At 48.3% G+C, this 61,893-nt stretch overlaps 1 pseudogene across 1 annotated transcript; it reads left to right on the top strand.

Annotated features, from left to right (window-relative positions):
* Positions 1–27,675: 27,675 nt before the first annotated feature.
* LOC116653006 (uncharacterized) lies at positions 27,676–34,506 on the top strand (annotated as a pseudogene). Its single transcript, XR_014938334.1, has 3 exons — positions 27,676–30,095; positions 30,182–32,565; positions 33,152–34,506. The product of XR_014938334.1 is annotated as an uncharacterized LOC116653006 (transcript).
* The last annotated feature ends 27,387 nt before the right edge of the window (positions 34,507–61,893 follow it).

Raw genomic sequence — 61,893 nt, 5'->3', positions numbered from 1 at the left:
CAAAGGCTAATAACCTTGGGCTTCCTTTGGCCAAACCAGGCAGAAGAGACATCCCTCAAATCCAGAAGGTAAACTCCATCTTTTCGTTCCTTAACTTGGTTAATAAAGTGCATGGATTTGCCACCACTGCGTGTATCCATTCAACTATTCTAGTACTTGCCCTCAAGTCTTGTACCAAACTACAGCACTTGCTATCAAAATTGGAATCCAAACTCCAAAAAGTTACCTATTATTTCTTTTATCCTTCTACAGTCCCATAGCCTCAAAGGGCACCGCTTTACCCTAACTAGGCAAACTCTTGCTTTTAACTTCTATTTAGGGCTTCATTTTTGGCCCTGATGCCCACACCACTAAGTGTATCATATTTGAGACTGCTGTAACTCCTGGGGGTACAACATTGTTTTGCCCAGTTTGTGTTAAAGCCAGAGTTACAGTTTTTAATCAGTCAATATTGTTGCACTCTTAGCTCCAGTTTTATTCAATTTCTTGCCAGAGTAACCCAGCAGGTACAAGAATTTCTGTATTCCTACTTGTTTTCTTAGCTTATGTTTAATTAATCCAAAAAAGGAAACCTTTTCCTGTTGGGCAGTAGCATCTACTACTGTTATAAAACCATCTATGGGTAGTAAGAAGCACCCATATCCACCAGAAAACGAACCTCAATATCCTGCTTTCCTAAATGCAATTTCCCATTGCAGTTTGCACACTGCTTTCCTTCCAGTGAGGTCACCCCCAAGTACATTGCCCGGTGCAACTCAAGGGTAGGTATGGCCAGCCATACGGACCACAAACCCACACAGAACCACAAGGTATCGCTGCACAGAAGACTTATTAGGACCCTTAGACAAGGATCTGGGGAAAGTCGTATTCTTACAGCAACTTCTGGGTAAAGCTCCTACCCACAGCTCGGTTCCATTGCAAGAGTTCTGTTCAACACAGAATGTCCTCTGGTGCTGTACCGGAGATTGCCTCTTGCTGGGACATACTCGTGGGGGAGAGGAGTGAAAGGAACGCCAGGACAGCAAGGTAGAGATGCCTGAGCACAGGGGTGTGCGAATGTCCCCACCAAAGGAAGCAAAGAGAGCCGGCAGAAAGCGATGCTTCATTAGCGTAACACAAACACCCATCCCTTTCCCCCCTTCTCCCCCCCCCCCGGGTGCAGATGTGCCATGAGAACGAGCTGTGAAACTGCCGAGCGCCTGGCAGCCAGCTCGGGGCGTGCTCGCTGCGGGAATTCCTGCCTTCCTGAGCCTGTGCGGAAGAGGCGAGAGCCTGTCTGGAAGCCATCCGGGCAGCACCGCGGTGGCAGGAGGTGCACCAAGGCCGTCCTGCGGCCAGCTCCGGGCTGAGGGCACTCGGCGTCCTCTGCTCTACGCGACTCCGAGGAGCCCGGCTACCTGCACCAGAGCTGGGAGCAGCCTGCTCCGCACCCAAGGTAGGTGCCCTTCGTGGCTCGTGCAGAGGAGCGCACGCTTCCTGCCCCCTGCCAGCAGCACCGGGAGAGGAGCGGGGAGCGGCCCCGGACGGGGCGGAACCCGCACTGCCGTACCCCAGGCGGGACCCTGGTCCCGGCTCCAGCTCCCGCTCAGCGCAGCAGGTTTGCTGGCCCAGATGGGCTGCAACCAGGGCAGCAGTTCATGCAGCCCGGGCTGGGTTCCGAGGGGCACGGGAACGGGCTGGGAGCTGGGACAGTGAGGAAGGGAGCAGAGGAGGTCAGCGTGCTCTGCTGCCCGGTTGGATCTCTGTAACACAGCACAGCTGGGGCTGCAGTTCTTCCTCTGGGCCACGGGAGACACGAGACGGCCTCGCTCTGCAGCTCTGCACGCGTGGATTGATGGAAGCTTTAACCCCCCCGATGCCTCCTTTGGAGTGTCTTAATGTGAAGCCTCCAAGTGGAAATTTGCACTCGCCCTGCTCCTCCTCCCCGGCAGCCCCCAGCTTCCCTTCGGGGACCCTGCGGGCAACACGTGCCTCTGGCGACCCTTGAAATGGTGTTACCTTTTGTTTGCTGAGCGCTTGCCTGATGGCTCAGCTGGGGTTGTGCAAACCCCTGGCAAGGCTTTTGTTCAGGCTGTCCCGGCAGCTGCAGATGCCTTGAGCACACAGCTGCGGGCCCTGAGCACGTTCAGCATCTGCAGCAGCTCCGGCACTGGGCTCTGGAACAGACGATGAGAAGCTGGCAGCCTGTGGGCTGACTGCATCGGCTGGTGGTGGCTGTGACCGTCACAGGCTGGTTTGGCTGCAGTGCTGTCAGATACTCTCTCTTCTCAGGAGATGGAAAAATAATCTCCATGTGGTTGGATGTTTTGTTTATTTATTGTTGTGTTTAAGTAAGCCATCCTATTTATTTGAGAAGTGTGAACCATCCAGTTGACTCCTCGCCGTTTTGCACTTCCTTACCCGAGGAATGTGAGCCATCACCACTTTTAGGTAACATCAGCAGTAGGTGGTTTTGAGAACTACATCAGTCACCTTTACAGAGTACTTTTCCCAACCCTTTTCTGAGGGCTTGCTTGATTTCAGCAAGCCCAGGGCTACTTCCACTCCTGAGAGGATGTACGGACATCTGCCAGAGGATTTAATCCATTTGCCACCAGGTGTTCCCTCATGGATCTGTGGAGGTGGTGCTCCAGCAGGCTGCTCTGCTGGCAGCTGCCATCTGCGCTGAGGCTTGCTGTGATTGTGTGTTGGGGGCTGCATTCACGGTGTTCTTCCATGAACCAGGTGCTTTTCTGCACCTCCTGCTGGATGGTTGGATGGCCATACCATTTTCTAACAGTATTTCTGCATCTCTTTCCTGGGTAGCCGTCCCCTTTAGGCGTGCTTGCAGTCAATCAAAAGATCCCCCAGTTGGCACAGGCTGTCCTTGTTGTATGTCCTCAACTTCCTTCACCACTCAGACCTCCAATGAAACTCCCCTTTCCCATTCCTCCTGTATCACTCTTCAGTTTCCTTAACTGCAGCTAGGGCAGGCAATAAGCCGTCATTCTGCTGCCTCTGTTTGCCTTAACTGTATAGAGGCAGTGCCTTTAATTAGTGCTATGGGTGCAGTTTTGCATCTGTTTGGAGCCAAACCCTACAGGTGGAGGATGTGTGGCCTAAAGGATTGTAGGCGACTCGGGGAGGTCTTCGTTTATTGTGTGAATAAGCATTACCTGCACAACTTGCACCACGTAGTGCAGCAGAAATATTGTGGTATATCAGTCGCTTTTGATTCTGGGAGGACCGGTGCAGTTCTCCTTTGCTTCATATGTCACTTCCAAACCCGACACGATGCTGATAACACCTTTCCCATTTTGCATCCTATTACTGCCCCCAGTGACCTCTGCTTGCCGCTCAACTACAGCAGTTGCCACGAGAACATTCACAGAAGAATTTGGGATGCGCTTCATGTCTCTTGTCATCGGTTTGTTTCCCTTCTTGCCATCCTGCAGACTTTGCCCATTGGTCACAAGTGGATCCAAACACAGCATAGACTCCTAAGGGAGAAGCAGGACTATATTTGTTGATATAATAGGGATATGCTGTAGTGATTTAACAGTGACACAACAGGATCGGAAGTAGCTGGATACACTTGGTTATTTACTACATGGAGGGTAGGGTTACGCACACACCTACAGGAGACCCTCCCATTGAGTCACGAGGCTCAGAGTAGTTCCCCTTTTTTTCTCATGTCTTCAGACCACAGAGGTAAGGAGCTAGGATGTGGCTGGATCCTTTCCTAGTCCCAAGCTTGGTCAAGGCTTTGTGTGGAAGGAATCATACGTGCACAGTCCCTCTAAGACAGAACCTTAGAGAATACATGAAAGCTCCAAAGTAACCACGGGTGTCTTACAGAAGATCTGTATTGAGAAGGAGTCTTGATGTCAAACTGCAAGGGATCTCTGTGCAGGTGTGAGCTGCAGAAACAGCCCTGCTCGAGGGCAGGTCCTGTGGTGCAGCCTGCTGCTGTGCAGCAGAGCTGGAGGGGCACTTGGGCTGCTCCCTCTTTTGGGGTAAGATGACTGCCTCCTTGCTGTGCTTTGTCTTAAGTCCCCTCTCAGTCTCAGCTGTTGACCTAAGTGTCAGCTACCAGTTGTTTCAGCCTCCCAGTCTGAGACAGCTTTGTGACGGTTCATCTCTTTGAGCCAGATTGTTTCCTGTGCTGCAGCTCATTGTCTTCCTCTGCAAGGCCAGGCAGTGCCCTGCAGAAGGGCTGAGCTGGGACTGGGACTGCTGCATTCCCTCACAGCTCCCCTGCCATTTCTCTTCTCTCTGCAGGCTCCAGTTCAACTTCTGCCTTCCAGCTGTGATCATCCCAGCCTGCAGGAGAGCAGCAAATGGCCGCAGCACATCCAGTTGAGGTAGGGGTTGGGGAAGCAGGCAGGAGAGGCCAAGGGGCCAGGGATGTGAATGCAGGGGAAGAGGGAGGTGCCCTCAGCCAGCGTGTGTGTGCTGGGGACAGAAAAGCAGCTGGGGTGTGAGGTTCTGTCCTGTGCGAGCTGCTTGCCTGGGCCTCGGCTGTTCCCAGCAAGGAGCCTCTTTGCTTGCAGGAGCCCGTGAGCTTTGAGGAGGTGGCAGTGTATTTCAGCAGGGAGGAGTGGGCGCTGCTGGACCCTGTGCAACGAGAGCTCTACCGGGACGTGATGTTGGAGACATACCAGTGTGTGGCCTCGCTGGGTGAGAACTTGTTTGCCTTTCCTCCTCGTTAGGGCACCTTTGGCTGTGGAGAATGAGCCTCTGCAAGCCGGGCCTTGAATAAACACCATGCAGCTACATATTGACTAACACCACAGTGCCAGCAAGAAAGGAGATACTGAAAAGCATGAGTTTCAGAAGGGATTAGTATGCACGGCACTCTGATCAAAGCCACAGAGTCAGTGCTGGCAAGCAGGTATCAGCCAGGAGGGAGAAAACCAGCCCTTGTGTTGTGTGTTGCTTGGTGCCACCAGCTCCAGCTCACAGATGAATCCCTGGTTACTGCTATGGAATTGAGGATTTTCCATGCAATTGCCATCAACATTTTGATGCCTTGACCACTAGTAGACTGTAAGAAAACAAATAAGCTGTTGTAAAGTTAATTTGAAAGAAAAAATATCCCTTCACAATGTTCAGAGATGTCAAAACATTCTTTGCTCCAAGGGAAGCTGTAGGCACAGTGTCATTTAGACCTAAATGGTGGTTTCCCCTTGGGGAGGGGCACAGAGTGGAACTGTTGAACAGACACTGTGCCAGCATGAGGGAAATGCTCTCTTGTTCCCTGTTTCTCTCCCTGAAGCTCCACTTCCAGCCCCCAAGCCCGTGGTGATCTCCCTGCTTGAAAGAGGGGAAGACCCCTGGATCCCAGATGTGCATAGCCCTGAGGCCATGCCAGGAGACCTCAGCCCAGGTGAGGTGGTGGAGGGAAGGGGAATGTTGGGGCTGTAAGAGCCTTCTCTGCCTGTGTTTTATTTTGGGCACCGTGTGCTATTGCTGCATTTCTTCTGTCATCCAGCAGCTGATGGGATCAGAAATACAAAGGAGGTTCCGCAGAGAAATTGTGTAGCAGAAATGCAGCGGAATTGCATCTCTGAGGAAGAAATCAGAAGGGATGCCCAGGAAGTCCTGCAGCAAGGTCAGGGTGAGCACATCAAGAAGCCCCTGGGAAAGCATCTGGGAATGACACTGAGGAACCCAGTGGACTTCAACATAGGTCCAAAGCAGCCTGAGGAAACCAGGAGCAAGGATGTGTGCCAGATGAAAAAGCAGAATCCATGCACTGAGTGTGAGAAAAGCTTTAAACTGGATTCCAGCATCACTAGCCACCAGTGCACGCACTCAGCAAAGAGGCATTACGAGTTCTGTGATTCTGCAGAGAGCATGAAATGGAGACTCCACCCCACTGGCCAGCAGTGCATGTACACAGGAGAGAGAGCCTTTGAGTGCTCTGACTGTGGAAAGACTTTTACGGACAGTGGGAGCCTCACTTCCCACCAGTGTATCCACAGAAGAGAGAGACTGTACAAGTGCCTTGAGTGTGGGAAGAGCTTGAAAGGTATTTCTAAACTCAAAATACACCAACGTGTCCACACAGGAGAGCAACCATGTAAGTGCCCTGAGTGTGGGAAGAGCTTTAAGGATAGTTCTACACTCAAAATACACCAACGTGTCCACACAGGAGAGCGACCGTATAAGTGCCTTGAGTGTGGGAAGAGCTTCAAAACCAGTTCCAGCCTCACCATCCACCATCGCATCCACACAGGAGAGAGACCATATAAGTGCACTGAGTGTGGGAAGAGCTTCAAAAAGAGTTCCAGCCTCACCATCCACCATCACATTCACACAGGAGAGAGACCCTGCAAGTGCTCTGAGTGTGGGAAGAGCTTCAAAATCAGATCTGAACTGAAGGTGCACCAGCGTGTCCACACAGGAGAGAGACCATATAAGTGCTCTGAGTGTGAGAAGACCTTCATAAGCAGTTCTGATTTGAAGCTCCACCAGCGTATCCACACAAGAGAGAGACCATATAAGTGCTCTGAGTGTGGGAAGAGCTTCATAAGCAGTTTTGCTTTGAAGCGCCACCAGCGCATCCACACAGGAGAGAAACCCTATAAGTGTCCTGAGTGTGGGAAGAGCTTTAAAAGGCGTTCTGAGCTGACGCTGCATCAGAGCATCCACAGGAAAAAGAGACCCTGTGAGTGTCCTGAGTGTGGTAAGAGCTTCAAAGGGAGTTCTGAATTGAAGCTGCACCAGCATATGCACACAGGAGAGTGACCATAGCTTCTGTTGGACATTTTAGAACATTTTGGCCAGGCCTGCATGCAGGGAGATGCCTGGGAACTTGTCTTTTCTCTCCCTCAGAGAATCCCATCTGCTGTGTTACCAGAATGTCTGCACCAGTGAGCTGAAATGGCAGGAAGCCTTGAGTGTGAGAAGGGCTTTGTGCCGAGCAGAGAGCTCCTCACACTCCCAGAAGAACTTCATGCAAAGCTCAGTCCTCATTAAACATTGCAGTCCACAGGACAGGTAGCTACTAGGAGTGCATCTCCTGCAGGAAGAGTTTCTCTCAGGGCTGGTGCCTCATTTCTCATGGGAAAACCCCCAGCAGGAGAGACTCTCAGGATGCTGGATAGCCCAGGGATGAGGGAGACCAATGCTTCTCCCCATGCAGGAAGAGTTTGCAAAGGAGACGGCATCACCGACACCCTCTGCAGAAGGGACTTAACCCAGGAGCTTCAGATGGCCTTTCCTTGCTGCCCAAAGCACTTCTCTCACCATGCCCGCTTTCCACTTCTACTCTTCCCACCAGCTGCTTTTTGATGCTGTTTCCTAGTGGAGAAGTGGTTGTGTAGGGATCTGCTGTGTGTCTGTGTGCATGTGTTGCTCTCAGTCATTTCTGAGCGCACTCATGCATCCCAGAGAAGGGTCAGCAGAGCAGTAAGGTGGCTCTTGGAGGTTTTCTGAGAATCTTCTGTAGTGGAAAGAGAAGGGGGTAAATAAAGTAGCTGAGTTGTTCTGGAGCTTTCTTCACTGTAGTCTTGTTTTTGCTCTTAAAATAAATGTCAGCATGTGGAATGAGGAGAGGGAAAGGTGCAAGCAGGGTTTCGTTTTGGTGCCCTCTCCAGCCCACTGCTTGCTTCTGGACAAGGCATTTCCTTTCTTAATAGGGGAGATGCTCCAGGCCCTTCACCATCTTCATGGCCCTCCGCTGGACTCTCTCCAAGAGATCCCTGTCTTTTTTGTACTGGGGAGCCCAGAACTGGACACAGTATTCCAGATGAGGCATTAATAGGGCAGAGTAGAGGGGGAGGATCACCTCCTTCGACCTGCTGGACACGCTCTTTTTAATGCACCCCAGGATGCCATTGGCCTTCTTGGCTACAAGGGCACACTGCCGGCTCATGGTCAATCTGTTGTCCACCAGGACGCCCAGGTCCCTCTCAGCAGAGCTCCTCTCCAGCAGGTCTTCCCCCAGCCTGTACCGGTGCATGTAATTATTCCTCCCTAGGTGCAAGACTCTACACTTGCTTTTGCTAAACCTCATCCGGTTTCTTACTGCCCAGCTCTCCAGCCTGTCCAGGTCTCTCTGAATGGCAGCACAGCCTTCAGGCGTGTCAGCCAATCCTCCCAACTTCGTGTCATCACAAATTTGCTGACTATCCCCTCATCAAGGTCGCTGATGATGTTTAACAAGACCAGACCCAGTACAGACCCCAGGGGGACGCTGCTAGTTACACGCCTCCAGCCAGACACCGCACCGGCAATGACAACCCTCTGCACTCTGCCAGTCAGCCAATTCTCAACCCACTTCACCATCCACTCATCTATCCCATACTTCCTCAGCTTTATAAGGATGTCATGGGGGACAGTATCAAAAGCCTTACTGAAATCAAGGTAGACTACATCTACCGCTCTCCCCCTGTCCACCCAGCTAGTGACATCTTCATAAAAGGCGACCAGGTTGGTCGAGCACGACCTCCCCTTGGTGAACCCATGCTGAGTACTCCTGATAGCCTCCATATCACCCAGTTGTCTGGAGATGGCATCTAGAACAAGCTGTTCCATCACCTTCCCTGGGACAGAGGTGAGGCTGACCGGCCTATAATTACCCGGGTCTTCTTCTTGCCCTTTTTGAAGACTGAAGTGACATTGGCCATCCTCCAGTCTTCAGGCACCTCCCCAGTTCTCCAAGATCTCTGATAGATTACAGAGAGCAGCTCAGCAAACACCTCTGCCAGCTCTCTCAGCACCCGCGGATGCACCCCATCAGGTCCCATGGATTTATCGACCTTAATGTTTCCTAGGCACTCACGGACCACCTCCTCCCCGACTAAAGAGAAATCTCCCATTTTCCGGACTCTCTCATTAACCTCCAGGGTCTGGGATTCCTGAGGGAGAGCCCTTTCACTAAAGACAGAAGCAAATGATCCTGCGGGGTTAGGAAAGGGCACAGCAGAGCAGTCAGTGAGGAGCACAAGGCAGTGAAGCGCAGCACGAGCCATTGATTGCCTGCACTGATGATGTTCTGCAGCCACCTCCATTGAGATCTGCGTCCTAAGTGCAGATGGAAAGTGAAGGGAAAGGAGGAGCGGGGGATGGAGGGGCAGGAAGCGCTTGGTGCCGGCGGGAGCAGTTCCGGGCCATGGCGGCATGGGAAGGTGATCGTGGCTGGGAGGAGCGGGCTGTGTGCTGCCAACGGGGTCGGGCCGCGGTGCGGGGCATGGAGGGATGTCAGGGGAGGAGCTGGCGGTGCTGCGGCACGCAGAGGCGATGCGTGCAGTGCCAGCGAGTGCGTGGAGCTGAAGGAAGGTGTGTAACATGTCCTTGCTCTGGCTGTCAGTGAGCGGGACGAGTCGGGGCTGCAGTTCTGTGCTGGTGTTTGTTGCTGGGACCGGCTGCCTGAGCAGAATGGGGGCAGCGAGAGGGAGGTTGGACAAGCGGCAGCATCCGGAGCACGGCCCGGTTCTGCTGTGCTGATGGTGCTGTACGGCTGTGGGTCCCCACTGAGGGTCGGTGAGGCAGCGTGGCCCCGTGTGTGTTCCAACATGATGTGTGGACATGGAACGTAATCAGAGTGAGTGGATGCAAATGGAGTCGGAGGTGTTACAAGGAGAGGCTCTGGATTGGAACACGGAGAGCAGAGCTGGTGTGTCCCAGCAGGCAGGCGTAGTCAGGTGCCCTTTGGAGCCTGCTGTTGTTGGCGCTGAGCTCAGGAGCCCCATCAGATCAATGTGGTGCTGCGTGCTGCGTATGGCAGCGCCAAGAGATTCCCTTGTGGGAGAAGGGGGGGGATGAAGGAGGCCGAGGGCCCTTTGCTCAGGGCCAGCTCGTCTGTAGCCTCTTGCTGCCGGAGAGAAGGGCTGCCCGCTGGGCACAGGCAGTGCCTTCTGGCTCCCATGCCGTGCCCTGTCCTCCAGCCCCCTCCTCATGCCATGTGGAATGCCAGTGGCAGCAGTGCCAGCAGTTAGAACCCTGTTGGGCCATGTTAGAACCCTGGCCACAGCTGTTACCTTGGTCACCGCTGCCCCACGCAACACACTCGCCTCTTAGAGCTCCGGCCATTAACAGCCATGTGGGGACCTAAAAGAGCGAGGCTGGAGGAAACCCAACATTTAGTTGGGAAGATGGCGGCTTCATTTAACATCATCTCCTCCTCTGAGACCTCTGCAGGCCCCCGGTTCCATCTAAACCCTGTTTTTATTGGTGTTTTTCATGTTAAGTTTAGTTGTAGTGTTAGGATTAGGTTATTGTTAGTGTTTTCTAGTTAGGAGTAGGTTATTGTTCGTGTTAGTGTTCGGAGTAGATGATTGTTCCTGTTTTAGAGTTAGGTATAGGTTTCTGTTCGTACTTAGAGTTAGGTGGGGTCCTACCAGCTGCTGGCAGCAAACAGCGTTCACTCGGTAAGCACACGTCTGCTTTCTCACCCAATGCCATGAGTGCTGCTCCATGAGTGCAGTGGTCTGCTGACATCTCCAAGGGATGGGATTTGCATCTTTTGACTTTTCTGTTGCAGATTGTCGAGGAGCAGAGCGTGAGTGGCTGTGAAATGCAATTGGGAAATGCTTCATGGAAACAGTCTGGAGCTGTGTCTGGAGCTTCCTGCATGGCCGTTGTAAGGTAGGTGTGCCTTACTGTAAGCATGCTCTGAAGCAGTGTTGGTTAAGCACAGCTCACTCCTCTGTCTTCAACAGATCAGCTTTCTGCACTCTTTATTTCTGTGGCTGGCGTTGTAGAGCACAGCAGCAGCAAGGCCACGAACACGTCTACAACCAGGTACGTGAACATGGGTAACTTTAATGGCTAGAATAACGTTCCTGTTAGTATCAAGGCAGTGGTCACGCGTGTGTGCTGGAGCTCATGGATAGGTTTATTCTTGCCTGTTAAGCTTTTCCCTTATTGACACCCACCCATCCTCTCTTGTTGCTCTTCCCTTTCAGTTGTTTGAAAGCTCCCTGACTGTTTCCCAATTGATTCTTGCAGGACTCGGAGGGTTCTGAGTATCAGACTTGGGAGACAGTGAAGAAACCCAAGGCAAGTGCTGCTCAGCTGAGCAAGAAAGCCAAGAAGGAAAGCAAAAAGAAACGATAAGGGCTTGAGCAGGAAGGCACAAAGGACAGCAGAATCGCCTGGATTGCGTCCTCACAGGTGCACCAAAGGACACACACTGCGTGGTGCGTTTTTCAGGCCTGGACATGCTTTCCCTTTCATGGACTCCAGAGGGGAACTAAGGAAGCTGTGTCTTTAATCATTACCAGTATCCCGCCTTTTTGATTTCATATTGAAATGTATTTTGGATGCATTTAGCTTCTCTATGTTGTAAATAAAAGTGAAACAAATATTTGAATAATAAATATTTGTTTATATTTATAATATTTGTTATATAATAACAAATATTTGTTGCTGCCTCTTTCAGTAGCTGCTCAATACAGTGCCTGGCTCGGGCTGGCAATTGCAGGGCCATGAAGTGGTCGGCTTCACATCCCTCCTGGAATCACAGAATCACAGAATTGTAGGGGCTAGAAGGGACCTCTAGAGATCATCGAGTCCAACCCCTCTGCCAAAGCAGGCTCCATATACCACAGCTCCAAACCAATTACATGATCCTGAAGCAGTCCGCGTTCCACGACAAAAGCAGCTCCATTTTGTTTAATCTTTCCACTATTTTGACAATGGCTGAAGTATACAGATTAACTTCTGTAGCGCTTATAAATAATTCAAGTTCCTGAAGCCTGCCAATTAGTTCATTCACAAAGGGTTTCCTGTCCCCTTTGCCATATACTAATGCAAGTGCACTGGCATGCTTTTCTGGAGCTGCCTTTGTAAAGTCACGCCACATTTGTCGTGGAACGCGGACTGCTTCAGGATCATGTAATTGGTTTGGATCGTTACGATTGAACTGGGGGCTGTATATCATTTCCATCAGAGCATTTTCTCTCAAAAATTGGATACCTTTCTCTATATCAGTCCATTTCTTTCTCTCAGGCTCCAAGTCCCATTTAAAGGGGAATCTATCTCTTACCGCTATCAACATCCGCTTCCAGAGGGTGTAGGACTGATTTTGGCATGTGCCAATACCTCTGTCCACACGTGAGTCCCTGGAAATGCTACCCAGTTGGCGAGCTTCACTGCCATCGAGCCACGCACTATTGGCACCATTGTCCCAGCAGCGAAGTAACCAAGTGACCATATTTTCTTTTGGCTGACGTGTGAAATCCTTCCTTAGATCTCGAATTTCACTCAGTTTAAAAGATCAATCAATAATGGTCGTTATACTTTGCTCACCTTTTGCTCTATCAAGAGTCCCAGGTGTTGATGGTGGCAACTGTGTTGATGAGGCTGCCCCATCTCTAAGTTTGGACTCAAGAAATTCTCGTAAAGAAAATCTGGCTTTTGGCTCCTCTTCTGACTCTGACCCTGACCCTGACGCTTGTGTTATTTCCTCCAGGTAACCCTCCTTCTTTTTCCTCTCTCCAAACTTCCTCTGCTCCTCTAACTTCTTCTGCTCCTCTAACATCTTCTTGTACCCCTCTAACATCCTCTGCTCCTCCAACTTCCTCTGGTCTTCTGAGTCCCCCTGCTCTCCTGAGTCCCCTGCTCTCCTGAGTCCTGCTCTACTAACTCCCTCCGCTCTTCCAACACCTTCTGCATTTTCTCTAACTGAGTTGAAACTCGTTTTGTCTTTCGCCCTCTTACAGGGGCAACTAACATTGTATCTGGTGTCCCTGATAGTTGGTCCAATTGGACTACATGTGTCCCCGGTGGCTGGTCAGATTGAACTACATGCGCCCCCAGTGGCTGGCCAAATTGGACTACATGTGCCCCCAATGGCTGGTCAAATTGGACTACATGTGCCCCCAATGGCTGGTCAAATTGGACTACATGTGCCCCTGGTAGTTGGTTACATACATTCAGCTCACCCCGGAGGGCACATAGCTGGTCTCGGAGAGCGTTCCGCTCGAACTGGACGTAACCGAGCTCAGTCTGGAGGCTGTTGTAGTTGGACTGGAGAGTGTTGTACCCGAACCGGAGGACGTTATGCTCGGCCTGGAGGGCAGTGTGCTCAGTCTGGAGAGTGTTGAGCTCGGTCCGGAGGGCATTGTGGTCAGTCTGGAGAGTGTTGTGCTCGGACTGGACGGCATTATGCTCGGACTGAAGAGTGTTGTGCTCGGTCTGGAGGGTGTCACAGTTGGGTTGGAAGGCATCGTGCTTGGCCTGGAGGGTGCCGCTCTCAGACTGGAGGGCATCATACTTGGACTGGAGAGTGTTGTGCTCGGTCTGGAGGGCATCGCGCTCAGTCTGGAGAGTGTTGTACTCGGACCGGAGGGCGCTGTGCTCGGACTGGAGAGTGTTGAGTTGGGATTGCAGGGAGCTTTTCTCATTTCGGAGAGCCTCTCCCTCATACCACAAGGTGACTCTTTGATATAGGAGATCTTTTCTCTCAGCTTCAATAGCTTTTTCTCTCTCTACCTTCTCATCCCAAAGTTTTTCTGCGTCAGCTCTAAGATTCTCTTTCTCGTACCAGATTGAGTCTCATTGGTACAGGAGATCTTTCTCTCAGCTTCAAAAGCTTTTTCTCTCTCTACCTTCTCAGTCCAAAGTTTTTCTGCCTCAGCTCTAAGACTCTCCTTCTCGGCCCTGAGACTCTCTCTCTCAGCTTCAAAAACTTCCCTCTCAGGAATGGTATTGAATAAGGCCCAATAAGCATTAGCTAGGCCCAAAATCATTTGTGCCTCCTGAGATCTGCCTGAGCCACAACATTCCTGCCTCAAATATGCAATCAAACTCTCAGGATTCTTCAAGTGTTCAGGAGTGAAGCTCCATAACACTGAAGATGTCTGTCCTTTGAGAATCTCTTCAAAGCCTCTCCACACTCCCTGCCACTCAGTATTCTCTGGTTCTAGGGAAGACTTCCTCCAGATGTTATAAATCCAGATACTGAGTGAGATTATTACAATAATCAACAGTAAGATCAGGGAGATTAAGAGTGTGGCCCACTGATCATTCAAAAACTGCATAAAGGATTCATAGAAAGAAAGAGGAGCACGCTTAAAAATCACCATTTCTGTATAATTAGTTGCATTAGTTGCTCCCTCTGGAGCTGTACACAGATACGAAGTGAGCATTGCTAACCATGCTTTCAATCCATTATACAATTGTATAGCTCCATAAGAAAAAGTGGCTAGCTTAAACATGACCCAATATGTTCGGAGCATCTCAAAAAAGGAAACAATGGCACACAGTCCCTGGTAAAACAAATTTAGTAGAGAAAACATTTTTTTTTTTCCTTTTTTTTCTTCAATAGAGAGAAAAAAGTAAAAGAAAACAAAGCTCAACAATGTTTATAAAATATACCGGAGTATTGGCAGTCCGCCTGGACTTTTCAAGGTCAAGCTCGCAGGTGCAGAATCGCAAACCTAAGATAGCTCCTTAACAGGGAAAAAAACTTGTAGCTCTGTTAAAAGCTAAAAGAGCAACAGAAGAAAACACAGAAAAACAGCAACTCAATATGCCCGCATTCTCCACCAAAATCTGTCACGGTTTGAACTAAAAATCCACCTGCGTCCATGACAGGGGGCCGTGGGCCCCGGAGGGGCCCTAGGCAGAAATGAAAAAGTTAATTAGGAAAAGAAAACAGCGGCAACAATCTAAGGAGGCACACTTATTTACTAAATACTATATCGAAATACCGGATAACACAATATAATACAATATAATTGAAAATTGAAAATTGAGCTAACAAATCAAGCAAAATAGGAGAGAGAATGAGTCCCGTAACCGAGAGGCCTACTGTGAATCTAGGCGAACGGCTGAAGGCTCCCACACACTCCCCTGAACGCCAGAACTCGAAAGACGTCAGTCTGTTCTGCGACTGAGTTAATATAGAGTCCAGGTCCCGTGACCTATCGTGTTGCTCTCTGGGAGATGTAGTCTTCTTCTGTAAGTTGCAGATTCAGTAAAATTATTCATGCTTTATATGATGTTATGATGTGGAATACTGATAGCAAAATTACAAAATTATTAAACCATGACACTGATTGAACAAATGAACTGAACTGCTTGTTAAATATGATTAATCGGTCATTAAATCAAACCCTTTTTCAGCCTAAAAGAAAACGGGGGAAATGTAGAGAGTGTTTTTTACAGCTAGTTAGCTGAGAAGGGTCGTAAACATGGTGCAGCTAAGCAAGCAGCCGTAACACCTGCAAGGACAGCAAGAACAACAGGATGCCCTGGGATGGTGAGAAACTAGCCATGGTTCTGGGAACTCAGCAAGGGAGTAGGTTTCAGTTGATAACAACAAGCTGTTAAGATACTTGGGGATGGTATGTAATTGGGAACCAATGATGAGCTCCACTTTTGCAATATGTATGAGCTAATTATCTGTATTATAAAGGTACACGCAGCCAAGGAATAAACGAGATTAGCTGATCATATGTCAATGACAGGTGTGGTTGTTTGCTTTTCTCCCATTGTTTTGCAACAATATACAACATATGCAGTTGCTAACATATATGCACAGATACTAATATTTTGCATATCTGCAAAGTCCAGGAATTGTTGCAGGGGTTTTAAAAGCCACAGGGTTTACTGTAGGAACTGAAGCAGCTGTCGGGCTGTTACAGGTGTTGGAGCAACTGCAGAGCTCATTGCCAGAGCTGGAATCAACACGGGACCTGTGGCTGAAGTTGGAGCAGCCACTGGACTCATTGGAGGGGTTGGAGCGACCGCAGGGCTGTACTTCCTGGCACAGTGCACCTTCCCTGGGAAAAATTTGTTTCATTTCCTTATCACAATACTTGGAACAGCTACAAAACCTGTAGCAGGAGTGACTGCAGAGCTCATTATGAGGGGTGGAGTGACAGTGGGAACTGTTCAGAGCTTGGAGCATCTGCAGGACATGTAGCAGAAACTTGTAGCTCCTTCCTATGAATATGTAGATGAGTTCATATAGATTTGTTGAATATGTATGAGATTGACTTTGAATTATGTAACAATTCTGCATGCTAGTGTGCAAGACAGGAAGAGTGATTCCCCTTTGCACCCTGCTCTGAGTAAACACATCTCTGCTTTATAACCTAACCCTGGGTTATAGAGTTTGATTCCAGAAGTCAGCTTGGTGATCCAGATGGGACAAGCCTGTTCAAAGACAGGAAAGCAATCCAGCCAATAACTGATCATTTTCAGAAACTCAGGTTTTTGATGGAGTGTTTAATCAAAAATATAACGCAGCCATCCTCCTGGTTAGAAAACTGTACAGGAACTACTAGATACTACAAGATTCAAGGACTATCAACAGAACAGTGGAGAACTTATATCCATTGGTACCATATCCGTATACACTGCTTACAAAATTATCAGTGGAATTGGCATGGTCCCTCTTGTGCCATCCCATGGCACCCAGACTGTGTTGCTGCAAGGGTTGGACTGAGGCATCAGCTCTGTCAGCCTCATCTCAAGTTTGTTGTATGACAGCAGCGTCTCCCGGTGGTGGGTGATGAGGTCGTAGAGGCTGTCAAATTCTCAGCTGTCAGTCAGAAAGAAACTGTGGATGCTGGTGTCCTGCTGCCTGTGGATGTGACAAAGCTGCACTTTCCTATTACGCCAGATGGACAGAATGCATTCCCCAATGAGTTTTTAGTTCTTCCTGACAAGAAAGGAGACATCAGGTGCCCCCATCTCAGTGCAGTACTCTGTCAGCAGCCACTCAGCAATGTGCCGCCCACCACACCCTGCTCCCAGCCTGCCATGGAACCATTCCCATGGGAGATGCAGCTCTATGTTCAAGCTCACCTCCTTTTGCACAGCTCATCTCCCCCAGACATCTCCCCCTGTTGTCCTGACCAGTACAATATAGAGTGGGTTCCATGCACAAGTGATGGGGTCTTAAACCATTTGGCAATCCACCTTCTGCTCATCTGCCACCATTTGGCACTCTGCCGTCTGCTCCTCTGGATTTGCCATCTGCTCCTTTGTCAGACATGAACCCATGGCTCCTTACTGCTCACTTCAAGCCACCTCAGCTTTGCTGGCGCTTGCCTATGGTCTTTACAGCATCTGCTAACACCCATGCTAGGTGTCTGGTTATTATTTTGAGAGGGTCTGTCTGGCATGGATAGTTACAGTCTTTCAGTTTTCTCCCTCCATATCTGTTGAAATTAATTTATGGGGGTGGGGTGGGGAAGAGATAGGTGGTTTGGAGAGCATACAGAAATGGAGGACATGGAAATGCAGGCTTTGTTTCCAGACAGTAAAAATTTAAAATGAGATTAAAAAACAAGATACCAAAAATTGATAGAGGTCTTAGGAGGGCAGGTAGGAGAAGGAGGGTGGGTAAGGGTTCAAAACAAAATAATAGTCCCTATTATGCGCAATATTCATGGCTGAGCACAGGAAAACATACAGGGGAACAGAGGCTCTTTATAAATAGCTGAGCCATCAGATTATGGCTTGGAAGTTATACACCACCACTGAATAGGTACCACAGCAATGTGAGGTTTGTTTGCAGAATAATCCTAGAACCAGCCCCAAGGTTTCTGTAGTACAAATAGGAAAGGGAATTTACGCTGGGCAACAATAGCAAATGGATTTCTCTGAACTCCCAAGGAAAAGGATGGTTTCATTATATGCTAGCTCTGACCAATACATTTCAGCATAGCCGTATGGGATTCATTCCCTGACCATACTCAGAATGTCCAGGATAGGGAAAAGAGAGTGGATAATCTTCCTAAAAACCCTGCAGTTGTAATAGTTGCAGAAATAAAGGATCTCAGTCAAATGTTTGAAGCTGAGACAGAGTATGGGGATATGAATGCCTGGGTAGAACTGATTAAATATACCATCCAGAATACCAACCATAGCGATTGCTATGCTTCATCATTCATCAGGATGACCTGTAGCTCAGGTAGTACCCCTTCCACTAGAGTGGACTCAGGAACCCCAAGGGATGTGGTGCATGATTGCCCTGTATCAGGAGAAAGCCGCTTAGGGAAACAGAGCCTGTAAATCGCTATCTTTACTGCTCTCTCCAATGCCTGAGGTGGATGCCAAAACCCCTCCTGCATTCCCCATGGCCACGGGTAACCATACAGTTTGCCTCTCAAGACAGGGTGTAAGAGCTACCAGGACTACAGGGAATATCTCCCTATGCAGTGAGACCTTGAATGTCATGGAAGATTCAGCAGGAAACTATTTGAGATTGGGAATCTGTGGAGCAGATCTCTGGTGCTGTTGCAGTGTGTGGGAAGATCTTACAGTCCACTCTCCCATCTTACTGGGGAGGTACCTGTGTGCTTGCTCAACGAGCTCTACCATTCACCCTGGCATTCACGAAGGGGATGTCACACACCCCCAGAAGGAACAAAAGGAGCTTAGGGTTCTCATTTGATAATGCTGTATATAGATATAGATTTGATGGGAATGCTCAGAGGTTTCTGTGATAAATTTAAGGCAAGAAATCCAATTGCTGCAGGGTTTGAATCACTGTCCTGGTGGGTGACAATTAACAACAATGTGGACTGGATTAACTACATCTCTTAAAACAACAAAAGAGAGAATCTGGTCTCCAGGCAATATGGGAACATACTAAACTACTTCATCAAGTATCGATAGATGATACTTTATTTGGATTTACCAAATTGTGTGAAAAACTTACTGCTTGGCTACCACAGTTTGCATGGCTGAAGCAGCTCTTTGTTGCTTTGTATTACTGCAGTCATCTTGCTTGTTTTAATGTACGTTGAAATGAGGTGTGCATTACGGCAGTGTAAAACCAGTGGGAATAGCTGTGAAGAATAGAAAAAGCACAAGCTAAGACAGAAAGTGGAGAGCAGAAGTTATTTGAAATCTTCCCTTTCCCAGAATGTAGCAATCTAGCAAAAGTATTTGCAAAGTCTAAGAAAAGGGGGATAGAGTTTGAACAAGGGGACAATCTAAGGCTCAACTATTGCAGAGGGGCTTGGGTAAGCAGGATGTCAGATCAGATAAGAAAAGAATATTTTGAAACTCCATTGTCAGCGTTATGGGGAACACTGGGCAAGGGACCAGCTGGAAACTGTTGCAGGCTGAAGTCAACACACAATTTGATGAACAGCTGTGTGCTTCCTGCTGGATTGTGGGTTTCTGAGAACATCCGACCCCAACAGCTCCAGAAATGTCTCACAAGAAGGAGGACAGACAGAGTAACTGCACGTCCTTTATTATTTTAAGGTTCACAGAGAGCCTGGTTCATTATGCATAGTGTATTTGGGCTACAATACAAAGGTAAAGGCTGAATAAGAATTGGTTTTAATAATGAGGTTTTAGTGAAAAACATTACAGTATTTAAAACCATAATAATAAGCAGAATAAATTACACATACTAAGTGGCATGAAACAAACAAACAATGAGAGAGAGAGCGACTCTGTAAAAAGCTGCATTACAAGTCATAAATTCCAAAAGACAGGCAATTCACTGCATTTGAAAAACATCTGGTAATCACTTTCCTCACAGCATCCTTGACCTCCCTGTTCCTCATGCTGTAGATGAGGGGGTTTACTGCTGGTGGCACAGCTGAGTACAGAACTGCCACCATCAGGACCACGGATGGAGAGGAGACAGAGGGTGGCTTCAGGTAGGCATAAAACCCAGTGATGGTAAGTAGGGAGACCACAGCCAGGTGAGGGAGGCACGTGGAGAAGGCTTTGTGCCTTCCCTGCTCAGAGGGCATCTGCAGCACGGCCATGAAGATTTGAACATAGGACACTAATATGAAAACAAAGCACCCAAAAACTAAACCGATACTAAAATTGAGGAACACAACTTCCCTGAGATTTGATTCTGAGCAGGAGAGCTTGAGGATCTGGGGGATTTCACAGAAAAACTGGTTGACAACATTCCCTTGGCAGAGAGGCAGTGAAAACGCACTGGCAGTGTGCAGAAGGGAACAGAGTACCCCAGTGCCCCAGGCAGCTGCTGCCATGGTGGCACAAGCTCTGCTGTCCATCAAGGTCCCGTAGTGCAGGGGCTTGCAGATGGCAACGTAGCGGTCATAGGACATGATGGTGAGAAAGGAACACTCTGCTGAGATGAAGAAGAGAAGGAAAAAGAGCTGTGCAGCACATCCTGTGTAGGAGATGGCCCTGGTGTCCCAGAGGGCGTTGGCCATGGCTTTAGGGAGAGTGGTGGAGATGCAGCCCAGGTCGAGGAGGGCCAGGTTGAGGAGGAAGAAGTACATGGGGGTGTGCAGGCGGCGGTCGCAGGCTACGGCTGTGCTGATGAGGCCGTTGCCCAGGAGGGCAGCCAGGTAGATGCCCAGGAAGAGCCAGAAGTGCAGGAGCTGCAGCTGCCGCGTGTCTGCCAACGGCAGCAGGAGGAATTCGCTGATGGAGCTGCTGTTGGGCATCTGCTGTTGTTGGGCTTTGAGTCCTGCTCAGAGTGCAGAAGATAATGACAAGTCCATACCATTCTCAGACACACTCCTCCTGCTGTACTGTGAAATGTTTTCATTTACCTTTGGGTAATTTTCATTTAACTCCATAACTTGAATTTATATTCATGAGCTTCACCATCCCTAAAGAAATAGAAGATTAAGGAGCTCTTACTTTTTCTCATTTCATAATCATATCCCAGACTCCTGAATATTTTCCTCTTGGTAACTGTTTACATGTCTCATATCTTCACTCCAACTGTTCTTAGTGCCCCCAACCCCAGCCTCTTTGCACTTCAATATGTTTTAGTCAAATATGCCTGTTTGCAGGATAAGTGCACTATTGAAGTCTGCAGAAAACAAGAAAAACATGAACTGATTCTTTCCTTTTAGAAACGAGAGGCTGAAAGCACAACCTGTGTGGCTGTTCACAAAACAAGCAATTGATTAAAGAAATATTTGGGAGTAACATAGCTGTGTTTTAAATTTTACAGCCTCTATTAGATTTCTACCTCCAGTCCTTTCTGCCTTCGCTCAGATCAAGATATGGAAAATCCCTTCCTTGGCTCTCCTCTTGCAAAGGGCCTTCACAAACATTCAGTAGTGCAGTGGAGCTGTGATCCCCTGCGCCGGGCAGCAGCTGTGGCAGCACAAGCCCTGCCGGGGAGCTCCTTCCCCCCACACAACTCCAATCAGTGCCCTGGGCAGCTCTGCAGACAGGCTGAGTGCAAACACTCAGGGCTGTGCTCTGACACTGCAGCATGAAAGCCCTCGGGTGGAGCAGAAGGCTTTTTCCACAGTAAAGAAACATGCAGTGCCTGCAGCCATATCTTCTACGGGATGTCCCTGGTTTGGTTAACCCTCTATGAAAAGCAGCTGCATGGTCAGCAGTGAGACTTACCTTTTCATGGTCTGTGAGCAATGTTCCTGCTGTGTGCACATAGCCTGCTCACACCGTACACATCCTGTAAGCTCTCTCCCCTTTCTCTCCTCTCCTTCTGTCAGCTGCAGGCTGTGCTGTGCACCAGAGCTGCTCCTGGGCACAACTGTCTGTCTGCAGCACTGCCCACTTGTATGAGCTCCATGTGTCCCAGGAGCCCGGCCCAGCTCAGCAGCAGAGGATGTCATACTTTATCCTTCCCACTCGTCTCCCCTGAGATGTCCCTGTGTCCTCTTTGCCATCAGATCCTGGAAAACAGCCACATCATGATTGTATTTTGAAATCTGATGAATTAAACACCAAATGTACAGTGGTCAGTGACTGATTCCAGACCTGATACCTGAGATCCTGTGATGAAACAAAATGGGCATACAGGCAAGGACAGAGAGAGGTGGACTGCCACTTTGCAGGGCAGTGATTTAACTGAGGCAGTGCAGGAGTCTCATCCCTAATGGGAAACCCTGGGGCTGAAATGGGATTCAACTCCCCATGGACACACAGTATCATTGGGATTACTCAGGTTCAGCTCCGATGTACACAAGGAGTTGCCTTCATGTGAGCTCCTGCTCTGAGTCCTCGGTCCTTCAGCAGGGAGGCAGTTGCTCGCACACAGACACTGGGTGATGCCCAAGGTGCCTGGGCTGCTCCTGGATGTGTTCCAGTGCTGATAAACTGTGTGGGAAGTCCCTGAGATAGATACCTCTTTCCTGAACATCAGCTGCGGGGCAGAGAGGGAACAGAGGTATTATCGACCATCCTGAATGACAACAGACCCCAGCATTTAGGGCACTTCATTCTGCCTTTGTCTCCAGCTGTACTGAGAATGCAGCGTTACACAGCTGACTAAATGGATGAGCTCACAAAAGAAGAGCCAGATCTTTCTCTGTTCTCCATCTGAGACATATTCTGAAGGTCAAGGCAATACAAAGATAACATACGTCCTTATTCTTCAACAGACATAACCTTAGTTTTCGGTGCGCTCTCAAGTGAATGGCTTCAGAAGCAGCCTAGTGTCTCTGGGCTCTCCCACACACTCACATGCAGCTGTAAATGCAGCACAGCGCCTTCAGGAAAGCCATGCCCATGGTGTATCTGTGCTGCTATGTCAACTGCAAGACCCACAATGGATCTAATGTCTGTGTGCCACCTTCTTCACAGTAATGCCATTAATGAGCTATCCAATCAGGCTCTGTCCAGTGATGCTTTCCAATGAGGATGTTTACTTCTGTATTTTTGCACTAATGAGAACAACAAAACTTGAGGAGCTAGAAATCTTTGTAGAGTTACATGCCTGAGCTCTTGTTTGGACCACAGTGGCAGTGTGAAATGGCTTCTACAACTGCACTGTAGCACAAGGGGTATACAGATTCTTTATCATGGATTGGCGAGGAGACAAGGAAAGGAGAGTGCACTGAGCTCTGCCTCGGGACTACAGAGCAGCCATGTCAGAGCTAATGGAAATGGCCAACAGAGGAGGCCAACAGTGCCTGTTCCTGTCTTCCTGATCAGGGAGAGCAAGTGGAAGGTGCCCTCTGCAGACAGCTGGGAGTCTCATGTTGTCAGGCACTTTTTCCCTTTGGGAGCCTTTTTCACTCCAGTATGTGCTGCAGGGACAGCACAGCAGGGCATGTGCCATCCAGCAGATCCTTGGAGAGCACAGATGGCAGCTTCTTGACCAAGCTATGGGGGAACCAAGGAGTAGAGGTGCTCTGCTAGATCTCATACTCTCCAGCATGGAAGGTCTGGTGGGAATTATGACGGTCAAAGTGGCATCAGACCACGTGTAAAAGACAAATGGATCTCATGTTATTATTTATTTATTTATGTATTTATTTATTTATTTTGAGGCTGTAAGTTTAAAAGATGATCATAGATGTCAATAAAACTGAAACAAAGAATGGAAGACAAAGATAGAAATCAGTGAAAATGTGTTAACCCTTCTCAACATGAGAAATCGTCATGAATCTTGTTCTATTTTTAGTTGTAAATATGAGAATTTGTAGGGATTTTGTGTCTTTTTTTTTTTTTTTTTTTTTTTTTTTCCCTATAATTCAGATGCCTTCAGGTACAGAGACACAGACAGCGGTGCCATTGCCCTGTGACTAAAGCCTGGCGTCCGCCGCTGCTCTTCCCTGCTGCCTTGTTGATGTCCCTCACTTTCCAGGTGTCTTCAGCTCTCCTAAATAAATGGCCTTAGTTAAGGGCATGTTTTCAACAGTTCATTTGGAAACACGCTCCTGCCAATCCCCTCCAGATTTCCCCATCCTCTGCTCTTTGTTCAGTCAGATACCTCCCAATTATCTGTCTGATTTCTTACTTACAGGGACATTATTGGAATTTGCTCCATTCCTCAAAATGCTGATGGACTCTGTTGTCAAATCCTTCACTGTGATTCTATCTATCCAATCCTATCTGCGTCTAAATATTTTCTTGAACAAATATTCCCTGTAAAATATAAAACTCAATAGACACAGCTTGGACATGCCATGCAGTTGATCACTGAGTTTTACTGTTCATTCAATTGCATCACCTTTCCTTCAGCTTGCTGGTCAAAAAAAAAGGGGGGGGGAAATTTTTCCTTTTCCATGTGCAGCTGGTTCTCTGAGGAAAGCCACTGGGAGTTGGTGCAAAGGAGGATTAACGCTGAGCAGGTGTTGGCAGAGGAGAAGAGTGATGTGAGAAAAAGTGATGCAAGTCCCATAGGTCCAATGTGAGTAGAAATGGGGTGGGGATGCTGAGGAGCTTTGTCAACAAAGTAACAGAATAGAAGTCATTGGGACATCCTGGATCACGATCAGTTGCACAGTGCTGTTTTAATGTCTTGTTTTAACCCAACTATAAATAAATAGAAAATAAATGTCTGCTAGATTCTTCCTCTTTAAGCTCTATCTAGATATCTCTCAATTTTGCTGAACAAGTTCTGATAAACTGAAGAAGAGAACAGGAAGGCAGAAGGCACAGGAGGCTCTTTAGGTTATAATGGGCCCCAGGGCACATTCGCTGCTGAGTCCATCAACCTCCAGTGCAGAGAGAAGTTTGCACAGAGTACTCAGCAAGACATAGTCAGAAGCAACAGTGAAGTTTCTTGGAGTATGAATGGGCCCACTGAGGGCCATTAGCAAGCAAGCTTCCCAAGGCACTAATTAGAGCAGATAATTGGAAGCCATGACTCCAGTCAGGCAAAGGCACTGGCATGGTGGCTCTGATGCTAAGAAAATCCTCCTTTGTCTTAAGAAGCAAACAGGACAAGCCCTGATTCCCAGACCCTTGGCAGTGAGATCCTGTCTCTCATGTTGGCTCAGGGCCCTTCCTGGGGCAGTGGGATGGAGGTCTGTAGGATGTTAAATGAAAGACATGGGGACAGAAGATCCCAGGCTCTGCATTGGGGTCAATGATACTGTCAAGTTCATGTCCCATGTGTGCCCTGTGTCTCATCACAGGATGTGGGATGTGAGAAGGGCTCTGTCTAAACAAGCAGTCAATCACAGTGAAATTCTGAACTTCAGATCTCCCAGTTCCAGTGCCCTCCTGTGCACACCCTCCCATTGTTTGATGTCCTTTATGTTCTGCATTGCCCGGAAGTGCACCTAGTGCTCCAGGTGATGCTGGAGCTGCACAGAGCAGAGAGGGACAATCCTTTCCCTCACCCAGATGGCAATAAAATGCCTGATGTGCTCCAGGGTACTGTTAGCTTTCCTGGCTGTCTGGGCACACTGCTGACTCACATTCAATTAGATTTTGACCAGAACCCCCAGTCCTTTTCAGTCAGAACTCTCTCCAGTGTCCCTTATACATTCTGTGTTTATGTCCAGGGTTGCCCCTACCCAGTTGCACAATCAGGCACTTGTTCTTGTTAGACGTTATTCACTTGGTGCTTAGTACCAACTGGTACCCACTTCTCTGACTTGCCCACATCTCTCTGCAAGTCCTCTCCACCCTCAGTGGAGGCAGCAGCACCTCCTCATCTGCTATCATCGGCGAACATAAGCAAAAATTCCTGCATGCAAGTCATCCACAAAAACATAGAAGAGAAGTGGCCCTATAATGGAGCCCTGGGGAACCATGATAGTGACCATCTACCAGGCTGATGGAACCCATTGACTGTAATCCTTTGGGGCTGACCTACTGGCCAACAGCTCACCCACCACATTCTGTTTCTGTCTAGCCGTATGCAGGACATTCTGTCCAGAAGGGTTCTGTGAGAAATAGTCTTAAAATCTCTACTAAAATTCTCAAGGATAACATCAACTGTCAACCCTTGGTCAACCAATTCACTAACATTGTCATAAAAAGACCTATAGTTAAACAGGAACTTTCCCTCGGGATCTTGTGTTGACTGTGACCAATGAAACAATTGTCCATCAGGTGATTTTCAATCACTCTCACAATCACTTTCTCCATAATTTTACCAGGCACTGGAGTTAGACTGACTGGTTCATCATTGCCCCTGTCATCTTTCTTGCTCTTCCTTACAATGAGACAACATTTGCCAGCTTCTCTTCAACTTGTATGACCATGGATTTATTTAGATGCCATTGAAATGAGAGCCCAGAGAATACTAAGGTGTCATCATTGCAAGAACATACACGTGCTATAGCTTTGCAGTGTATTGAACTCTGGAGTATGCCACAGATGAAGCATAGAGGAAGACTGGCCTCTTCTGTTGGTAAGCAGAGTAACACTGCGTGATACATGGGGACTGTGTCTCTGCTCTGCTATGCTCTGCTCGCAGGGGAAAGGTGCAGGGGGCTGCTCTCATGTCAGTGCTCATATCTGAGGTGTGGGGTCAAAGTGGAGAGACCAGGCTTTTTTCAGCAGTGTGTGGAGACAAGACAAGGGGAAATGGTCAGAAAGGGGAGCATAGGAAGCTCTGCACAAATGTGTGCAAGAACATCTTTACAGTGAGGGTGACAGAGCCCTGGAACAGGCTGCACAAGGGGTTGGGGAGTCTCCTTCTCTGGAGATATTCAAGACCAGCCTGGACGCCCACCTGTGTGCCTACCTGGTGTTCCCCAGGGGTCTGTGCTGGGGCCTGTCCTCTTCAGTATCTTTACTGATGACCTGGATGAGGGCACTGAGTGCATCCTATGTAGGTTTGCAAATTACACCAAATAGGCTGGGAGTGTGGATGTGCCTGAAGTTAGCAAGGCCCTACTGAGGGATCTGGACAGGCTGGAGAGCTGGGCTGAAGCCAATGGGATGAGGTTCACCAAGACCAAATGCCACATCCTGAACTTTGGGACCTGGAATGGACTGCCCAGGCGGGTGGTGGATTCAGTGACCATGGAGGCGTTCAAGGAATAAATGGATGTTGTGTTGAGGGCCATGGATTTGTGGGAGCTATTGGTGATAGGTGACCAGCTGGACTGGATGATCTTTTACGTTTTTTCCTACCTTGGTGATTCTATTATTCTCTGATATCCCGTCTTTGTATGAGTGCCCTCTTTGAGCAAACACTCTCTGGGATGACTCAGAACATGTCTGGAATTAGTCACTGACCACTTGAAATCTGGTGTTTAATTCAACAGATTTTAATGTACTGTCATGATGCTGTTGTCTTTCAGGAGCTGTTGGCCATGAATACCCCGGGGCACCACAGGGTAGATGAGTGGGAAGGATAAAAAATGACATAATCTGTTACTGAATTGGGCTGGGCTTCTGGGATACAGGGAGCTCATAAAAGTGGGAAGTGTTGTAGAGAGAATGCTGTGCCCAGGAGCATCTCTTGTGCGCAGCACAGCAGGGCTGGGGCTTGAGCAGCAATTCACATGAGGATAGAAGAAAGGGAGAGAGAGCTTACAGTGTTAGTACAGTGTGAACCAGCTGTGAACGGACTGCAGTGTTGTATTAGGCGAAATACGGGGATGTTATCGGGCTGTGACGTGACAGGCCCTTCCCCATATTCTGGAAGAATCTTGCTACGTGTAATACAGTAGGCGTAGACGAAGTGGACAAAGGTTATATAAGGTCGTGTGTGCTTCAATAAATCGCCATTTTACCACGCTACCACCTTGGTGTCACTTGGTAATTGGTCTAACTACTGCTTCAGTTGGAGGCGAGAGATCGTAAAGCCATTAACGATCATAAAGCCTTCAAATGGTGACCGCCGACGTGATTCGTCACGATTAGGCGTGATTAGGGACTTTTGGAGCAAGGTAGTTGTCTGCTAAACGGCAGCAGGATCCCACTGCGGTAGCGAATCCTCTCGTCGCGGAGTAGTGGAAGCCCAGGGTCGAAGAGGAGTGGCCATCACTCTTCGACAGGTGGGAGAGCGAGCTCGGAATCCCGGAATCTCGGAATCTCGGGGACCCCCAGGAACCTTCGGGGAAGCGCCAGGGAGCGGCCAGGAGAACTACGTTCGGCCGGGGCGACATGGAAGCCGTTATCAAGGTAATTCTTCACGCTTGCAAACTTCACTGTGGGAAACAGGCTCCTTCCAAAAAGGAGGTAACAGCAGTTCTTTCGCTGCTGGAAAAGGAAGGGCTTTTAACAAACCCGTCTGATTTATACAATCCTGGCAGATGGGATGGAATTACGGCCGCACTATCTCAAAGGTCGCTGGCCACTCGAAAAGTATCAGAATTCAAAGTATGGGGACTTATCTTGGAGGCGCTGAAAGCAGCACGGGAGGAGAAGCTAGCAAACCAACGTGCTAGAGACATTCTGGGTTTGGAGACGGGGGGAGGCCGGGGGGGGAGTCTTGACTCTCTTACAGATTCAGTGCAAGGCGAGATGGCGCCGGCTCCCCCGAACACACCTGTTCCTTCGCCTGAGACGGACATTCCAGAAGGCAGCCCTGAACAGGAGGACACCCCGCCTCCGCCCCCCTATCCTAACTCCTTGTATCCTTCATTGGACGCCTACAGGGATGAAGGGGGAGGGAAGCCCCTCGAGGAATGCGATGTTGCTACTGTACCTGATAAGAACAAGGACAAGGGAGAGAGAAAGGGGGGAGGCATGGTGGTGCCACCAGAGCTGAAAGGAGGAGGTGTGGTCCCACCAGAGCTGAAAGGGGGAGGTGTGGTGTCACCAAGGAAAAGTGTAAGGAGGGGTGGTACTTCTTCGTTGTCAGGTCCCGCCTGTTGCTGTGCGTATGCCGAGAAAGGGGGGGATTGTGCCAACCCATGTGATAGTGAAGGTGAATGTGGGTGTGATGATTTCATGTGGCCCGCCCAAGGGGCTGGCCAAGCCGCCCAAGGTGCCACCCAAGGGGGATGTGGTCCTGCGTGGGCCGCCCAGGGGGCCGCCCAAGGGGGATGTGGCCCCACGGCACCCGTACCGTGGAGCCCACCCACTTTCACTGATTGGGCCCAGACAAGGGAGGACCTCCAGACAGCCGACCCGGAAACAACAGCTTTTGCCCTCCCGATAATAGTGAAACAGGATGGTCCGGCTTGGACCCCTCTGGATTCCAAGGCGATTACTCGCCTTGCAGAGTTAGTTAAGAACAAGGGCTTGAGTTCTCCGGTAACTATGTCAGCAATTGAGGCTCTCATGGCCTCGAGTCTCCTGCCGTACGATGTGGTCAGTCTCATGAGGGTGATTCTTGAGCCCGTGCAGTACACGCTGTGGTATGATGAATGGAATAGATTGCTTCAGGCTGTTGTCGCTGAGGCAGCTCGTAATAACAATCATCCGGCTAATGCGCATACAGGTCAGGGCCGTGGAGCTAGGGTTGAAAGAACTACTCTCTTGCGCCTTCAGGGACTAGCAGATGGTATGGTGGGGTCCCCGGAGGATCAAGCAAGAGGGCTGAGAGAGGGGGAGTTAGCTGCGCTTACAAAGGCAGCCTTTCAGGCTCTGCTGACAGTGGCTAAAGTTGCGGAGCCTGTGCTCCCGTGGTCCGACATCAAACAGGAGCCTTCTGAGTCATTTTCTGATTTTGCAAATCGCTTGATTCGTGCCATTGAAGGGTCTGACCTCCCGAAGGGAGTCCAGCCTTTGGTTGTGATAGACTGTCTCAAGCAAAAGTCGCTCCCGGACGTTCAGCAGATAATTAGGGCAGCTCCTGGAACTTTGAACACCCCAGGGGAGATTATCAAATATGTGCTAGATCATCAGAAAAATACTCCCTCCAATAATGATGGCTTGGCAACTGCCGTGCAGGGAATGGCTGCCGAAGTCAGCTCTGCGATTAAATCTGCAGTGATGATGGCAGCTCGCACCGGGGATGAGAAGGGAAAAGGTCCGTGTTTCAAGTGTGGGCAGCATGGTCATTTTAAAGCACAATGCCCCAAGAAAGCTGGGCAGAGCAAGCCGCAAGGAAAACGTTGTCAGTTGTGCAATGGGGATGGACATGTTGCGCGTCACTGTCGAAAATTTGAGGTTTTGCCGCAGGGAAACTGGAACGGGAGGGTGCCAGCGGCCCAGGGCCCCTTCCCGCTTCATTAAAATGGGCCAAGCGTGTTGACCACACGGTGGCGCTGACCATGGATCTAGGTGATAGGCCATTGGTGAGGGTCATGATGACGTTGGACCCTGGAGTGCCTACACTAGGTCCTAGGACGGTGTACCTTACAGCTTTGTTGGACTCTGGTGCAGATGTTACTGTTATTGCAGAGCGCGATTGGCCATTCCAGTGGCCAAAGGTTGCAACATCAAAGGTCCTGATAGGGGTGGGGGGTGAAATGACCACCTCTGTGTCGGATGCGGAAGTGGGAATTTCAATCATCAATCGAGATGGCTCAATAGAAAAAACTGTTTTCATCACCCCCAATATAGCTCCGATCAGGGGATCTCTGCTAGGCAGAGATCTTCTTCTTCTCATTGGGTTACGGCTGACAAATTTATCCTAAGGGCCACTGTCCACCACTTGGCGCTGCAGCATGCGATTCCGCTGCGTTGGAAACAGGATACATCTCCTGTTTGGGTGGATCAGTGGCCCATTCCTGCTAAAAAATTGGCAGCGCTCATACAGCTTGTTTCCAGAGAACTTGCACTAGGCCATATAGAGTCATCGCTTAGCAATTGGAACACGCCCATCTTTGTCATTCAGAAGGCCTCTGGATCGTTTCGGCTGCTCCACGATCTCCGAGCAGTCAATTCACAGATCATCCCCTTTGGTCCTGTCCAGCAAGGGGGACCTTTGTTGTCAGCAGTCCCACAGGGATGGCCTCTGATGGTCATTGATCTAAAGGATTGTTTCTTCCCTATCCCATTGGCTAAACAGGATAGGGAAGCCTTTGCATTCACAGTTCCGGTTGTAAATAATCGAGAGCCAGCTCAGAGGTACCAGTGGAAGGTTCTTCCGCAAGGTATGGTCTGTTCACCTACGATCTGTCAACTTGTGGTGAGCAGAGTCATAGAACCAGTGAGAAAGGCACTGCCAGGATGCCAAATCGCCCATTACATGGATGATTTGCTGCTTGTTGCACCTGATGATGCTCAGTTGAAAACGTTGGAGGGGCAGATCGTCCGCACCCTCATCTCTGCAGGGTTTGTGATCTCTCAGGAAAAGATCCAGAGAGAACCAGGGATTGAATTCCTGGGCTATAAATTTGGATCTTCCACAGTAATCCCGGAGGGGCTGGAGATTAAGCCTCAAATTACAAACTTATGGGATGTGCAGAAGTTGGTGGGGGCACTGCAATGGGTGAGGAATGCCATTGGCATCCCTCCGCGCCTCATGAAACCTTTCTATGATCAACTGAAGGGATCAGTCCCACAAGAGGAGAGGCATTGGAATCCAGAGATGGAGTCAGCCTGGCAGGAGATACTGTCAGCCTGCTCCACCAATGCCCTTGCCAGGTGGGAACCTGATCGCCCGTTGGAGGCTGCGGTCACTAGGTGCCAGCATGGTTCAGCTGCAGTGATTGGGCATGCTTTGAACTCTCGGCCACGCCCACTGTCATGGTTATTTTCTGCTCAGCCGGTGAGAGCATTTACCACATGGCTAGAACAGCTGTCATATTTGCTGCGAAAGGCTCGCCTCACTGCGATCAGAGCTTTCGGGAAGGACTTGGAAGTCATCTATTTACCAGGAGCTTTTCGAAATGTGCAACCTCTGCCAGATGAGGTGTCATTGGCTGTTTATGACTTCAGCGGAAAGTTTTGCTATTCAGACTCACTGCCAATTTTTGAACTGGCAAAACCCCTCCAGATATCATTGCGACACAGGGTCCTGGACACCCCTGTGAACGGTCCTACAGTCTTCACTGATGCTTCGTCATCAACGGGCCAGGGGGTGGCTGTGTGGCAAACAGTTGAGGGTGGCTGGAGTTACAAGATGATAACAGACAAGACAGCAAGTGTTCAGATGCTCGAGGCTAGGGCTATGGCAGTGGCACTACATCTTTGGCCCACGAAGCCTTGCAATGCTGTCACGGATTCTGTGTTCGTGGCAAAAATGCTGCTACGGATGGCAAAGGAAGGGCAACCGAGTACAGCAGCTGCAGCCCTGTTAGAGGATGCTTTAGCTATCAGGGTTGCACCCGTTGCCATCCTTCATGTTCGTAGCCACTCTGAGGTGCCAGGTTTCTTTACAGCAGGAAACGACATGGCTGATCGGATAGCAGGGAACCAGGTGTGCACTTTGCAGGAAGCTCGTGATCTTCATTCAGCACTTCACATAGGGGCCAAGGCACTGGCTCGAGCCTGTTCTATCCCGATTACAGTCGCTAGGGAGGTAGTGCAAACCTGCCCTCACTGTAATTCTGCGCCAGCTTTAGGAGCGGGGGTTAATCCTCGTGGTCTCGCTCCATTAGACGTCTGGCAAACAGACTTCACAATGGAACCACGGATGGCCCCACGACAGTGGCTGGCTGTGACTATTGACACGTCCTCTACCGTCATTGTAGCCACACAACATGGTCATGTCAGTTCTACAGCAGCACAACACCATTGGGCCACGGCTATAGCAGTTTTGGGAATGCCGCGCCACATAAAAACAGACAATGGTTCTTGCTTTATTTCGCGTTCGTCCAAAGATTGGTTAGCTCGCTGGAATATCACACACACCACAGGCATTCCGGGAAATTCGCAGGGCCAAGCTATCGTCGAAAGGGCTAACCGCCTCCTCAAGGAAAAGATTCGTGTCCTTGGGGAGGGGGAAGGGTATTCGGGAAAGATCCCAGTATCACAACAAGGGGAAATCTTGGCCCGCGCACTGTATGCACTAAATCACTTTGAGCGAGGAGAAAATTCCAGGACCCCCACCCAGAAACATTGGCGGCCAAGAATCATTGAAGAAGGCCCGCCAGTAAAGATCAAGGTGGATAATGGGTCCTGGGAGTCGGGATGGTCCATACTAGTCTGGGGAAGGGGGTACGCAGCAGTAAAATGCAAAGGCACAGGAGACATACGTTGGGTGCCATCGAGAAAAATTAAGCCAGAGGTTGGTGGTGAAAAAGAAAATGTCAGGGAAATAACAAGAGCTGAGTATCCTCTTCCAGGACCTCTTGATCGGCCGCCCAAGGAATCCTGAACTGGTGGAGCGCAGAAGAAGATCTTTCATCTGGATACCGAAGAAATTCTTGAGACTCAAGAACCCAAAGGACCCAGAGAAACAACCCCTGCTGCCAACGAGAGACACCATTTTGATGCTGCTATGTCTTTTGTCTTTATGTTGGTCGCCGGTGGGGGGTGTTCACTTGATCCAACAACCTGGGAATCTGTGGGTTACTTGGGCGAAACAAACAGGCAGGACGGATTTCTGTCTTAGCCTGCAATCAACTACCTCGCCATTTCAAACATGTTTAATTGGGATTCCTATATGGGGGAACTCCTCTGAGTTTCAGGGATACGTAAGATCATATAATCCCATACAAGATCCATGCAGAGAATTCTGTGCACTAACAGCTATTAACATCACACGTAGAGATTTAGGGAATGACACTGTAATCCTTGCCAGCAAAAGAATAGCATGTGTTGTTTGTACACTGAATGTCACTCTTCCTTGGGATCCCCAAGAGCTGCAGATATTGGGGTCTCAACAGGTACCTAACGATACATGGGATAAAGAGGGAGGCTATTGGTGGTCTCCTGGATGTATTGGCTTTGCAAGATTTAACCACGAGAGGAGCCGTTCAAATATTTTAGATCTTCTCACACCTCAAGGTCCTTATTGGAATGCACGGAAAAATAGATCAGATCCATTCACTACCGTCTATCCACACAATACAGAGCTATTTACCTGGGAAGGGTCATATTGTGGCTTCCTTCCAAACACATCCACACCTAGGGAAAATAGTAGTTATTGTCTGCCTGAACATTGGGTGAGTAACCCTGGTGTCATTAATGTGTCGAGGCCTGATGGTTCTCAACGGGGAATAAATTGTAATCTCAGCAGCAAGTATGCAAAAGGCTGCTGTTTTGAACCCAGGGCAAAAGAACAGGGGCTAGAAAAATACATCTGGAACAACTCCACTGCGAAAGCACTGCCACCGGGTATATTCTTGATTTGTGGTGACCGTGCATGGCAAGGTATACCATCAAATGCAGTGGGAGGACCTTGTTATTTGGGACGGTTAACCATCTTGTCCCCACGAGCCCTCGACTGGGTGCGCCTGACCAGAAACATGACGAAATCTCGGAAGAGACGGAGCATTCACACACTGGCATCGGACTGTGGTGACAAAGTTCAACTTTGGGGACCAACAGCAAGGATTTTTGCATCTATTTTTGCACCAGGAGCAGCTGCAGCGCAGGCGCTAAAAGAGATAGAGAGACTCGCTTGCTGGTCCGTGAAACAGGCTAACATGACTTCCACACTGCTGAGTGAGCTACTTGAAGACACTGACAGTATTAGACATGCTATGCTTCAAAACAGAGCAGCAATTGATTTCTTGCTTCTCGCACAGGGTCATGGTTGTAAAGACTTTGATGGGATGTGTTGTTTTAACTTGAGTGATCATAGTAAGTCGTTGCACGAGAAGCAGGAGGTGAAGAGGCTGAAGAAGAGGAGGAAGGTGCTAAGGAAGAATCAGAAGAAGGCAAAGAAGGTGAGGAGGAAGAAGGAGAAGAAACAGCAGCTGAAGATGGAGAGTTGGTTTGGTGCGTATTGTAACGGGTTAAGCCTTTTAAGCATGGGGAGGGGGAAATGTTGTATTAGGCGAAATACGGGGATGTTATCGGGCTGTGACGTGACAGGCCCTTCCCCATATTCTGGAAGAATCTTGCTACGTGTAATACAGTAGGCGTAGACGAAGTGGACAAAGGTTATATAAGGTCGTGTGTGCTTCAATAAATCGCCATTTTACCACGCTACCACCTTGGTGTCACTTGGTAATTGGTCTAACTACTGCTTCAGTTGGAGGCGAGAGATCGTAAAGCCATTAACGATCATAAAGCCTTCACTGCAGGAGCACTGATAACAGATCAACAGAATGGTAAGTGCCTTGCAGTAGGCAATGCAGCTGATTTTCCTGGAGGGATCACCAAATCGGGGACATCCCGTAGCAGATCTGGCTGCAGGCACTGCATGTTTCTTTACTGTGTTAAAAGCCTTCGGCTCCAGCTGAGGGCTACCGTGCTGCAGCACCAGAGCAAAGCCCTGAGGGCTGCGTGTCCCAGCACGGCTGCAGGCTGTGCAGCCGGGGCTGCAGGTGGGTGCCCAGGGCTGTCCTGCAGAGCAGGGTCCCTGCTGTGCCCCAGGGGCTGTGTGCCAGGTATGGGACTCTGCCGCCTGCCAGGCTCAGCACTCAGCCTGCCCGGGGAGCTGCCCAGGGGAGACGTGTGGGGGGAAGGAGCCCCCCAGCAGGGCTTGTGCTGCCAAAGCTGCTGCCTGGGGCGGGGGGATCAGAGCTCCACTGCTCTGGGCAACGGCCTCATCAGCACAGCCGTAGCCTGCGACCGCCGCCTGCACACCCCCATGTACTTCTTCCTCCTCAACCTGGCCCTCCTCGACCTGGGCTGCATCTCCACCACTCTCCCTAAAGCCATGGCCAACGCCCTCTGGGACACCAGGGCCATCTCCTACACAGGATGTGCTGCACAGCTCTTTTTCCTTCTCTTCTTCATCTCAGCAGAGTGTTCCTTTCTCACCATCATGTCCTATGACCGCTACGTTGCCATCTGCAAGCCCCTGCACTACGGGGCCTTGATGGACAGCAGAGCTTGTGCCACCATGGCAGCAGCTGCCTGGGGCACTGGGGTACTCTGTTCCCTTCTGCACACTGCCAGTACGTTTTCACTGCCTCTCTGCCAAGGCAATGTCGTCAACCAGTTTTTCTGTGAAATCCCCCAGATCCTCAAGCTCTCCTGCTCAGAATCCTACCTCAGGGAAATTGTGATTCTCATTTTTGGTTCCAGCTTAGCCTTTGGCTGCTTTGTTTTCATAGTGGTGTCCTATGTGCAGATCTTCCTGGCTGTGCTGAGGATGCCCTCTGAGCAGGGACGGCACAAAGCCTTCTCCACGTGCCTCCCTCACCTGGCTGTGGTCTCCCTCTTTCTCAGCACTGGCATTTTTGCCCACCTGAAGCCCCCATCCTTTTCCTCCCCACTCCTGGATCTGACAGTTGCACTTCTGTACTCAGTGGTTCCTCCAACACTGAACCCTATTATCTACAGCATGAGGAACAGGGAGATCAAGCACGCTCTCAGGGAGGTGTTGCAACACACACTATTTCAACTTCCATAAAATGCACAACTTCCTCATAGGATTCCCAGTGGTGGTTCTTCATGTTTTATGTATCTTTGGTTGTTTGATTATGTGAGATATAGGAATGTGCAAAAGAAAATAATGTTATTGAACTTATAAATAAAAATGAATTTAAATTCTTTCCTACCTAATTTCATTTTGTCACATTAGGAGCTGATGTAAACATGTAACCAGATTCCCTGAATACGTTATAGGATACCTAAAAAGGTTTCAAAAAAGACATTTGCTTAGCTATTCTGTCTTCCTACTTTGTCTGGATTTGGGGAGGTGCAGCCACAGACAGCAGCTCAACATTTTCATTCTGATCTCTTTACACTGCCACAGTGCTCTCAGGTCTTCTGTGTCTCACAACAGTCCTGTTGTCTCTACAGCAGCACTCCATGACAGCAGTCAGTAGCCAGCAATATGAACGACTGTGTCAGTGCTGGTCTCCTTGCTGGCACTGCCATAACAAGAGGGCCCCTTCAGAGCAGGTCCAGAGAACTGGAGGCCTCTTCCAAATCTGGTTTAAGGAATGTACCTCAGGAGCTGCTCCCTGAGAAGACTTCAAGATATTCTGGTGCATTTCACTGACTGCCAGGGATAGTTTCAGAAGTCCCAAGGAGATCTGTAAGGGACTCAAGGCAGTGCTGAGGATTAGAATCTGTGGTTTAAGGTCAAGATAAAAAGAAAACAATTATAAATATGATAAATGCATATATACATATCTTATATATATAGTATATTTTCACATATGTATAATATAGGCAGTGGCTAACATATGTGCATGTACTAATACATATACATATGATACATAGATGATAATAGTTTATATGCATATCTGTTTGCAAGTCAAGGACCTGTTGCAGGGGTTTTAACAGCCTCAAGGTTCACTGTAGGAACTGGAGAGGCTGTTTTCCTACTGCAGGAGTTGGAGCAACTGCAGAGCTCATTGCCAGAGCTGAAATCACCGTAGGACCTGTGACTGAAGTTGGAGCAGCCACTGTGCTCATTGGAGGGGTTGGAGTGACCACAGGGCTGTACCTCCTGGCACAGCGCACCTCCCTTGGGAGGAATTTGTTTCATTTTCTTATAGCAATACTTGGAACAGCTACAGGACCTGTAGCAGGAGTGACTGCAGAGCTCATTATGAGGGGTGGAGTGGCAGAGGGATCTGTCAGCAGATCCAGCTCTCTTCCCATTGATGATGCTGAAGAATGTTGAACACAGCTCAGTAGGTGTGGGCCAGGCCCTGGCAAACTGCAGTTATTTGTGCCTGTTTGAGATCTCCAGGGTTTAATCAGACCTTCCCCCAATATTCTACCAGTTTCTCAGGATCCTGCAGTTGCCCAGAGATGAAGTTCCAAAGCCCTGGGGGTGCCCACCGCTCCAGGCAGCTGCCCAGACCATCCCACACCCCCTGCCATGCAGAGCCTTCTCACCTTGAAACAGTTCTCTCACTGATATTCCTGAATAATGTTTAACCTCAGTCCTAGAATTCTAGAATCACCAAGGTTGGAAAAGGCCTAAAAGATCATCCAGTCCAACCATTCACCTATTACCTATAGCTCCCACTAAACCATGTCCCTCAACACAATATCCAGTACACCCCCGGACTCACAGAGGAGACAATGTAAATTGTGTAATTCATAATCATATGGACAATGTTACTTCCAAAACCCAAAGATGACCGCAGAGCTGAATGTGCACAAAACTTCACTTTGTCAGCTGCCAATTTTATCATGGTACAAACTGAGGTCAAACAGCATAGCAAAATAAATACCCTAATCCAGAATCCAAGCACCAAGTAAGGAGCTGTGCCGTGAAGCTTCATGAGAAGACTCAACAAGCTCCACACATAGGGAGCACATCCACACATATCAGCACCATGGCCTGCACTTCTCCAGCTCCCACAAAGCCCTGAGTTATCTTGCTCTGGACAGATATGCTGTTATCTCAACCCTTGGAGCCTCACATCAGGCACCAAAATGATGGTGGTTGTTGAACCCAACATGTGGCTCAGCAGCACACAGTGCTTTGTGCACTGCCCAATTCCCAGTGGGATGGGGATGAGAACTGGGAAAAAAAGTACAACTTGTGGGTTGTAACAAAGCAATTTACTAAGAGAGATAAAAGGAGAGGAGTAATAGATATCACTATATATCCGTTGATATGGAATCGTTTGTAACAACTGATGCACAAGCACTTGCTCAGCACCACCAGACTGATGCTCAGCTGGGCCCTGAGCAGTGAAGAGACTGAGATGAACTCCCACCCCTTTCAATACAATTTCTGCTTGCTGTCAGGTGATAGAGAACGTCCCTTTGGCCACTTTCAGTCAGCTGTCCTCACTCTGTTCCCTCCCAGCTCCATGTACCCTCCACTGACCATGGCCTTGGCTCCGTACAACACTGCTTAGCAGCAGCTGTAAACATCAGAGTGTTATCAATGGTTTTCTCCTAGAACCAAAACACTGCACCATAGCAGGCAGTCTGAAGAAAACAATTCAATCTGAGCTGTAACTCAGATTCCTGCCTGTCCCCTCTTCTTGTACTTCCTGATCAGGAAGCAAGGAACAGAATCTGCCGCTCTCCTTTCTGAGCCCTTCCCATCAGTTCTCAGCCGGCTTCTCTGCCATCCCCAGGCAGAGCTCAGTGCCCTCTCATGGATGGCAGCAGCCTTTTCTTTTCTTCCTTGCCCATCTGTCATGCAGAATCTGTACCCCATTTGCTACAGTACAGAGCTGAGAATCAACCCACCATGTCTCTGTGAACCAAACAAGACCCTAGGCCTGCAAAGGCACAGAGATTTGGAGTTAGCTGAGTGAATGTTTGTGGCCCTCTCATTAGTGTAAAGACTCTTCAGAATGCATCCCCTTCCAGAAGCATGTTTTGATTTTGCCTGGCTGGGCCTTGCATCTACACCATGCTACTGGTGTTCAGAAGATGGCACACAGGTACGAGACCCATTGTGGGGCTCACAGTTGTCCAGTGAACATTGTCACTACCCAGGGCATGTCTTTCCTGAAGGTCCTCAGCGGCATTTGCCAGCTGGCTGGGGGTGTGCTGGAGACCCCAGGGAACTGCCATTCTGTTGTAATACAAGAAGAATTTTACACAGCAGCTGCCATGGATCAAGATAAGCACTTTACAGAGCAGCAGCTGCGGAGCAGGATAAACAGCATGAGAACCAAGGACACCTCTAGCAAAAGAGTGAAAGGCTCGTGGCTTTGAAGAGGGGTTTTAGGGTTCTTATTGCAGAAGCTTTCTTCCAATTAGTACGTGTGATTTTTGTACACCATTGTTTGTTTGCTATAAAAGTATGGCTTTTCAGGCAATAGATGGACACAGCTATATTTAACTATATTGGTGTGTGGTTGTTTGTCCTAGAATACTGACCTTTTGCCTTCAGGTTCGCCAACACATGGGGGCCTGCAATGTCATGGGATTTAACTCTTGAACACCTGTGGGATCCCGAGAAACTAAGCCAGTATTTGAGTCAGGGATGGTGCAGCCTAGATAGATCTAAGGGGGTATGACTTATTTGGGGCTTGAATTGTGCTTACCGTGCTCTATATAACACTGTTCCGAAAAGAGAGAGTTTCCGAGCTGAGGTTCAAGCCAAAAAGTGAAATCCCCAAGTCAATTTTGATCAGTCACAGGAGGCACCAGTAACAATATCAGTTGCCCTTGTGGAAGGCAAGAAATGGAAATGGATGTCCTCACGTCTAGAACGGAAAAAAGAAGTGGAGGAGGAGGCAACAGAAGATCCAGGTGACAGGTCTGGATCAGTACCGAGAAAGGCAAAAGGAAAAGTGGCATGAAGAAGAGAGTGATGAGGAGGAAATCTCTGTTACTGTTTGTCGACCCCTGAAGATGACTGAAATCAAAGGCGTAAGAAAGGAGTTCACACAGCACCAGAATGAATCTCTTGTTACCTGGTTGCTTCGCTGTTGGAACAGCTGGGACGGTAGCTTGTTGTGACGTGACAGGACCTTCCCCATATTCTGGAAGAATCTTAGTGACGTGTAATACAGTGGGTGTAGACAAAAAGGCGTAGGTTATATAAGGATGTGTCTGTTTCAATAAATCGCCATTTTGCCACTTCATCTCCTTGGTGTCACTTGGTAATTGGCCTAGCTGCTGCTTCAGTTGAAGGCGAGAGATCGTAAAGCCATTAACGATCATAAAGCCTTCATGTGTATCATTAAAAATATCAGCTATTAGACACAAGCGCTTTCCAGATCGAGCAAGGAACAACAGTAAATTGCACTGCATGTTTCCTTGTGGCGTTACCTACGTGACCACAGAGTAGACATAAGGAAGTGGCATGACCAGCCTACTCCTGTACTATGAGCACGGGTGAGGGAACTACAAAACAGTCCAACCACCAGTACGGCTGCTCCAGTTATCACAGGTAACCAATAGAGGGGCCCTGCCCTCAGTCAAGGGAGTGGAAGGGATAATAGAGTTTATTGGACTGTGTGGATTTGATGGCCTGGCACATCAGAACCACAGAAATATAAGGCACTGGTGGATACCGGTGCACAGTGCACCCTAGTGCCCTCCAGTCATGAAGGGACAGAATCATTCCATATTTCTGGATATCTCTCAAGAATTGACTGTGTTGGAGGCTGAAATAAGCCTCACTGGTAAAGACTGGAAAAAACATCCTATGTGAGTGGCCCAGGGTTTCCGTTCATACTTGGTATTGATTACCTCAGAAGGGGGCATTTCAAGGATCCTAAGGGGTATCGATGGGCCTTTGGAATCGCTGCTGTAGATATGGACAACATTAAGCAGCTGTCTGTTTTACCTGGCCTGTCAGAGGACCCGTCTGTTGTGAGGCTGCTACGAGTAAAAATAAAAGAGCAGCAGGTACCGATTGCTACAAAGACAGTGCACAGATGGCAATATCGCACCAACAGGGATTCCTTGCTCCCCATTCATGATTTGATTCGCCAGTTGGAGAATCAGGGAGTGATCAGTAAAACTCACTCACCTTTTAACAGCTCCATATGGCCAGTGCGTAAAGCCAGTGGAGAATGGAGGCTGACAGTAGACTACCATGGCCTGAATGTGGTCACACCCCCACTGAGTGCTGCTGTGCTGGAGAGCAAATAATTCAAATTCTTCTATGAGCCAGTTTTGCTATTAAGTGAAGCAAAGTAAAAGGGCCTGCCCAGGAAATTCAGTTCTTAGGTATAAAGTGGCAGGATGGATGTCATCACATCCCAACAGTGATCGACAAAATCACTGCCATGTCTCCACCAACTAGCAAGAAAGAGACACAGTCTTTCCTGGGTGCAGTGGGCTTTTGGAGGATGCACATTCCAAACTACAGCCTCATTGTAAGCCCCCTTTATCAGGTGATGCAGAAGAAGAATGATTTTGCATAGGGCCCAGAGCAGCAGCAGGCTTTTGAACAGATTAAACAGGAGATAGCCTGTGCCGTGGACCTGGGGCCAGTACGGACTGGACAGGATGTAAAGAACATCCTCTATACTGCTGCTGGAGAGAAAGGCCCCACTTGGAGTTTGTGGCAAAGAGCCTCAGGAGGGACCCAAGGCTGACCCCTGGGATTTTGGAGCTGAGCGTACAAGGGGTCTGAAGAGTGCTACACTCCAACTGAGAAGGAGATCTTAGCCACGTATGAGGGGGCTCGGGCTGCTTCCGAAGTAGCTGGTACTGAAATGCAGCTCTTTCTGTCACCTCGACTGTCAATGATTAACCGGATGTTGAAAGGGGAGGTTCCCTCCACCCATCATGCTACCGATGCCACCTGGAGCAAGTGGATTTCACTGATTAGACAACAAGCGCGGATGGGGAACCTCAATCGTCCAGGAATTTTAGAAGTGATCATGAACTGGCCTGAAGATAAAAAGTTTGGAACATCACCAGGAGAAGAGGTGTCATGTGCTAAAGCGGCCCCACCATACATCGAACTACCAGAAAATGAAAAGAAATATGCTCTTTTCACTGATGGATCATTTCATATTGTAGGGAAGCATCGGAGATGGAAAGCTGCTGTTTGGAGCCCCACACGACAGGTCGCAGAGGCCACTGAAGGTAAAGGAGAATCAAGTCAGTTTGCAGAGGTAAAAGCTGTCCAGCTGGCCTTAGATGTGGCTGAACGGGAGAGGTGGCCAATGCTTTATCTTTATACTGATTCATGGATGGTGGCAAATGCCTTATGGGGGTTGTTACAGCAGTGGGAACAAAATAACTGGCGACGGATCTGTAAACCTATTTGGGCTGCTGAACTGTAGAAAAACATAACTGCTCAAAAAAAAAGATATGATTGTAAAGGTGTGTCACGTGGATGCACACTTGCCCAAGAGTCGGGCTATTGCAGAACAACAAAACAACCATCAGGTAGATCGAGCTGCCAGAATTGAGGTGGCTCAGATAGACTTGGACTGGCAGAACAAGAGTGGATTATTTCAAGCTTGATGGTTCCATGAGACCTCAGGCCATCAAGGAATGGACATAACATATAATTGGGCTAGAGACTGAGGGGTGGACTTAACTATGGATGCTATTGCACTGGTTATTCATGACTGTGAATCATGTGCCATAATTAAACAAGCCAAGAATATGAAGCCTCTCTGGGGGGAAGGCCAAGGCAAAAGTATAACTATGGGGAGGAGTGACAGGTGAATGATGTCACCTTGCCAGGATCTCATAATGATAAGCGTTTTGTGCTTACCATGGTGGAAGCAACCACTGGGTGGCTTGAAACATACGCAGTACCCCATGCTACTGCCAGAAACACAACATTGGGTTGTTAGAAACAAGTCCTATAGAGGCATGACACCTCAGAAAGAACTGAGTCTCATAATGGGACACATTTCAAAAATTCCCTTAATAAATACTTGGGCCAAAGTTCATGGCATTGAGTGGATTTATCATATCCCCTACCATGCACCAGCTTCTGGTAAAATTAAAAGATACAATGGGGTGTTGAAAACTATGTTGAAAGCAATGGGTGGTGGAACACTGAAGCACTGGGAAAAGCATTTGCATGTGGTGCAAGGATGCTGTTAAAGTTCATATCCCACATGTGCCCTGTGTCTCATCACAGGATGTGGGGTGTGAGAAGGGCCCCGTCTGAACAAGCAGTCAATCCCAGTGAAACTCTGAACTTCAGATCTCTCAGTTCCAGTGCCCTCCTGTGCACACTCTCCCATAGTTTGATGTCCTTTATGTTCTGCATTGCCCAGAAGTGCACCCAGTGCTTCAGGTGAGGCTGTAGCAATGCAGAGCAGAGAGGGACAACCCTTTCCCTCACCCAGATGGCAATAAATTGCTTGATGCACTTTAGGGGACTGCTGGCCTTCTTGGCTGGCTGGGCACACTGCTGACTCACTTAAAATTTTATGTTGAGCAGGACCCCCAATCCTTTTCAGTCAGACGTCTCTCATGTGTCCAATATACAGACAGTGTTTATGTCCAGGGTTGCCCATACCCAGGTGCACAATCAGGCACTTGTTCTTGTTATGCGTTATGCACTTGGTGCTTAGTACCAACTGGTACCCACTTCTCTGACTTGTCCACATCTCTCTGCAAGTCCTCTCCACCCTCAGTGGAGGCAACAGCACCTCCTCATCTGGTCTTATCAGCAAACTTGCTCAGAACATCTTCTAGTCCTGCATTCAAGTCATCTGCATAAACATGAAAGGAAAGTGGCCCTAAAATGGAACCCTGGGGAACTCTGGAAGTGACCATTTACCAGCCCGATGGAACCCACTGACTATAATCCTTTGGGTCAGAATTGCTGGCCAACTGCTCACCCACCACTGCTGGTGGTTACATATAGCTGCGTCAATTTATTGCCCAAAAAGCCATGATTTTAAAGGAGACAGACAAGGGTGTCCAAAAATCACACATGCTAATTGGAGGAAAGCTACTGCAATAACAACCCTATAAACCCCCTTCAAAGCCACGAGCCATTCATTCTTTTCCTAGAGATGTCCTTTGTTCTCATGCTGTTTATCCTGCTCCGCAGCTGCTGCTCTGTGAACTCCTTATCTCAATCCATGGCTGCTGCTCTGTAAAATTCTTCTTGTATTACAACACACCACATTCTGTTTCTGTCTAGCCGTATGCAGGAATTTCTGTCCAGAAGGGTGCTGGAGAAATAGTATCAAAAGCTCTACTGAAATCTTCAAGGATTGCATCAACTGCCTTCCCTTGTTCAGCTCAATGGATAAAGGTATCATAAAAAGACCTGAAATTAAATAGGACCTTCCCCTCTGTATCTTGTGTTGTCTGTGACCTGTCCTTCAGTTGTTTTTCCGTAACTCCCACCATCATTTTCTCCATAATTTTACCAAGCACTGGAGTGAGACTGACAGGTCCATAATTGCCCGTGTCATCTTTCTTGCTCTTCCTTACAATGTGACAACATTTGCCAGCTTCCTGTCAACTGGTATGACCCTAGATTTATTAGATGCCATTGAAATGCGAGCCCAGAGCATGCTAAAGTGTCATCAGTGCAAGAACATAGATGTGCCATAGCTTTGCAATGCCTTGAAATCCAGACTATGCCACAGATGGAGCAGAGAGGAAAATCTGCCTCTTCTGTTCTGAGCTCATCCTTTTGATAAGCTGAATATCACTATGTACTCCATGAGGTCAGGTTCAAAAGACACACTGTGTGCCCTAAGCACGGGGCTGCAGTGGTATTTAGGATGGCCAAGAATACCTCCATTCTGGCCCTCAGCTGATGCTCCAGAAGGAGGTGTCTATCTCATAGATTTTCCGTCACAGTTTACAAGCACTAGCACAAAACTAGGATCACCCAAGGCACCTTGGGCATCACTGAGAGTCTGTGTATGAGCAGTGCAGTCCCTGTGGAATAAAAAACAAGGATTCAGATGAGGGACTCACACACAGACACCTCACTGTGCACATCTGAACTCAGCTAGGTGAACTTGCAGCCCCCGTGGTTCTTTGAAAAACTGATCCCAATTCAGCCCCAGGGTTTCCATCTGAGGATGAGATGCCTAACACTAGAATAAGGATGGGATGGTCTGTTGATAACAGGACAAATGGAAATGGATTTAAATTAAAAAGGGGAGACATAGGTTAGATGTGAGGAACCTATATTTTTACACAGCAACACTGGAAAATGTTCCCCTTAGAGGCTGAGCATGATGATGGATGGGATCCTGGTTTTACTCTGGGTTTACCCTCACATCAATCCAGGTTTCTACTCATACTTTTCTCTAGGTGAACTCTCACTTTACTCAAGGTTTTACTCACAATTTACCATCAGGGTGTGTGATCTGGAGATGGGCTGGTGGAGTGACTTGCTGGCATCACCGAGGGAAGGCTGCCAGGCAGATACCCCCAGAAAAGTGGTTGACTCCCTGCCCTGTCACAGTCAGACAGACCTGACTGATGAGGAGGGTTGGAAGAGAGTCCCAACTCAACATCACAGGAGCCCCCCCATGCCTGCATAGCCCTCAACCCCTGCTCCCTCTAAGCAACAGGTTTGACACTCTGAAATCTGAAGGAGATAAGAATAGGGAGGCAATGGAGGATCTGCCTAGGAGGGAACCTAATGCAAGGCAGTCACTACCAAGCCTTGTGACTTCCTCTGCCATGAAAGGAAGAAGGGTGGCCGTGGTGGGTGACTCCCTTCTCAGAGGAACAGAGGGCCCCATTTGCAGACTGGACCCGAGTTGTCAGGAAGTGTGCTGCATTCTTGGCTGCAGGTCAGGGACATAATGAGGAAACTCCCAGTGCTGGTTAGGTCCACTGATTATTTTCCACTACTCATAGTTTAGGTGGGCAGTGATGAAATTTCTTAGATAAGACTACAAACTATAAAAAGAGATTTCAGGAATTTAGGCCATTTAGTTCACAGAGTGGGAGATCAAGTGATTTTTTGTTCTATACCTTCAGGGGCAGTGAGGGACACAGAGCAGGCTTGGAAAGCAAAGCAATGAACAGTTGTCTCAGAGGTTGGTACTGAGCCAGAAACTTTGGGTTCTTTGATCACAGGGCAGTTTACTTGGCCCATGGTCTGTTATCCATGAATGGAACCCAACTGTCTCAAAGGGGGAAACTAATCCTAGCACAGAAGGTAGTGGGGCTTATTGAAAGAGCTTTAAACTAGCTACGATGGGGGAGGGGACAAAACAGGGCTCCCCAGAGATGAGCCTAGGGGAACGCTTCTTGAGCTGGGAGAGAGGCAGATGCCTCAGCTGAAGTGCGTCTACACCAACGCACGCAGCTTGGTCAACAAGCAGGAGGAGCTGGAAGCAACTGTGCATCTGACAAACCATGACCTAGTTGCTATTACCGACCCATGGTGGGACCACTGCCATGACTGGAGTGCTGTGATGGATGGTTACAAGCTCTTCAGAATGGGTAGATGAGGAAGGAAGCTTGGAGGTGTGGCCCTTTATATTAAATGTCCTGCGTTTGCTCCATGCTCTGGACAGATCCCGCTGTCACTCCACCCGTCATAATGAGCTCTGCAGTCACTCCTGCTACTGGTCCTGTAGCTGTTCCAAGTATTGTGATAAGAAAATGAAACAAATTCCTCCCAAGGGAGGTGCACTGTGCCAGGAGGTACAGCCCTGTGGTCACTCCAACCCCTCCAATGAGCCCAGTGGCTGCTGCAACTTCAGTCACAGGTCCTGCGGTGATTTCAGCTCTGGCAATGAGCTCTACAGTTGCTCCAACTCCTGCAATAGGAAAACAGCCTCTCCAGTTCCTGCAGTGAACCTTGGGGCTGTTGAAAACCCTGCAACAGGTCCTGGACTTGCAAACAGATATGCATATATACTTCTATCATCTATGTATGATATGTACATGTATTAGTACATGCACATATGTTAGCAACTGCATGTATTGTATATATGTGAAAATATACTATATATATAAGATATGTATATATGCATATATCATATTTATAATCGTTTTCTTTTTATCTTGACCTTAGACCACAGATTCTAAACCTCAGCACTGCCTTGAGTCCCTTACAGATCTCCTTGGGACTTCTGAAACTATCCCTGCTAGTCAGTGAAATGCATCAGAATATCTTGATGTCTTCTCAGGGAGCAGCTGGTGAGGTACATTCCTTACACCAGCTTTGGAAGAGGCCTCCAGTTCTCTGGACCTGCTCTGAAGGGGCCCTCTTGTTATGGCAGTGCCAGCAAGGAGACCAGCACTGACAGACCTGTTCATATTGCTGGCTACTGACTGGAAAGAGCACAGAAATGAAAAGAGCACTTTGTGCTGCTGTCTGTGGCTGTACCTCCCAAAATCCAGGCAAAGTAGGAAGAAAGAAAAGCTAAGTAAGTCTATTTTGAAAGCTTTTTAGGTATCTTAAAACATATTCAGGGAATATGGTTCCATGTTTACATGAGTTCTTGGAGTGAGAAAATGGAAATTAGGTAGGAAAGAATTTAAATACATTTTTATTTATAAGTTCAATAACATTTTTTTTTTTTGCACATTCCTATATCTCACATAATCAAACAGACAAAGATGCATAAAACATGAAGAACCATATCTGGGAATCCTATTGAGGAAGTTTTGCATTTTAATGTAGCTGGAATAGTGCTTATTGCAACACCTTCCTGAGAGCGTGCTTGATCTCCCTGTTCCTCATGCTGTAGATAATAGGGTTCAGTGTTGGAGGAACCACTGCATACAGAACTGCCACTGTCAGATCCAGGAGTGGGGAGGAAATGGACGGGGGCTTCAGGTAGGCAAAAAAGCCAGTGCAGACAAATAGGGTGACCACAGCCAGGTGAGGGAGGCACGTGGAGAAGGCTTTGTGCCGTCCCTGCTCAGAGGGCATCCTCAGCACAGCCATGAAGATCTGCACATAGGACACCACTATGAAAACAAAGCAGCCAAAGGCTAAACTGGAACCAAAAATGAGAAACACAACTTCCCTGAGATAGGTGGCTGAGCAGGAGAGTTTGAGGATCTGGGGGATTTCGCAGAAAAACTGGTTGACGACATTGCCTTGGCAGAGAGGCAGTGAAAACATACTGGCAGTGTGCAGCAGGGAATAGAGAACCCCAGTGCCCCAGGCAGCTGCTGCCATGGTGGCACAAGCTCTGCTGTCCATCAAGGTCCCGTAGTGCAGGGGCTTGCAGATGGCAACGTAGCGGTCATAGGACATGATGGTGAGAAGGGAATACTCTGCTGAGAGGAAGAAGGAAAAGAAAAAGAGCTGTGCAGCACATCCTGTGTAGGAGATGGCCCTGGTGTCCCAGAGCGCGTTGGCCATGGCTTTGGGGAGAGTGGTGGAGATGCAGCCCAGGTCGAGGAGGGCCAGGTTGAGTAGGAAGAAGTACATGGGGGTGTGCAGGCGGCGGTCGCAAGCTACGGCTGTGCTGATGAGGCCGTTGCCCAGGAGGGCAGCCAGGTAGATGCCCAGGAAGAGCCAGAAGTGCAGGAGCTGCAGCTGCCGCGTGTCTGCCAACGGCAGCAGGAGGAACTCGCTGATGGAGCTGCTGTTGGGCATCTGCTGTTGTTGGGCTTGGAGTCCTGGTCAGAGACCAGAAGATAATGACAAGTCTAGTCCATTTTCAGAGACATTCCTCCTGCAATAATATGAAATGTTTTAATTCTCCTACAACAGTGTACATTTAGCACCATTACTTGCATTTAATTTCATTTTGTTCAGCATTCCTTAGGCAGAAGCAGCATTTGGAGCTCTAACCATTCCTCTTACTTTCTTACCTTATCCTGTCTAGCTGAATATTTTCATCTGTTTCCTGTCTCGTATCTTTACCCCAACTGCTCTTAGTGCCCCAAAAGCAGACTCTGTGCCATTCAACTTCAGTTAGAAAAAGCTGCCTCTTTGCAGCTAAAGTGAATTATTCATACCTACAGAAAATGATGATAATTAATATTAATAATCATCCTTCAAAAAATGGGAGACTGGAAGCACAAAACTTATGACTGTTCACAAAAAAAGCAACTTACAGATGCAAAATTCTCAGAAGTGTGACAGCCACTTTCTGCCTCCAATTCGTTTTGCCTCAGAACAAGAAATGGGAATCCCCTGCCTTGTATCTCCTCTTCCAAGGGCCCTAGAAAAGAGTTGTGCAATGGATCTCTGATCCCCCTGCCCCAGGCAGCAGCTGTAGCAGCACAAGCCCTGCCGGGGGGCTCCTTCCCCCCACACGTCTCCCCGCAGCGCCCTGGGCAGCTCCCCGGGCAGGCTGAGTGCTGAGCCTGGCAGGCGGCAGAGTCCCATACCCGGCACACAGCCCCTGGGGCACAGCAGGGACCCTGCTCTGCAGGACAGCCCTGGGCACCCGTCTCAGCTGGAGCAGAAAGCTTTTTCCACAGTAAAGAAACATGCAGTGCCTGCAGTCAGATCTCCTATGGGATGTCCCAGTTATAGTTATCCCTTAATTAAAAGCAGCTCATGGTCAGCTGTGATTGTCATGGTCTGTGAGCAATGCTCCTGCAGAGAGCTCACAGCCCACTCACACTTCACACTTCCTGTAAGTTCTCTTCAATTTCTCTCCTCTCCTTCTGTCACCTGCAGGCTGTGCTGTGCACAAGAGCTGCTCCTGGGCACAGCTGTCTCTCTGCAGCCCTGCACACTTTTATGAGCTCCCTGTGTCCCAGGAGCCTGGACAAGCAAGCAGCAGATTATGTCATTTTTATCTTTCCCACTTGTCTCCCCTGACATGTCCCTGGGTCCTCATGGCCAACAGCTCCTGAAAGAAAACAGCATCATGACTGTGCTTTGAAATTCGCTCAATTAACCACCAAATGTCCAGTGGTCAGTGACTGATTGGAGACATATGGGGAGTGCTCCCAGAGTTCGTTTGATGAAACAATAAGGGCACCCAGACAAGGAAGGCGAGGTTTGGACTTTCCCTGTGCAGGACAGTGATCCAGCTGAGGCAGTGCAGGAGTCTCATCCGTTGACAGAAATCCTGGAGCTGAAATGGGATTCAGCTCCCCATGGACACACAGTATCATTGGGATTCCTCTGGTTCAGTTCAGAAGTGCACAAGGAGTTGCCTGCATGTGAGCTCCTGCTCTGAGTCCTCGGTTCTTCAGCAGGGAGGCAGTTGCTCACACACAGACACTGGGTGATGCCCAAGGTGCCTGGGCTGCTCCTGATGTTTGCCAGTGCTTGTAAACCGTGTGGGAAATCCCTGAGATAGACAGCTCCTTCCTGGGCATCAGCTGAGGGCCAGAGAGGGGATAGCACCGGCTGTCTGGTGAATTCACATGCAGCTACAAGTGCAGCACAGGGCCTTCAGCAAAGCCATGCCCATGGTGTGTCTGTGCTGCTACGTCACCTCCAAGACCCACGATCGGTCTAATGTCTGTGTGCCACCTTCTGCACACTGATACCATAGATGAGCTATCCAGTCAGGCTATGTCCAGTGATGCTTTTCAATTAGGATGTTTACTTCTGTGGTTTTGCACTAATGCAAACACCAACAAACAGTAAGCTAGAAATCTTGATAGAGCAGCTGGCCTGAGCTCCTGTTTGGACCATGGGGACACAGTTTAATGGCTTCCACAACTGCACTGTAGCACAAGGGGGATACCGAGTCTTTAGGATGGATGGGTGAGGAGACAAGGAAGAGCGACTGCCCTCTGTGAGAGTGCACTGAGCTCTGCCTGGGGATGGCAGAGCAGACAGGTCAGAGCTAATGGAAATGGCCAACAGAGGAGACCATCAGTGTCTTTTCTTGTCTTCCTGATCAGGGAGAGTCAATGGAAGGTGCCCTCTGCAGACAGATGGGAATCTGATATTGTCTGTCCCTTGTCCCATTTGGTGGCCTTTGTCACTCCATTATCTGCGGCAGGGACAGCACAGCAGGGCATGTGGCATCCAGCAGATCCATGGAGAGCACAGATGGCAGCTTCTTGACCGAGCCATGGAGGAACCAAAGAGGAGAGGTGCTCTGCTGGATCTCATACTCTCCGGCATGGAAGGACTTGTGGGAACTGTGAATGTCAAAGGGGCATCAGTCCATGTGCAAGATGCAAATGTATCTCTTTTTATTTATTTATTTATTTTGAGGCTGTAAGCTTAATAGTTGATCATAAATGTCAATAAAACTGAAACAAATAATTGAAAACAAAGATGGAAATCAATGAAAATGTGTTAACCCTTCTCAACATGAAAAATTCTCATGAGTCTTGTTCCATTTTAAGTTGTAAATATGAATCTTTGAGGTGATTTGATGTCTTTTTTTTTCTTTTACTGAAACTACAATGTTTTCCAGAACTGTGTTCGCTGGACACAAATGTCTTCAGATTCAGAGACACAGACAGTGGTGCCAGTGCCAATGCCCTGTGACTATAGCCCGGTGCCCAGCACTACTCTTCCCTGCTGCCTATTTGATGTGCCTCATCCTCCAAGTTTTTTCAGCTCTCCTAAAGAAATGGCCATGGTTAAGGGCATGTTTTCAGCAGGCCATTTGGGCACAAACTACTCCCACTGCCCTCCAGATTTCTCCATCCCTTGCTCTTTGTTCAGTCAGATACCTCCCAATTATCTGTCTGATTTCTGACTTTCAGGGGGATTACTGGAATTTGTTCCATCTCCCCAAAGTCTGATGGAATGTGTTGTCAACTTCTTCACTGTGATTTGATCTATCCCTTCCTATCTATTCTTTTTCTTTTTCTTCTTATACTTTTTCTTTTTCTCAATCACTGTCTCTTTTTTATTAAGGCACGAAGTCTGAAAGATGTTCATTAATGTCAGTAAAAGTGAAAAACAGAGTTGGAGACAAAGATAGAAATCAATGAGAATGTGTTAACCCATCTCAATGTGTGAAATACTCACAAGTCCTGATCAGTTTTAAGTTGATACCTCTCAACTACCTGGCTGATCTATCCCAGGAAGATTACTGGAATTTGCTCCATCTCCCAGAGTCTGATGGCCTCTGTTGTCAACTACTTCACTGTGATTCAATCTATCCTATCCTACCTCAGTATAAATCATTTCTTTTAAAAGTATTCCATATGAAAGACAAACTTCGATAGATGCAGCTTGAACATGGCATGCAGTTGATCACTGTGTTTTACTGTTCATTCAATTGCATCACCTTTCCTTCCATTTGCTGGCCAGATAAAAAAGAGAAATCTTTCCTTGTCCATGTGCAGCTGGTTCTCTGAGGAAAGCCAGTGGGAGTTGGTGCAAAGCAGTTTTAACACTGAGCGGATGAATGCAGAGGAGAAGAGTGATGTGAAGAAAAGTGATGCAAGTCCCATAGGTCCATTGTGAGCAGAAACTGTGTGGGGAGGTTGAGAAGGACCTTTGTCAACACAGTAACAGTACAGAACTCATTGGGACATCCTGGATTGGTATCAGTTGCACAGTGCTGCTTTAAACCCAGCTATAAATAAAGAGACAATAAATTTATAATGGATTCTTTCTCTTTAATCTCTCTCCAGATATCCCTCCTTTTTGCTGAACAAGTTCTGATAACCTGAAGAAGATAACAAGATGGCATAAGGCACAGGAGATTCTTTAGGTTATAATGGGCCCCAGGGCGCATTTGATGCTGAGTTCATCAGCCTCCAGTGCAGAGAGAAGTTTGCACAAAGTGCTCAACAAGACAAAGTCAGAAGTAACAGTGAAGTTTCTTGGAGTATTAATGGGCCCACTGAGGAACATTAACAAGCAAGCTTCCCAAGGGACTTGTTAGAGAAGATAACTGGAAGCCATGACTACAGGCAGGCAAAGGCACTGGCATGCTAAGAAACATCTCCTTTGCCTTACGAAGCAGACAGGTCAAGCCCTGATTGCAAGACCAGAAGTAGGGAGATCCTGTCTCTCATGTTGGCTCAGGGCACTTCCTGTGGCAGTGAGTTGGAAGTCTATATGATGTTAAGTGAAAGACATAGGAACGGAAGATCCCAGGCTCTGCAGGTGGTGCAAGGATGCTGTTAAGTTCCTATCCCACATGTGCCCTGTGTCTCATTGCAGGATGTGGGATGTGAGAAGGGCCCAGTCTGAACAAGCAGTCAATCCCTGTGAAACTCTGAACTTCAGATCTCTCAGTTCCAGTGCCCTCCTTTGCACATTCTCCCAGAGTTTGAAGTCCTTTATGTTCTGCGGTGCCCAGAAGTGCACCTAGTGCTGCTAGTGAGGCAGTAGCAATGCAGAGCAGAGAGGGATGATCCTTTCCCTCACCCAGCTGGCAATAAGTTGCTTCATGCACTCCAGGGGACTGTTGGCTTTCCTGGCTGCCTTGGCACACTGCTGACTCACATTCAGTGTGATGCTGACCAGCACCCCAACCCTTTCCAGTCAGACTCCTCTCCAGTGTCCCATATCCAGTCACTGTGTATGTCCAGCATTGCCCCTACCCAGGTGCACAATCAGGCACTTGTTCTTGTTATACGTTATGCACTTGGTGCTTAGTACCAATTGGTACCCACTTCTCTGACTTGTCCACATCTCTCTGCAAGTCCTCTCCACCCTCAGTGGAGGCAACAGCACCTCCTCATCTGGTCTCATCAGCAAACTTGCTCAGAACATCTTCTAGTCCTGCATTCAAGTCATCTGCATAAACATGAAAGGAAAGTGGCCCCCAAATGGAACCCTGGGGACCCCGACAGTGACCATCTACCAGCCCAATGGAACCCACTGACTATAATCCTTTGGGACTGACCTACTGGCCGACTGCTCACCCACCACATTGTGTTTCTGTCTAGCCATATGCAGAACATTCTGTTCAGAAGGTTGTGAGAAACAGTGTCAAAATCTCCACTGAAATCCTCAAGGATTACATCAACTGGCTTCCCTTGGTCAACTAAACGGATAACTGTGTCACAGAATGAGCTTAAATTAAACAGGACCTTCACCTCACAAACTTGTGTTGGCTGCAACCAATGACAGAATTGTCCTTCAGCTGTTTTTCCATAACTCCCACCATCATTTTCTCCATAATTTTACCAGGCTCTGGACTGACAGGTCCATAATTGCCCATGTCATCTTTCTTGCTCTTTCTTACAATGAGTCAACATTTGCCAGCTTCCTGTCAGCTGGTATGACCCTAGACTTCTTTAGATGCAATTGAAATAAGAGCCCAGAGCACACTAAGGTGTCATCATTGAAAGAAAGTAGATGTGCCATAGCTTTGCAATGCCTTGAACTCCAGAGTATGCCACAAATGGAGCAGAGGGGAAGATTTGCCTCTTCTGTAGTGAACTCATTCATTTGGTAAGCAGAATAACACTACCTGATACATGGGGACTGTGTCTCTGCTCTGCTCTGCTCAGCTCACAGGGCAGCGGTGCAGGGTGTTGCTCTCATGTCAGTGCAAGTAAACACACTTTAATCCTTTTTCCTCTGTAAATGCTTCCTCTGTTTGTATGCTCAGATACACTTCCACATTCCCTCAAGTACACTTTCATATATCATTAACAATTACACTTTCTTATACCATCAAAACAGTTTGTCAAACAGTACAGTTCTTCAGTTCACATAAACTCCCTTAATACAGTCTGTATTCTTCAGTTATAAACACTGTGCCACAGAACCAGCACTGATTGAACCACCTCCCTCACACACTTCCTCACAAGCAGTACATAGTATTACATAAATGGGTTGACATTCATTGCTCATGTGGAATGTACACCTCTCCTCAGGACAATCTTACTAATCTACAGAGTACAAACTCCCATCTTCTTACATACAAGCAGAAAGTACTTATGAGTGGACAGACAACACAGTCTTTCACTTTGTCCGTGTCTGGCCATTTCCCTCACAGGAGGAAGGAAACATGGATCGGGACTCGGCACTCACCCTGCAGCTGTTCTGTGTCTCACTCACACCACACTCACTCTGACATTTAGATCAAAAACCATGGTTTATTCATACTACACAATGCTGACAATGTTTTCTAGCTGGAATCTTAATAACACTCGTACTCTGGTCGACCAGTTGCAAACGTTAATGTTATTCCCAGAGTCGGCTTGACACACAGTACCAAACACTTAAAGCAGATGATAATATTGAACATACAACCTATAAGCCCTGTGATTACACCTTGGAGAACCCAGGCTACCATTTGACAGGCTATCCTCTATATCCCATACCCGTAGGAGAGACCAACCTAGGTCCCTCCTATTGCCAACCACCTGGGAGAGAGTATTTGTTCTTGTTTCCATTCATATGACATACAGTTCCCTTTCATAGGAACTCACCCAAGGAGTCTTCCTACCCCAGCTGGCAACCAAAGCCATGAGCTCACCTCCCTGGGAGCAGCACGTATGGCTGTAAACTGTGTAGGATGTCTCCTCAAGGCATATGGGCTCCATTTACCATACACATACCTGGTCCACCTATGGGTGGTCCTTGTCTGTCCCTGCAGTGATCAGGTGAGGAATGGAGTCCTTCAGAGAAATCTCAGGGTGCGCCAAAAGTGTCTCCCTCTCAGCTGGTCCTGCAGCGAACAGAGCTGGTCCCACCTGGGCCGCCAAATTGACTACAGGAATTGAACTCTATAACCTCTATAACTGATACAGTCTCCCATGACATACTTATAACAAAGCTGAGGAAGTATGGGATAGGTGAGTGGACAGTGAAGTGGGTCGAGAATTGGCTGACTGGCAGAGTGCAGAGGGTTGTCGTTGGCGGTGCAGTGTCTGGCTGGAGGGCTGTAACTAGCGGCGTCCCCCAGGGGTCTGTGCTGGGTCCGGTCTTGTTCAACATCTTCATCAATGACTACCCTCAGCAAGTTTGCTGATGACACGAAGTTGGGAGGATTGGCTGACACACCTGAAGGCTGTGCTGCCATTCAGCGAGACCTGGACAGGCTGGAGAGCTGGGCAGTAAGAAACCAGATGAGGTTTAACAAAAGCAAGTGTAGAGTCTTGCACCTGGGTAGAAATAATTGCATGCACCAGTACAGGCTGGGGGAAGAGCTGCTGGAGAGGAGCTCTGCTGAGAGGGACCTGGGCGTCCTGGTGGACGACGCATTGGCCATGAGCCAGCAGTGTGCCCTTGTAGCCAAAAAAGCCAATGGCATCCTGGGGTGCATTAAAAAGAGCGTGTCCAGCAGGTCGAAGGAGGTGATCCTCCCCCTCTACTCTGCCCTGGTGAGGCCTCATCTGGAATATTGTGTCCAGTTCTGGGCTCCCCAGTACAAAAAAGACAGGGATCTCTTAGAAAGAGTCCAGTGGAGGGCCACAAAGATGGTGAAGGGCATGGAGCATCTCACCTATGAGGAGAGACTGCAAACTGGGTCTGTTTAGCCTTGAGAAAAGAAGGCTGAGAGGGGACTTGATCCAGGTCTATAAATATTTGAGGTGTGGGTGGCAAAGTGGTGAGGCCAGACTCTTTTCAGCATTGTGTGGAGGAGGGACAAGGGGAAACAGACAGAAACTGGACCATAGGAAGTTCTGCACTAATGTGTGCAAGAACTTCTTTATGGTGAGAGTGACAGAGCACTGGAACAGGCTGCCCAGGGTGGTTGTGGAATCCCCTTCTCTGGAGATATTCAAGACCTGCCTGGATGCCGAGCTGTGCGACGTGGTGTAGGGAACCTGCTTTGGCAGGGGGACTGGACTCAATGGTCTCTGGAGGTCCCGTCCATTCCCTACAATTCTGTGATTCTGTGAATATCATGGGGTGGTTTGGATGGGGAAAGACTACCCCTTTGAATGACCTTTTGTCAGGGCATGTCCTGGGATTCCTAGGATCCTCAAAATGCAGCACTGCTTCTGTCACTGAAAAATGGGGCCCTGTGTGGGACGGAGGGAGGGTCCATGAGTCCCTGGCCCACCTGACTGAGTATTTCCATGGTCTTAGCAAAGACATACTTACAACTTGAGAATGACAGTTAGCTGCATCCATGGTGGCATGGCCACTGCTGATGATCTTGAACTGTCTGAACATAACTGAAGAGGCTCAGGCTGATGCAAATCAGCTATTGAATGACAGTGTTGAAAAACTGGAAAGACAGGTGGCAGTTTTGATGGGGAAAAAACCTAATTCAATCATTCTCCTATGGAAGATCAGGAACATCTCTCTGGAAGACCATGGGGACCCTGTACAAGGGAATCTGTATAAAATGGACTCTGTAAATGAAGGCACTAAAAGGTCAGATTTTGAGGTTCCATTTGGACTAGATCTATTTGAGATCTGACTGATTGTAACCCAAAAATGAAAAAAAAAAAAAAAAAAATGCAGGATAGGCTGGTGGGAGTGCCCTGACCAGTGTCCAACCCCCCAAACCCTGCTGCCCATAATACAGCAGCTGAAATGTTGGATATAGTACATTGGTTTAGACAGAAACCAAGAGAGCATGCCAGCATAGCTGCTCTGGTTATGGGACATGGAGGCAGAAAGCGCTGTGGTGAATGGACTGGAAATTTCAAAACTGACATCCATTACTACTCACCCTGCCCTCAGGCAAAGACTGTATGTGCTGTCCAACATAATGAGGATAGCCATTTGATCAGAGAATGATTTATGGCTGTGTGTCATATAACATGGCCAAATAAGAATGACATAGCATTAAATATGAGCCTGTGGTCCTCTATGGAGGACTAACAAAATTATATTAGAGAATTAGGCATGAAAGAGGCAATCTATGAAGATGATTTTGAGAGCCCAGTCAATAAATTTTTCATCAGGAACGAGGGATCTCATCCTACAGCCATCACCTTTACATCAGGATGGGTCTATGTTATCCATACTGAACCCCCCAGTGGCCCTCAGGTGCTGTAATACAACAGGCTGCCCAATTGATGGGGAGACAAGAGTGCCTACGGCCAGATGCAGGCTCTGAATGGTGGTGAAAAGGTCAGAGAACCATCTGCTGCCATGACTCAGGCATCCAGCCCCTAAGGTAATCCAGTCTGGACCCATTAGGGTCTTGAGACAACATATGTTTAAAGACCAGATTAGAGCAGGAGTTCAGTTTAAAAAGATCGATGGACAGCATAATCAGGAAAAAATATCTGTTAAACAGGCCCAAGCACTGAGTATTTATAGTCCAACCTTTTCAGCCAAACTAGATGTGAATGTAACTCAAGAAGGGTCTGGATGGGGGCTCTGGCAGAGCCAGAGTTCTTTGTGAAACCCTATGAGGTTTTGGTCACAGGTTTGGCATGGAGCAGAATAAAGATACATCACAGTTGAAAAGCATTTATTGGCTACCTATTCTACACTACAGGTGGTAGATCCAGTAACTCAGATTTCAGAGGTTATCGTTAAACAACAAGGCCAGTCCAGGGGTGGGTAAAAGATCTAACACACATCTTTATGATGGGGGTGGCCCAATCACAAACAGTGGTGCGCTCAGTTGTTCTGCTTGCCTGCTCCTCAAGGAGTTAGGAGAAAACTGTGCCTGTTGCGTGTTCGAGTGCGTGCGCAATGCCATGTGGAGGGCTTATCACAATAAAGATTGGCGGATTTGCTGCGTAGACAGGTCAGAACTCAGATCTGCGTTGTGCTTCCTGCGGCACCAAACGCCCAACAGTGGCAGTTCCGTGTATTGGCCAGCAGGTGGCAGCAGAGACCACGGAAAGAACGTCTGCGGGATAGACCCTGGGGATCCGTTCTCTTTTGATTATAGGGGAAGAACACAAAGATGGATTAAAAAAAAAAAGGGGGGGGGGGAGAGGGGGGGGAGTGGGAAAAGAAAAAAAGAAAAAACCAAACCACAGCAAACAAATAAAAACTTCTCCAAACGTAGCAAACGTGAATGTCTGTCAATAAATAAATGAGTAATTGAATTGATGTCTGTTTCCCCTCTCCCCCGCCCCCCTCAACTTCCGAGATGAAAAAACACCTGTTATCAATTGGACAGATGCACACAATGAAGCCAGGGATGGTCTGAAACGCAAAGCAGCTGAGCAGCTTTTAGAAGAAAACAGAGTAGTAACAACTTCTGTACCTACATTCACCACTCTGAGATCCTGTCTGGGTCACCCAAGGCTTGTAAATAACCACTGGGTCGGTTCTGATGTCGAGTGATTTGTTGTCAGTTCTCTCATGGTTCTCCGGTCAGTTCTCCGGTGCCAGGATCTGCCACAGGGCATTCTGACCACGGGCATCATGTTTCTACGCTGCCGCCTGCATTGAACAGGCAATGGGACTGCCCAGCATGTGCAAGGCAGCACCTCTTTCACACCACCAGAATGTTTAAGGCTGTTGGGATTGTTGTTAGCGTCCCATTAACACTGAGGCTAGAGATACCCTTAGGATTCACAGAATCACAGAATCACAGAATTACCCGGGTTGGAAGGGACCTCAAGGATCATGTAGTTCCAACCCCCCTGCCTAGCAGGGCCACCAAACATACACCTTTACTAGATCAGGTTGCCCAGGGCCCCGTCCAACCTGGCCTTGAACACCTCCAAGGACGGGGCATCCACAACCTCACTGGGCAGCTTGTTCCAGGACCTAACCACTCTTCTAGTAAAGAACTTTCCCCTAACATCCAACCTAAATCTTCCCTCCTTCAACTTAAAACCATTTCCCCTAGTCCTGCTATTATCAGCCCTTTCGAAGAGTTTACTCCCTTCCTGGGAGTAAGTTCCCTTCAGGTATTGAAAGGCTGCAATGAGGTCACCCCGCAACCTTCTCTTCTCCAGGCTGAACAAACCCAACTCCCTCAGCCTGTCCTCATAGGGGAGGTGCTCCAGCCCCATGATCATCTTCCTGTCCCTCCTCTGGACCCTTTCCAAAATCTCCATATCTTTTTTGTACTGAGGGCTCCACACCTGGACACAGTACTCCAGATGGGGCCTCACAAGAGCAGAGTAGAGAGGGACGATCACCTCTCTATCCCTGCTGACCACCCCTCTCCTGATGGAGCCCAGGATCCCATTTGCTTTCCGGGCTGCCAGAGCGCACTGCTGGCTCATGTTAAGTTTCTCATCTATCAGGACCCCTAGGTCTTTTTCTGCCGAGCTGCTCTCAAGGACAACTCCTCCCAGCCTGTACAGGTGCCTGGGGTTCTTCCGGCCCAAGTGCAAAACCTTGCACTTTGCCGTGTTGAACCTCATTAGGTTCACCCGAGCCCAGCTTTCCAGCCTGTCAAGGTCCCTCTGAATGGCATCCCTTCCCTCCACCGTATCGACTGCACCACTCAGCTTGGTGTCATCAGCAAACTTGCTGAGGGTGCACTCCATTCCCTCATCGATGTCATTAATAAAGATGTTAAAGAGCACCGGTCCCAAGACAGACCCTTGAGGGACACCGCTCGTTACCGGCCTCCACCTGGACATAGAGCCATTGACCACCACCCTCTGTCTGCGGCCTTTCAACCAATTGCTTATCCATCTAGTTGTCCACCCATCAAATCCACCTCCCTCCAATTTGGAGATGAGGATGTGATGGGGGACCATGTCAAAGGCCTTGCTCAGGTCCAGGTAAATGACATCGGTCGCCTTCCCTTCATCCACCAACGCCGTCACTCCATCATAGAAGGCCACGAGATTAGTTAAGCATGACCTTCCCCTGGTGAAGCCATGCTGGCTGTCTCGGATCACATGCTCGTTCTTTATGTGATCAAGCATGTTGTCCAGGAGGATCTGTTCCATAATCTTCCCAGGCACAGAGGTGAGACTCACCGGCCTGTAGTTACCCGGGTCCTCCCTGCTCCCCTTCTTGTAAATGGGAGTGACGTGACCCTTCCTCCAATCATCCGGGACCTCACCTGACAGCCATGACTTCTCAAATATGATGGAGAGCGGCTCAGCAACCACCTCAGCCAGCTCCTTCAGGACCCTGGGATGCACGCCATCTGGCCCCATAGACTTATACTCATTCAGTCTAAGGAGGCACTCTCGGACTTGCTCTACCCTTACAGTGGGGAGGGATTTACCTCCTTGGTCCCCACATAGAGGTATGGGGGTGCAAGACTTAGGGACGTGAAAAAGACTAGAATCCTGGCCACCAGTGAAGACCGAGGTGAAGAACTCATTCAGCACCTCAGCTTTCTCTTCATCTCTTCATCTGTTGATTGACATTACTATTAGCATTACTTTGATGGTGCCCTATCTGGGTCATTTCCAGGGGATGTCAGGAGTAAGGCAGTGACAGGAGAAAAAGAACAGACTCTGTTACTTTATAAAAGTGATAATAGAGAGAGTTCATTGGAAAAAATACAACTCTTAAATAATAAAAAGCATGCTTCTGATTGGATGCAGGTATCATCTGGGCTCTGATTAATATTACTTTTAAGGTAAAGATTATTGTTACCTTAATGATTGTTTTTTGGATTATGATCAGGGTAAAGTTTCCTTTTTTCTACAAACTTCTAGCATCATTTTTGTTGTTACATTTGGAGTTAGAGACAATTTTAGAATCAGGGTAAGGGTTAGGATTAGAGTTACATTGCGGGTTAATGCTGTTATCTTTACAGCTCCTGTGAGGGTTGGGGTCTGGGTCAGGTGTTTAAAAAATGAAATGAGAAAAGAATAAAAAAAAAATATTGAAAGCTTCAGATTTCCTTAATCTTTGTGGAAATCATATAATGTGCAACTCAGATCTACCTCTTTGTGCAGTGAGTGCCTGTAAATTTGCTAGAGCCTAATATAATATGGCCTTGTGCTTTCCGCTAACTCACCTTCATTTCATTTTCATTAAATTTGCTTGGTAGTCAGATTTTGGTGTGTGGATATTTTAAAACAATCTAACTGACATTGGCAAAAAATTAAAAATAAATTAAAAAAAATGCATGACAGCATCAATTGTATCAATTTTTATAGATAAGATAAAGAAGAGCAGTTTCCCTTAGTTTTCTGTGCCTCTTTACTTTCTTACCCTCTCCCCTTGTGTGAGAAACTCTCAAAATCAAAGATTTCTAGTTAGGCGAAGATGGCAGCGATAGCAGCAGTGCTTATTCATTATTGCAATACTGCGCGCACATCCCCTATTGGCAAGGGAGAAACTGCACACCAGTCAGTGACATGAATTCTGTTCTGTGCCCTAAACCCAATGCAGGTGATGCTCTCATGGCTCTCATTGGTTGAGCATCACAGGCTCACAGACTCCTCGAGACTGTTGCTAGGATTCATTTCCATATAAGGTCA

This window comes from Coturnix japonica, chromosome 35 (genome assembly GCF_054131305.1).
Source record: "Coturnix japonica strain WE chromosome 35, WE-NBRP24, whole genome shotgun sequence".
Classification (NCBI taxonomy): Eukaryota; Metazoa; Chordata; class Aves; order Galliformes; family Phasianidae; genus Coturnix; species Coturnix japonica.
Note: the sequence above shows the minus strand (reverse complement) of the source record. Positions and strands in the feature narration are given on the sequence as shown.